At 44.2% G+C, this 72,089-nt stretch overlaps 1 protein-coding gene across 1 annotated transcript; it reads left to right on the top strand.

The window, feature by feature from the left end:
• The first annotated feature begins 34,120 nt into the window (after nucleotides 1-34,120).
• Nucleotides 34,121-50,169, top strand: LOC142208759 (glutathione S-transferase theta-1-like). Its single transcript, XM_075277455.1, has 5 exons — nucleotides 34,121-34,235; nucleotides 36,040-36,127; nucleotides 40,482-40,632; nucleotides 48,291-48,467; nucleotides 49,951-50,169. The coding sequence occupies exons 1-5, from the start codon at nucleotides 34,121-34,123 to the stop codon at nucleotides 50,167-50,169; spliced, it is 750 nt and encodes a 249-aa protein (XP_075133556.1).
• The last annotated feature ends 21,920 nt before the right edge of the window (nucleotides 50,170-72,089 follow it).

Genomic DNA, 72,089 nt, shown 5'->3' with positions numbered 1-72,089 from the left:
GATACATTAGATTATTAGATAAACATTTTAGATTGGGTTTCAGCTCTTTAGGACCTACCATTCCCAAGATATTCACAAAAGAAAACATAGCACCACAGGCTTCCACTTCAGGGTCCTTCATATCACATCACATGATCCATATTAACCAAGAGAAGATCTCAGATCCTTCATTCTTAATAGTGGTTCATTTCAGTTAGGTAATATGTGGTTACTGACACTATCAGAGGATTGCAACACTCACTATTGTTCACTATTATCAACCATTATCAGAAGATTACATAATAACCTAGATAGACAGCACTTGTTTACTGTTGCTCTCAGCATTATCAATACCAAAAAGGCATATTAGTCAAAGGGGCTTTGGACATATGACAACTGGATTGGTTGCTATGGGCGATTGCCTCATTTTTCTTCTCCATATCTGTCACGTTCGTGTCAGAGTCCAGACACAGATTCCAGGCTGCAGATTGCACCGCTAAGGAGACAGGGGAAGGAGACTATCCCTGGCACTACGGTGGCTAGCTAGGCCCTGCCTATGGGTGGTGGTCAGCTGTCTCCAAGCTAACCTTGGCCCCGACGACTCCTGGCTCTCTAGCACGAAGACCTGACAGACAGACAGGGCAAGAGCTGCAAGAAGCTAGGGACTGGGGATTCTAGGGTGGTGATCCCTGCAGAAATTAAGGTGCAGCTGCGGACAAACAAACAGGACGGGGTGTGCTGGACAACTGACACGCAGCACAACAAAGTACAAAACAAGAGGAATGAGGAGAGGGACAGTGGAGAGGTGAGGAAAGGGTAAACACGAGACTGGGGTAAAATAAACTGGAACCCACCTCAAACAACCAGACAGTGCCAAACAAACAGACGTGAAGGGCAGGGCAGAGTAGAAGCGTGGAGGGAAAAAACAACTCACACACAAACAACATTCAAACTCCTCTCTAGTCTGTAAGCACAAGCAGAACACTCCTCCTCCTCCTAAGGCCAAGAATTCTAAGTTGGAACCATGAAAACCGGCAACTGGTGGAGACAGCACTTTGCCTAATAAAGGCCCCAGCCTCCTTCCATAGGATAATGGCAATACATAACACCTGAGGTTACACTTATAACCCCAAGTGTGTTCAGAAGACCAGAACACATATACACACTGATGGCTCAATGGTAGGGAACCCACCAGCAGATCACAGAAGCCCGGATCGAATCCCCGACAGAAACATACACCAACACACGCACGCAATCAGGTCATGACAGTACCCCCACCTTCAACGGGAATCCCCCGGATTCCTGGGCCGAGCCCTATCCGGATACCTCCGGTGAAAGGCAGCCACCAGTCTGGGTGCAGACACCTCAGAAGCCCGAACCCACGAGTTGTCCTCCACACCGTACCCCTTCCAAGCCACCAAATACTGAAGAGTTCCCCTCAAAAATCTGGAATCCACAATCCGGGAGACCTCATACTCTCCATCTGAGTCCAGGGGAGGCACAATAGTAGGTGCAGTCTCCATCGAACTCACCTTTTTTAGCAGAGAGACATGGAACACAGAGTTTATTTTCCATGACGGGGGAATGTCCAACCTGACCGAAACTTCATTAATAAGTTCTGTCACAGAAAAAGGACCCACAAACTTAGGACCCAACTTCTTAGAGGGGACCTTCAATTTCAAATTTTTGGCTAGTAGCCACACCCGGTCACCCACCACAAAATCAACTTTTCTCCTTTTCTTGTCAGCCACCATTTTATTTCTCCGTGAACAGGCTACCAGATTTCTCCTCACCCTGACCCAGACATCCTCCATCTTATTTGAGAAGGACTCCTCCTCTGGTACTAAGTACTTTACTCCAGAAAAGGGGCCAAATATAGGGTGCTTACCACTGCAACAAAAGAATGGAGAGCAGCCCGCCGCAGAAGAATCGTGATTATTGAGAGCAAATTCAGCCAAAGGTAAGAAATCTACCCAATCATCTTGGTTGTCAGACACAAAACAGCGAAGGAACTGCTCAATATCATGATTTTTTCTTTCTGTTTGCCCGTTGGACTCGGGATGGTACCCAGAGGAAAAGGATAGATTTATACCCAGCCTGTGACAAAACGCTCTCCAGAACCGAGCCACAAACTGAGAACCCCTCTCGGAAACAATGTTTACTGGAATCCCATGCAAACGGACAATATTTTTAACAAATTCCTTTGCCAGAGTTTTAGCTGTGGGTAGCTTTTGAAAAGGAATGAGATGGCACATCTTACTGAATCTATCCACCACAACCCATATCACCGTGTAACCTTCCGAGCGCGGCAGATCAGTGATAAAGTCCATAGTCAAATGTGTCCAAGGACTACCGGGAACAGGTAACGGGTGTAATAGGCCTGCCGTCTGAGCATGTGAAGCCTTAGACTTAGCACAGACTGCACATTTGGCCACGTGCACAGCCACCTCTGTCCTGCACCCTGGCCACCAAAAATTCCTTGTAATTAATCTTTTAGTCTCGGCGACCCCAGGATGACCGGCTAGCCTGGAATCATGACACTCCAACAACAACTGACCCCGTAAATCTGGAGGAACAAATAATTTACCCCGTGGGGTATCCCTAGGAGCTTTGTCTTGGGCTGCTAGGATCTGAGCTTCTAATTGAGTGTCTAAGGCTGCTAGCACAACTCCCCTCTTAAGTACAAACTCAGGTTTATCAGCTTCATGGTTAGGAGTCACACTCCTTGAAAGAGCATCTGCTCTGACATTTTTAGTACCAGGGACATAGGTGACTGAAAAGTTAAACCTAGCAAAGAAAAGCGCCCACCGAGCCTGTCTAGCATTTAAGTGTTTAGCTGCATCCAAATAGACTAGATTTTTGTGATCCGTAAGGATCTTAATAGGGTGTCTCGCACCCTCCAAAAAATGTCGCCAGTGTTGCAAAGACCACTTAATTGCCAACAATTCACGGTCCCCAATGTCATAAATCAACTCCGCAGGACAAAACTTTTTAGAAAAGAAGGCGCATGGATGAAGATGCCCCTCTTTCTCTTGAGACAGTACCGCTCCAACACCCACGGACGAAGCATCAACCTCAACTATAAAAGGTTTATTTTCATCTGGTTGGATAAGCACAGGAGCTGAGTTAAACCTAGCCTTCAAGGCCTCAAAAGCCTCCACTGCCTCCACAGGCCACTGCGCGAGATTTGCCCCTTTTTTTGTCAAATTGGTTATAGGTTTAGCAAGCACAGAAAATTTTTTAATAAATTTTCTATAATAATTGGCGAAGCCCAGAAACCGCTGTAGTGCTTTCAAAGTCTCAGGCCTTGGCCAATCTAACACAGCTTTAACCTTTTCTGGGTCCATCTTGAAGCCCTCCTGAGACACGATATACCCCAAGAATGACAACTCTTGAACCGCAAACAAGCATTTTTCCGGTTTAGCATACAAAGCATTTTCTCGGAGTATTTGTAAGACCTCTCTAATCTTTGCCCAATGAGACGAAATATCCTTAGAATAAATCAAGATATCATCCAGGTAAACCAGAACTCCTCTACCAAGAACTGGACCTAACACATCATTAATGAAATTTTGAAAGAATGCTGGGGCATTCGTTAGACCGAACGGCATGACAAGATTCTCAAAATGCCCCTCAGGGGTATTAAAGGCGGTTTTCCATTCATCCCCTTCCTTGATTCTCAAAAGGTTATAGGCCCCCCTCAGGTCAATTTTTGAGAACCATTTGGCCCCCACAACTTGCTTAAACAGGTCTGGTATCAAAGGCAGGGGATAAGGGTTCCTGACCGTAATTTTATTTATCTCCCGGAAGTCTAAACATGGACGTAGACCTCCGTCCTTTTTCTTTACAAAGAAAAACCCTACCGCCACGGGAGATTTTGAGGGTCTAATGTGACCGGCTTCAAGACTCTTGGTTATATAATCTTTTAATGCCTCACGTTCAGGTATAGACAAGTTAAAGAGGCGACTTTTGGGCATAGACGCCCCAGGAATAAATTCTATGGAACAATCATACTCCTGGTGAGGCGGTAAGGTCTTAGACTCAGATTCACTAAAGACATCATGAAAATATTTCAGCAGGTAAGGTACAATTTGTTATTGTGGCAATCATGGCGCCATCACACTCTTTAACACATTCTTTGCTCCAAGACAAAATAACATTATTGGGCCAATCAATCACAGGATTATGCTTCCTCAGCCAGGGAAGCCCCAAAACAATATTGGCAGGTAAATTAGGCAAAACAAACAATTCAATCTTTTCTTTATGATCAGGCTTTAAGCATAAATCAAAATCAGCAACAGAATGGGTAATGGCATTAAGGCCCAATGGAGAATTGTCAATTGCAGACACTGGGATAGGGAAAGATAATTCTTTTAACTCCAAAGAGTTGTCTTGTGCAAACTTAGCGTCAATAAGGTTCAGTGCGGAACCACAATCAATAAGGACATTAATCTCCCCCCTGTTACTGCACAGGGAAGATTTGCCACTAAACAGAACTCCAGACGATTTTATAAATGCCAATCTAACCGGACTAGATACAGAAATATCATTGGGAGAGGGAGATTTTCTCCTTTTTACATCCCCACCAGGTCTGCGATTAGGACGTTTCTCACAATATTCAATAAAGTGGCCCAATTCTCCACAGTAGAAGCACCGACCAGTCTGACGGCGCCTCTCTCGCTCTTCATTGCGATTGACCATACCACCCAGCTGCATGGGCTCATCAGAAAATTCAGCTGGGCGGGAAAGCTCAGACGCCCTGAAACGCCAGTCAGTATCCTCAGCCTGCCTCTCCCTGAGACGTCTGTCAGCCCTTATCGCCGACAGCATGGCGTCCTCGAGAGATTTAGGCTTGGGGAAAGCGACCATAAGATCCTTAATTTTAGTATTCAACCCAGTCAGGAAAAAACTTTTTAATGCTGAAGAGTTCCAAGTGGTGTCTGCTGCCCACCTACGGAACTCCGCACAGTAGGTCTCAGCGTCTTTTTTTCCCTGACGCAAGGACCACAGCATAGATTCAGCAGTAGACTCCCGATCAGGGTCCTCATATAACAGACCAAGAGCTCTGAAAAATTCCTCCACAGACTGTAGGCAAGGAGCGGAGGCTGGCAACGAGAACGCCCACGTCTGTGGAGACCCTCTAAGCAAAGACATGATAATGCCAACCTGTTGTGATGCATCACCAGAGGACTGAGGCCTGAGCCTGAAATACAATTTGCATGCATTTTCAAAACGAAAAAAATCCTGCCGGTCCCCGGTAAAAGGTTCCGGCAGGCCCACCTTAGGGTCCGTTGTCCGAGGAACGACTACTGGCCTGGCTTCCACACGCTTGTCAAGTTCGACGACCTTCATAGTTAGTCTCTGCATCTGTGCCACCACATCTTCCAGGGAGGCCATGATACAACGGACCGATGGGTATATTGGGCCGGTTTTACTGTCACGTTCGTGTCAGAGTCCAGACACAGATTCCAGGCTGCAGATTGCACCGCTAAGGAGACAGGGGAAGGAGACTATCCCTGGCACTACGGTGGCTAACTAGGCCCTGCCTACGGGTGGTGGTCAGCTGTCTCCAAGCTAACCTTGGCCCCGACGACTCCTGGCTCTCTAGCACGAAGACCTGACAGACAGACAGGGCAAGAGCTGCAAGAAGCTAGGGACTGGGGATTCTAGGGTGGTGACCCCTGCAGAAATTAAGGTGCAGCTGCGGACAAACAAACAGGACGGGAGGTGCTGGACAACTGACATGCAGCACAACAAAGTACAAAACAAGAGGAATGAGGAGAGGGACAGTGGAGAGGTGAGGAAAGGGTAAACACGAGACTGGGGTAAAATAAACTGGAACCCACCTCAAACAACCAGACAGTGCCAAACAAACAGACGTGAAGGGCAGGGCAGAGTAGAAGTGTGGAGGGAAAAAACAACTCACACACAAACAACACTCAAACTCCTCTCTAGTCTGTAAGCACAAGCAGAACACTCCTCCTCCTCCTAAGGCCAAGAATTCTAAGTTGGAACCATGAAAACCGGCAACTGGTGGAGACAGCCCTCTGCCTAATAAAGGCCCCAGCCTCCTTCCATACATAACACCTGAGGTTACACTTATAACCCCAAGTGTGTTCAGAAGACCAGAACACATGTACACACTGATGGCTCAATGGTAGGGAACCCACCAGCAGATCACAGAAGCCCGGATCAAATCCCCGACAGAAACATACACCAACACACGCACGCAATCAGGTCATGACAATATCATTAGATGACTCAACCCCATTGCATCTTTTGGAACATAGGTGTTAGGGAAGTGCAGACAGCAATTCCCCAGTGCGTAGATTAACCCTGGGGAGAAGGGGGCACAAGAGACAGTGAGCCCTAAGCTGAAGCCCCCCACTGTCCCTTCCTCTTGCCTGTCCCTATCCTGCGCAATAGGCGGCAACTTGGACATGATTCCTACCTATATACGTAGCACACAAAATGCAGACAAGACAATAACAACAAAGGGAGGTCAGCTAGCCAGGGGTCAGTAACAGTCGAGCAATGAAGTGTCAAAATCGGAATCCAAAAGAATAGTCAATAGGGAAAGCCAGAGGTCAAGAATCAGAATATAAGTAATTACAGCGAGAAAAAAAACAAGTACACACAAGGCAATAGCAAGCACCAGTGGGAATGTGAGCCAAGACTAACTAGGGAGGAAGAACCCGCCCTGGAGTTGATAGGAAGGCAGGCTGTCAATCACAGGGTAAGGCTAAAATTAACTATTAGAGGAGCAGAGGGAAATGAAGGTGAAGGAGATGGGTGTGGTGGAATATCAATTACAAAGGTGAAAGAATATGACAGTATTCAGACAGTGCAAGAAGAGCCCAAAGAAAGAAATCACAGCCGAACACGTCTCCTGCGCCGCAACATGCGGCCGGATGGTGACGCCAAAGATGTTACAATAGGGGCAACATAATCTGACTTTAGTGGGTATTTTGACAGGTACTTTTTTGCTATTTATTGATCTATTGATCTATCTATCTATCTATCTATCTATCTATCTATCTATCTATCCATCTATCTATCATCTATCATATAAAATAGGTTTAAGAGCAGTACCATGTATGTATGCCCATAAAGGGACATGGGTGCAAGTCCAGTAGGGTCCAGCATTAAACCCCAGTGACTATAGAAAGTGGAATGAATGGACAGCACTCCAAATTGGTCTTCTATCTATCTATCTATCTATCTATCTATCTATCTATCTATCTATCTATCTATCATCTATCTATCTTTCTAAGTCACAATTTTTGTCACACATGGATCTGTTCTTTTCTAAAATTGTGGCTTTTTTTTCTTTTTTTATGATCTATTTGCCACTTTTTGAAAAGGAATCTAGGTGCAATGAGGAATCTAGGTGCAGGAATCTTGGTGGACTGATGAATTTAGGTGCGGGAATCTAGGTGCATGAATCTAGGTGGACTGAGGAATCTAGGTGCAGGAATCTAGGTACAATGGGAAATCTAGGTGTAGGAATGTATGTGGACTGAGGAATCTAGGTACAGGAATCTAGGTGAGCTGAGGAAACTAGGTGCAGGAATCTAGTTGGACTGAGGAATCTAGATGCAGGAATAATAATAATAATAATAAATTTTATTTATATAGCGCCAACATATTCCGCAGCGCTGTACAATTTGTAGGGTTCAGATACAGACAGATACAAAACAAAGAACGTCATTTCACACAATGGGACTGAGGGCCCTGCTCACAAGAGCTTACAATCTATGAGGTAGAGAGGATGACACAAGGTGCGGCATTATGGAGAGCCTTGTGGATGAGGGTGATAACTTTATATTTTATTCTATATTGAATAGGCAGCCAATGTAGCGACTGGCACAGACCAGAGGCATCACTGTAGCGTCTAGCCTGATAAATGAGCCTGGCCGCTGCATTCAGAATAGATTGTAGAGGGGAGAGTTTAGTGAGGGGGAAGACCGATTAGTAAGGAGTTACAGTAGTCAAGGCGAGAATGAATCAGAGAGACAATAAGTGTCTTTAGTGTATCTCTGGTAAGGAAAGGACGTATTCTGGAGATATTTTTGAGGTGGAGGTGACATGAACGTGCGAGTGATTCAATATGAGGGGTGAAGGAAAGGTCTGCGTCAAACATGACCCCGAGGCAGCGGGCCTGCTGCCTAGGAGTTATAGTAAGGCCTGAGACTGCAATGGATATATCAGGGACAGATCTATTAGATGGTGGAAACAGTAGTAGTTCAGTCTTAGAGAGATTTAGTTTCAGGTACAGCGAGGACATGATATTAGAGACAGCAGAAAGACAGTCACTGGTGTTCTGTATGAGTACAGGGGTGATGTCACGGGAAGATGTGTATAATTGGGTGTCGTCAGCATAAAGATGGTACCTGAAGCCAAATCTGGCGATGGTTTGTCCAATGGGGGCTGTGTAGAGAGAAAAGAGCAGGGGGCCTAGGACCGAGCCCTGAGGAACCCCAACAGCAAGGGAAAGAGGGGAGGAAACAGAGCCCGCAAATGATACACTGAAAGTGCGGTCTGAGAGATAAGAGGAGAACCAGGAGAGCGCAGTGTCATTGAGGCCGACTGAGCGGAGCATAGTGAGGAGGAGTTGATGGTCAACAGTGTCAAAAGCTGCAGAGAGGTCCAGAAGAATAAGAAGAGAGAAATCGCCATTGGATTTAGCCGTCAGGAGATCATTGGAGACTTTTGTGAGAGCCGTTTCAGTAGAGTGCAGAGCGCGGAAACCAGATTGTAAGGGGTCAAGAAGAGAGTTAGCAGAGAGATAGCGGATTAAACGAGAATAGACCAGGCGTTCCAAGAGTTTAGAGATGAAGGGGAATTTAGAGACGGGTCGATAGTTAGCAGCACAGGACGGGTCCAAGGAGGGTTTTTTCAATAGCGGAGTTATAACAGCATGCTTGAAGGAGGATGGGAAGATTCCAGAAGAGAGAGAGAGGTTAAATATTTTAGTAAGGTGAGTGGTGACAGCAGGCGACAGAGATTGGAGAAGATGTGAGGGGAAGGGGTCACTACTGCAGGTTGTAGGGCGAGATGAAGAAAGTAGCTGGGAGACTTCCTCTTCTGTAACAGGTTCAAAAGATGAGAATAGACAGTCTGAGGTGCAATTGGTGAGGGGATCATTGCTATGGTAGGTGGTGGGATCAATGCCACCTGGGGCTTGGGCAGTAATTTCCTGACGGATCTTATCAATTTTAGCATGGAAATACGTGGCCAGGTCGTCAGCACTAAGGTCTGTAAATGGCGTCTGTACCTTGGGTGTGAGTAAGGAGTGAAAGGTTTCAAAAAGCCTTTTAGGGTTGCTGGAGAGAGAAGAGATGAGGGCGGTGAAATAGTCTTGTTTGGCTAGGTGAAGGGCAGAACTATATGTTTTAAGCATGAACTTGAAGTGGAGGAAATCTGCAGGTGAGCATGATTTTCTCCAGAGACGTTCGGCACACCTAGAGCAGCGCTGAAGAAATCGTGCCTGTGGCGTGTGCCAGGGCTGCTGCCTCCTACGTGGGACTTTACGAGTGGAGGGGGGAGCAACCTCATCCAATGCATTTTTAAGGGTTTCATTATAGTGACTGGTGGCCAGATTTGGACAGGAGATTGAGGAGATGGGGGACAGAGAGGACTGTAGAGTATCTGAGAGGTGCTTGGTGTCAATAGCACGCAAATTCCTATATGTGTGATGGGTAGGGGTATCTTGTGAAGGGGAGAGGGCACTGATGGTGAGAGACAGAAGGCTATGATCAGAGAGCGGCAGAGAAGAGTTAGAAAATGTAGAAACTGTGAGGAGTCGATGGAAGACAAGATCAATCGTGTTTCCATCTACATGTGTAGCAGAAGAAGAACATTGTGAGAGACCAAGAGAAGTGGTTAATGAGAGAAACTGTGAGGCAGCTGGGGAGTGAGGGGTGTCAATAGGGATGTTAAAGTCACCCATGATGAGGGTAGGAATGTCACTGGATAAGAAGTGGGGAAGCCAAGAGGCAATGTGGTCCAAAAATTGGTAGGGTGAGCCAGGTGGACGGTAGATCACGGCTACACGTAAGGAGAGTGGGCGGAAAAGTCTGATAGCATGGACTTCAAATGAGGAGAATGTGAGTGAGGGGACCGGGGGAATGGACTGAAAAATGCACTGTGGTGACAGGAGTAAGCCTACCCCACCACCCTGCCTGTTGTCAGGCCTAGAGGTATGTGAGAATTGTAGGCCACCATGAGACAGAGCAGCAGGGGAGGCCGTATCTGACTGCTGGATCCAAGTCTCAGTAAGGGCGAGCAGGCCAAGGGATTTGCTAAGGAATAAGTCATTAATGTATTCTAGTTTGTTACACACTGAGCGGGCGTTCCAGAGAGAGCAGCTAAAAGAGACAGGGGAGGGGTGAGGGGAAGGAACACGGTAAATATTGAGGAGGTTTGTAGGCCTTCTATGTGTGCAGGAAGAAGAGTTAGTGAAGGAAGGAGGGCCGGGGTTAGGAGAGATGTCCCCAGCAGCTAGGAGGAGTAAAATGGACAGAGACAGAAGGTGGTTCAGGGATTTATGTGGGCGCTTCTGTTTGGTGTCACTGCTAAAAGAAATAAAGGGATGATTACAGAGTGTGAAAAGTGTGTGATAGCTGTACATGGGAGAAGGAAGAAAAGAGGGACTGATATGGATGGAGTGTACTGGTGGTAGAGGTGGAGGAGAGGTCTTCAGGAAGACAATGGCTAAGATAGTAAGAGACAGTGCAGCTATAGCATACCATGTGGTAAACTTGTTGTTTTAGGTTGAAATTTACCTGGTGGTCTGCCATGGTTAGCCTGTTTCGTGCCCTATTTAAGTGCCATGTATAAGTGCACTTTGGTTAATCTGCACTTCGGTTAAGATGCAATTTGGTTAAGATGCATGCTGCAAATGAAATGCCCCTGCATGAAATGCTGTCCCATAAGCTACATCTACTTATATAGGAAGGCAGAGCTTCAGAACTAACACTAATTTAAGTTGTTAACTAATTAATCTACAAACTGTGACACATGAGGAGACTAGCAGTGTGGATCTAAGTAAACACTTGGTCAGGATCAGCCATAAAATCAGTGAGCATCAAAAGAAATGACACTAGTACAGATAAGAACACATGGAATAGTTCAGGAATCTAGGTGGGCTGAGGAATCTAGGTGCAGGAATCTAGGTGGGCTGAGGAATCTAGGTGCAGGAATCTAGGTGTACTGAGGAATCTAGGTGCAGGAATTTAGGTGGACTTAGGAATCTAGGTGCAGGGATCTAGGTGGCCTGAGTAATCTAGGTGCAGGAATCTAGGTGGGCTGAGGAATCTAGGTGCAGGATTATAGGTGGACTGATGAATCTAGGTGCAGGAATCTAGGTGTACTGAGGAATCCAGGTGCAGGAATCTAGGTGGGCTGAGGAATCTAGGTGCAGGAATCTAGGTGGGCTGAGGAATCTAGGTGCAGGAATCTAGGTGGACTGAGGAATCTAGGTGCAGGATTATAGGTGGACTGATGAATCTAGGTGCAGGAATCTAGGTGTGCTGAGGAATCTAGGTGCAGGATTATAGGTGGACTGATGAATCTAGGTGCAGGAATCTAGGTGTACTGAGGAATCTAGGTGCAGGAATCTAGGTGGGCTGAGGAATCTAGGTGGAATGACGAATGTAGGTGCAGAAATCAAGGTAGACTGAGGCAGGGACATCTCAGTGCATCAGATTTGGTATAACTCAAGACAGGAAACTGATGGAGATCTATGCCAGTCCATGATTTAATTTCTAGCACACAGAACCTTACCACGGTACACCAGAGCCTTTTAACAATTTTTGGTTCCTATTGCACCAACGCACAAGTGAATAAAGTGCTGGACTTAATAGATCTGGCCCAATGTTTCCAAAGGAAATTATATCAAATAATATAAGGAAGCAAAGATCAGTAAACAACAAGTCAAGACTAGGGTTGAGCCGATCTTGAGATTTCAAGATAGTTTTTAAAATCCGATTTACGATCATTTTCCATTCGAACCCCATCCCGATCCCAATTCCGTTCCAATGCAAGTGAATGGGATTTTTTTTTAATAATCGAAGATCAGATTTTAAAAACGATCCTATTCACTAAACAGCATGGAGTCTAAAAATTGAATGCTTTAATTTTTAGACTCTACGCTGTGTAGTGATTTAAAAAATCATCTGGCTACTTAGTCCCCCCTGGTGTCACCAGGGGGCACCAGCTGCTGCTCCACGCTGCTCTCGCTCCTCTTCTCGCCTCGCTGCCCCCCAGGTTAGTGTTACAGACCTAGGAAGAAGGCGGGGTTTGTGGATTAAGAGAGTGTGGGCGGGTACTGGGAGGGGAAACGTGAGTGATGCAGTATGTGATAACTTGAGAGGCGGGGGCAGCGAGGCGAGAAGAGGAGTGAGAACAGCGGGGAACGCCAGCGATCTGTGCAGGTAAGTGTTAGCTACTAGAGATGTTAGCAGATGAACAAGTGCTATTCGAAACTTCCATTTTGAATAACACACTCCCCTTAGAATAAATGGATGCAGCCGGCATGCAGGAGGTTAAGCGGCCGGACGCCGGCACAGGCTGTGTGCCGGCTGCATCCATTCATTCCTATGGGAGCGTGCTATTCGAAACGGCAGTTTGAATAGTACTCGCTCATCTCTATAACAGTTAGCTTTTCCCACAATGCTTGGCCAGTAGCAAAACATTGTGGGAAATGACCTACGACCTCGATCCCGCCTAAAAAGATCGGGATCGGAATTCTGATCGCGATCATGAAATCTACTCGACTGCCGATTGGTATCCGAACTTCTCTGATTCCGATTGCTCAACCCTAGTCAAGACAAAATGCGTTAACATTTGTGTTAAAATTTATGACCTTTGTATGCCAGTCCTCTCCTGAAACTCTAGTTCTATCCATAAACTTCCCTCATTCCCTCCTTTAAATGTCACGCTTAAATATAAGACAAATACGTCTACTGTGTTTTGTTCGTGCAGGCAAATTTCTTTAGCAATAGCTGAGCCTTATTTACTTTGCAGTCTTCCATTTAGCTCACCTTAGGTGTTATAATCATTGCTGAGAGATGTAACTGTCAGGATTCGGTGTATTTCTAGCTTAGTGTTATATTGCAAGTTTGTTATTCCTACATCTACAGTATGTTAATACTTTTTGCTCCCTTTTCACTCTTTCAGATCATCTGGTGCTATTTACAGTATGTGACTTGTATATTATTATATAATTATGTAAATATCGCCGTTATGTGTCAGCACACAAATATGGTAATTTTATTATGTGCAATATATATTGTTTTCTATGAGAATTAGGTGGCCAAAAGAATATCATAGCCTTAAAGTTTCAGTATAGTAAAATAGGAAATCTGACTTCCAATATGTTGACTGTACATTGAATTATAATAGTATAAGCAACTATCATTACTTGAGCAGCAAAGAACAGAAAGCAAAGCTCATGATCAAACTCACAATGTTAAATAAGATAGCAAAAAACAGACTCCATGTTTATCCACTAAGAATTAAAGGGTTAAAATAAAAATTAAACTCTAAACTAACCACCCTCCCCCTAACTTTTTTTTTTTTTTTGTCTGGAAAACCCCTTTTATGAAATGTTAAGTTAAAATACATACATTTTGAGAGTTTACAAATTTTTTCATAACAAACGCTACAAATTCCCCAACCATTTTGTTTACTTTCTGTATTTTCTAAACTGTATTTCAGGAAATATCTATATTAGTCTGGGTGAGAGGGCAGGGGTGAACCTACCTTTTTGCCGCCCGAGGCGGATGACAGAAGGGGATGTGGCAGAACGAAGGGGGGCGTGGTGGAGCGAAGGGGGCGTGGCAGGCAGGGAGAGGACCTGCTCTCTGCCTGAGCGTGAGGGGAGGCCGATGGAGCAGCGCTGCGTCCACAGGGCCTCCCCAATCCACTGCTCAGTGACGGTGACGCTAAGCCAGTCCAGGACAGATTGTCCTAGACTGGCTTAGGTAAGCAAAAATGCCGCCCCCCCCCCCGGGGCCCTGGCATAGCGCCACCTGAAGAGGTCTCTTCAGGTCGCCTCATGGGAGGTGCGGAGCTGTGAGAGGGGATAGGGATTAAAGGGATTGTCACCCTAGTAAATATTAAAGAGAATCTGGTGCCAGGAAAGGCGATATAAAACTATCCTCAGTACATTGTTGGGGACATTACGATGGGTACTAGAGATGAGCGAGTAGTATTCGATCGAATACCTCACCAGCAGTGGCATAACTACTGATGAAGCAGCCGGTAACGGGCCCTACTTACTTACCATAAGTATCCCCCTCTCGGTCTGAAAAGATCCCAGAGTATAATAATTGTTAATGGGTATCCACAATGGAGCATAATACTGGGTAATGGGGCCACTATGGAGCATAATACAGGGTGATGGGGCCACTATGGGGCATAATACTGGGTGATGGGGCCACTATGGGCCATAATACTGAATGAAGGGGCCACTATGGGGTATAATGCTGTGTGCAGGGGCAACTATGGGGCATAATACTGGGTGAAGGGGCCACTATGTGGTATAATGCTGTTTGCAGGTGCAACTATGGGGCAAGATAGTGCATGCAGGAATGCAGGGGAGGGGGTTGGTCAGGGTCATCGGCGTCGGTCAGGGGGAGCCATGTCAAAGGTTCGCCACGGGGCCCCGCCATTCCTAGTTACGCCACTGTTCACCGGCATAGGAATGCGTGTAATCGGCCGAACATCAATGGGTTAAACGCTTCGAATATTTGAAGCGTTTAACCCCTTGGTGTTCGGCTGAGTACACGCATTCCTATTCCAGTGAGGTACTCGATCGAATACTACTTGCTCATCTCTAATGGGTACCATTATACCTTTAGATACAGTAGTCTAATAGCTACACCATTTTCTTTACAAATATGCACATTAGGCTCCAGTGCAATGGAGGTCATGTCAAAGACTTCAAGGGGTCTATATTTAGAGTTGAAATACAAAGGTTCTAACATGCCCCAATGCACTTGAGCCTCATTTTCATATTTCTAGAAATGTATTTTTAAGGAAATGGTAGATTTCTTAGGCTATCTAAAGGCATGATGGTATTCAGCATAATGTCAACTACAATGTACTGTGACTGGTGATTTTTGATAATAGGCAGGCTAGCCAATAACAATCATCACTCTTGAAGCAATCTCTTCTCATCTAGGTGAACATTCGGGGGAGATTCTGAATAGACATAAAAAGAACACCAGGGGGCACTGTAATAAATATAGAACAGCAATATCTAGACACTGCAGCAATTTTTTTCAAAATGATGCAAATCGAAAACTTGTTTTACATGATCTGACAAATGAAATTCACCTACACTAATATATCTTGTGTGGTAGATAAAAGGAATCTGTCACCAGTAAAATGCTTACAATCAGCAGACATTATTCTATAGCGCAATAGGAACTGAGAATATTGATCTATATCTTCATGGGAATAAGTTAAGAATAACTTGTCATCAATTCATTGAAATCTCAACCATTTCTCTGCTATAAAGTTAAGGAGGTGGCCCTATCTGTGATTGACAGCTATCTTGTCTAAAGAATCATGGAGGGGTGGCCTTCAATCACTGATAGGATTATTTCCTAGTCTATATAGAAAAAAATCTGCTGAGCTCCTTCTGCTCTATAACATGCTCCCTGCTGATGTCTCTGCATTTTCCTGGTGACAGGTTCCCTTAAAGAGGACCTTTCATCAGATTGGGCATAGGCAGTTCTATATACTGCTGGAAAGCTGACAGTGCGCTGAATTCAGTGCACTATCGGCTTTCCCGATCTGTGCCCCGGGTAAAGCGCTATCGGTCCCGGTACCGTAGCGCTTTACAGTCAGAAGGGCGTTGTAAGGGAATTGCTAAGACAGCAATTTCTAGAACTGTTAAACCCTGGGAGGGGCACAAGAGACAGTGAGCCCTAAGCTGAAGCCCCCCGCTTTCCCTTCCTATTGCCAGACCCTATCCTAGGTAATAGGCGACAACCACGAGGACAATCCCTCCCTGAGTATGTGACACACAAAACGCAGACAAGACGAACAACAACAAAGGGAGGTCAGCTAGCCAGGGTTCGGTAACAGGAGAGCGATGCAGTGCCAAATCGGAGTCAAGAGAATAGTCAATGAGGAAAGCCAAAGGTCAAGTATAATAGTATAAGCAAACAGGGACAGTAAGAGCAGGTATGCGCACGGCAATAACAAGCACTGGTGTGAATGGGAACCAAGGCTAAATAGGGAGGAAGAACTCGCCCATGGAGTTCACAGGAAGGCAGCTGTCAATCACAGGGCAAGGCCAGATTAACCACTTAATGGACAGAGGCAACATAGGCAGAAGACGGGTGTGGTTCAAATGCAATCACAGAACTAGAGCTGAGTTCACACAGTGCGACTAAAAACTTTAAGCAGATTATCAAACTGCACACGCCTCCTGCGCCGCAGCACGCGAGCAGAGGGTGCGCAGAGGCCTGAACAGGCAGAGATGTTACAGTACCCCCCCTTTTATGAGGGGCCACCGGACCCTCACCAGACAAACCAGTTCTAGAGGGATTCTGAGTTCTCCCTGCCTTGTATTTTGGTTCTGCTTGAACCACAGACGCTTGAGAACCAGGCAAACATTTTTTATTCACCTGGCGTTTCTGATACCACCAGGTTTTAATACCGGAGGGGCGTTCCCAACTTTTAGTAGCTGAGACCTTCTCCTCACTGACACAATCTACAGAATGTAAAGCAATACAGTGGGATGAGCACTGATCTCCCCACTTTACCAACTCCTTTTTACCCCAATCCAAAATAGGGTTATGGAGCTTCAGCCAGGGGAACCCCAAAATAACATCAGCAGAGAGATTCTCCATAACAAAAAGGCTTATGACCTCTGAATGTGTAGAACCCACTTGCAAAGAGATCAGGGGGGTTTTAAAACTGACTTTACCCCTGGCCAGTGGAGTAGAATCTGCTCCAGTAACAGACATAGGTGTATCAAGTGGCAAAAGCTCAATGCCCAAAGATTCAACAACTGAATATTTACCAAAATTTGCTGCAGACCCAGAGTCAACTAGGGCCTTGCCAGAAACAGATCTGTCCCCAGAGGACAAAGAAACAGATAACAACATCTTATAGTTACCCCCCCCCCCCCAATACCTGGTTGCCTGAGTGGTTCTTCTGATTACCACTCAGGCACTGAAGTTTTTTCGCTGATGACAAGGGTCTGATAGAGCAGTCTCGGATGACATGACCAGAGGAACCACAGTACAGGCACAGGTTATTCCTGAGACGATGTTGTCGTCGTGTTCTGGCGTCCACAGCTCCCAGTTGCATGGGTTCCTCACCAGAAGTGACGGGAGGAAAGGTAGGTTTTTCAGAGGAGAGAGAGAGGAAGAGACAGAAAACTTGGAGGCAACAGACCCTACTCTCTCTTTTAAGTTTTCTCGGATCTTACGGTCAATACGGACCGCTAAAGTCATGGCCTTCTCAAGAGTCGGGGGATCTGGGTGACCAACCCACAGCTCCTTAACATGATCACATAGCCCTTGTTTAAAGTGAGCTTTTAGCGCTGACTCACACCAACCTGCCGTTACACTGTATTTACGGAACTCAGAGCAATACTCCTCTGCAGAGCGTTTGCCCTGCCGCATGGTGAGCAGTTGAGATTCCGCAAGCGCAATGTGGTCTGGCTCCGCATAGATAGAGCCCAGGGACTTAAAAATTTTTTCCACATCAACCCACTCCTCAGCCTCAGCAGGGAGTTTAAGGGCCCAAGCTTGTGGGTCCCCCTGTAAAAGAGATATAACCACTCCCACCATTTGGGCCTGAGTCACATGTGGATTAATCCGAAAATACAGGCGACAAGACTCCCTGAAAGTTTCAAATTTAGCACGGTCCCCTGAGAAACGGTCCGGGAGTAGCATCTTGACCTTACAAGGTGCCAAAACAGCTGGGGATGATGCAGCAGCCTCAGTTAGGGTCTGAACCTGTTTAGCTAGCTCAGCTACCAGGCCTGTCAATCCCTCCAACTTGGCTGCAAAGCACTGAATAGGATCCATGCTGTCTTTAGGGAAGCAATGGATGTAGGTTTTTGGCTTGTTATTATGTAAGGGAATTGCTAAGACAGCAATTCCCAGAACTGTTAAGCCCTGGGAGGGGCACAAGAGACAGTGAGCCCTAAGCTGAAGCCCCCCGCTTTCCCTTCCTATTGCCAGGCCCTATCCTAGGTAATAGGCGACAACCACGAGGACAGTCCCTCCCTGAGTATGTGACACACAAAACGCAGACAAGACGAACAACAACAAAGGGAGGTCAGCTAGCCAGGGTTCGGTAACAGGAGAGCGATGCAGTGCCAAATCGGAGTCAAGAGAATAGTCAATGAGGAAAGCCAAAAGTCAAGTATAATAGTATAAGCAAAACAGGGACAGTAAGAGCAGGTATACGCACAGCAATAACAAGCACTGGTGTGAATGGGAACCAAGGCTAAATAGGGAGGAAGAACCCGCCCATGGAGTTCACAGGAAGGCAGCTGTCAATCACAGGGCAAGGTCAGATTAACCACTTAATGGACAGAGGCAACATAGGCAGAAGACGGGTGTGGTTCAAATGCAATCACAGAACTAGAGCTGAGTTCACACAGTGCGACTAAAAACTTTAAGCAGATTATCAAACTGCACACGCCTCCTGCGCCGCAGCACGCGAGCAGAGGGTGGCGCAGAGGCCTGAACAGGCAGAGATGTTACAGGCATTTCTGACAGTTAGCCAGGGACGCCCTTCTGCCCAGCAGCGCCTATCGCGCTGTATTGTGGAGCGGGGAGGAACGCCCTCTACCTCTGCTCACAGCGCTCGTCCATAGACGAGTATTATCAGGAGGGGAGGGGGCATTCCTCCCCGCTCCACTGTACAGCGCAATAGGCGCTGCTGGGCAGAAGGATGTTCCTGGCTAAGTGTCAGAAACGCCCTTCTGACTGTAAAGCGCTACGGTACCGGGACCAATAGCGCTTTACCCAGGGCACAGATCGGGAAAGCCAATCTGATGAAAGGTCCTCTTTAAAGGTTATATCTGTCATGCTCTAGAATGACCATTCCTGCAATCCCAGAGAAGAATGTCCTCCAGGTAGCAGTCAAAATAGACACAAGCAGTTCTGCAAAAAGAAGCCAATATAGGCGGAAGTCGATCGGTGCTTTTATTTTTACTCGCCAATTATCGGAATACTTTTGAACAAAAAATCATTGTTTGTTGAAACCACCCACTCATAGACTTACATGGTTGGCAGCACTACACACTAGGAGGTGTGCTGATGTCTACATAAAAGATGCAGCTTTTTACATGAGGCAATGATGAGGAATGAATGTCAATACTAATGTCATTTAGAAGGTAGAGATATTTAGTATATTACCCAGCAATCTTATTTATCTAGCAATAAATAACAGTCAAAGTGAACTATAGTATAAAGCCATGGTGGCCAACCTGTGGCATGCGTGTCAGAGGTGGCATTCACAGCCCCATTTCATGCGCAGACTCACTCGCCATTTTACTTAATGGCAGTTCGCAAGTGTACTGCGCAGTAGCGCTCCGGAGGGAAGCGCTACTACGCAGGCGCGGGATTTGAAGATAAGAAGACGGAAGAAGACACGGAACCAGAGGGCATCACTACAAGAAAACAGAAGAGGTAGGCGTGCCTGTAGCTGACGTCGCACCGTGCATTCCCGCCCATGGTGCACGTTCAGGTACGATTATGCTTTTATTTAAAAACTGGACCGGGGTTTAATATAACATTTACGGTGCCTGAATAGACTTTTTAAAGGCTATTCACGCATATGTGGGACTCTATTAGCATAATTTTGCTGATAGAGCCCCTTTAATTGTTTAAAAGTACTAAATGCAGAGACTTCTATCTTCAGCACAAAGTTGTTTATATTATTAAAAGCTCTGTAAAGCCCATTCACACAACTGTATTTTGCGGGTCTATAATTGTCTGCAATTGTGGATCCGCATAATATTAAGGCTAAATTGCCGTGTTGACACTTTGCAAAAATTAGTGGGTTTTGGGTTGCAGTTTGGACACTCGGTATCTAAGAGTATGTTCACACGGAGGAAAGGGTCTTGGAAATCTTTTCTGCTGTGTGAACTTTCCACGCGGCATCCCGTTCCTGATTAGACCCGAATGAATGGGAACAGGAACATGTCTCGAGCCGCGGACATCACAGCTGAATCAGCCGTGGAATCCGCGGCTAGATAGGGCATCTTGCTTCTTTTTTCTGCTACTAGCTAGCAGAAAAAAAAGCGAGCGACTTCCATTGAAGTCAATGGGAGCCATTTTTGCAGGTGGATTTTGAGGCAGATTCTGCGTCAAAATCCACCTGCAAAAAACTCTGTGTGAACTAGCCCTAAAAGATTCATCATCACTGGTATATAGAGAACTAGTGCTGAGCTCCAAAGCTTGCCTTCATTATATATGCACCATGCATCACTTTTAACTGCATTTAAACTAAACAATTCTAAATAATTTAACCTTAGAATATAACATTATTTTCCAAAACTAGAAGCTTTTTCCACTGCTCTGTTATGTAATTTAATATTAATTTCAAGATTATTGTCATATAAGGTTGATTGATTTTAATGCTAGCAAGATCAAAGCTTAAGAAAGGATTACAGACCGCAAGCATCATTATCTCTAAGCTAATAGCAATTAACATGAACATGCAAAATTTTTGCAACATACAGTAAGCTGTCAGTGGGAGCTAGACTTTATAGATACATTGATCTGACTAAAATAGACTGTCTGCATGAAGAGATAAACATGACTAGGGGAAAAAGGGAGAAGATAATTACCAATTATATTTACTAAATACCCATCTCTTCTTTGCTACCATCATACTCTGCAATGTCTTAAAAGAGAAACAATTATATTTCACTGGTATAATTCCCCTGACACCTTTCCAATGTAAGCCAACACATGAATCAACATGAATTTACATGAGATTTTAACTAATGACAGTCTTCTTGTGGGGGAGGGAGGGGGGTCATGCTATGCATTGAGGTTGATACAAATTATGTTTGCTGTTTTTGTTAAAGTGAATGGAGTTGTTTCTTTGGAAGCACATAAGTAGCAAAGAAGCTGCATAGGGTCCCTAAAAAGAGAGGTTGTTGATTTCAGGTTGTCTTGTCACTATTTTTGGGTGAATACAAACTGCTAGGCATGTGGTCTCTTTAAAAGTGCAATGTCAGCAAACAAGGTTGAATATATCTGTGAGAATTAAGTAAGACATGGGGGTAAAGGGCCTGCTGCTATTTAGAAGTGTGCTGCTGTCAATCACCACTTCTAAAGTGCTGTGAGAAGGTGACAGGTAGGGTGCTGGAATCTTGCTATAAATTTTTGCTATAAATTTTTAATTTATATGTGGTCCAGTGCAGATCTGGAGTAGGCCTCAGCTCCAGGTATAAGTCTTTGGCTCATTACTGGGCCAAAAGAAGGCTGCAGATTCTGCAGGAGGTGGTTGGGTCTGTCCTGTAACCCTGAGTCTGATGAAGTTGTGCTTACTTTGTTCATGTGGCTGATAGAAAGCCACATGGATAGTTAAGTTAACATTACTGTTTGGTTAGTTGCTTAGACGAGCAGGTTTTATTTTGTTTTTGCCTGAAGTTAAGGCTGTATTTTGTTTTGCTCATTTTGTGCCTGAAGTCAAGGTTTACTTATTTTCCTGTTTTGTTTTTTTTTCTAAATAAACCAGTTTTCTGCATTTTGTGTCCCTGTCTAGACTGTTTTGGTCTGCACCACTGCTTCTACCGAGCTAACTTCCTCACAGTGCCTACCATCATTCTTTGCTGGAGTATATTGCTGTATATACTATACATGACTTGTTAACTGATGGATAAAGGAAAAAGAAAAGGGACATGCTTGTTCCCCAGTACTAATCTTCTGGAAGACTTGGCACCAGAGTCAAAATACTATATTGTGGTTAGAAGGGAGGGCTTCCACCTCCACCATTACAGGCCATATTTTTTAGATGGGTGTAAGTAAGCAGTAGGTATACAATCCTTTGAAGGGTATAAAGTTAGAAGAAGCTTTGTGGCTGAGGATATAGGAAGGCAATGTGTATGAGAGCTACAAAAAGAATTCTGAGACAAAAGGCTGACACACATGGAGAGAGAAGCTCTCCAACTATCACAACGGGATGTCTAATGTATACTGAAGACAGTACAGAACAAGAGATTTATATAGCACCATTAATTCCATGGTGCTTTACATTTTACATACATACAGTACACAAAATATACTAACAGATATAATACTAACAATGACCGACTGGCACAGTGGGGTAGAGGGCCCTGCCCGCGAGGACTTACAATCTATGAGGGAAGAGGGATACAGACAGAAAGTGAGATACTTAATGAAGCTTATTTCTGTAGTATATAGAGCATTTGCTGGAACTGGTGCACTGGATGACAGCCATCATGCCATTGTCCTACAGATCAGCAGTGTTTTTAAATGGATTATTACTGGCTATGAGATTTTTTCAGGAAAAAACGTGTGACATTAGTAACCAATTGGAAAACAGTGCCCATTTGATGTAAAAGTATCTGTGAACAGTACATGTGAACTCTCATTTAGACTAAGACTACATCTAGACTATTTACACTATTACAAAAAATCATGAGAAATCTCTGTCCATATAAATGCATTGCGTAGCTTAAAAAGTTCTTTAAAATATCCTCAGTACAATAAGTTGCTACCTATTATTTTTCTCACTACATGCTGAGATTTACATTAGTTTTTTTAATAAGGTACCTACTTTATTCAGAAAGTAATATAAAAATTGCTAGGCAGGCTAGTCTCTAGTTAAAGTCTTAGCCTAAAAACAGTTATGACCCAGTCTTTGCAGTCTCAGCCTGATCGGTTCAGGCGCGGAGTGTCTGAATGGCATTCGGCGCATGAATCACCTGAGGCACTGCAGGGGAATGTTCACACTGGACATGCTGCTTCTGCGGTAGCTCTCGAGCATGGATCACGTGATGAGTTGCTTTGTGGGTCAGTGCCTTAGTGTGTCTTCGCCTCTGAAGGGGTTAAGTCCTCTGCAGTGCTGAGAACTTACAGGCTGTGGGCGGTTCTGAGTCCTGCTCTTTGCTATTTAAATCCACTGTGCATGCTGTCAGTTGCCGGTCTTAAACTTCAGTTTCCAGTGTTCTTGAAATGGTCTGTTTGCCTGGAGCTGCTATTTCATCTGCATCTGAGTCCTGGCCCATTCAGCTTCCTTTGCTGCTTATGGATACTATCCTGATATTTTGCTAAGTATTGAGCTCACTTATCCAAACACAATTGTTCTGGGTGCAGAGAACCCTAGTCCTTTTTTCTGTTTGGATGTTTGAACTTTTCATAGGGTTTTTGGTGTGTGATAGTGTTGACCGAATAGTATTCAAATCCTAGTTTCGAATACCTTGCTCCCATACCTATGCGAGCGGAGGTATTCGAATCTAGGATTCGAATACTATTCGCTCAACACTAGTGTGTTATACTACGTTCTGTTTTTCCTATCCCTTTGCTTAGTGTCAGTATTTCTGTGTTTCACATTTATTTTCTGCTCTATACTTTGTGTTCCCTCACATTCACCGTTAGTCTAGTCCAGAGGTGCTCACACTTCTTCAGCATGTGAGCTACTTCCTAAACTGATTAAGGCAAAAGATCTACTACCCACTTCTTGTAGGCGGGGCCGGGGCTGGCCTGTGGGTGGGGCTGGGGCTGGCCTGTGGGTGGGACGAGCGTGTCTGTGAGCGGGGCCAGCTTGTGGGCGGGGTCGGCGCGGAGCGTGAATGCAGGAGACAGCATTCTGTGGCCGCCCAGGGATCCCAGGTGTCTGCTTTTTCACAGCGCAGGCTGAGAGTTATCTCTGGACACTGGCAGGCTGGGGCTGCAGCAGCCCCGCCTGCCAGTGTCCGGAGATGACTCTCAGCCTGCGCTGTGAAGAAGCAGCACCCCGGCTCCCTCCATCCCTAAGAGCAGGGAGCGCCTCATCCCCCGGAGCTGCTGCCGCTGCCTGGCCTGCAAGTGTCTGGAGTGCTTGTTCGACTCTCAGCCTGCACTGTGAACAAGCAGACACTGGGGATCCCTGGCTGCATCCTGCGATCGAGCCATACGTCCTTCTTGATCGACTGGTAGATCACAATCGACGTATTAGGCACCCCTGGTCTAGTCGGACACCTGTGGGGGGCTTTTTCTGTATCTTGCCTCTCCTTCATAAATGTGAAACAAGTCAGGGTTCACTTGTAGGTGAGCTACATGCTGGTAACTATACCTGTTTTACTGCTAATGAAACATCTGGAGTCAAACTAGGCATATTTGGCTCTGACTTCTGCATGAAAAACTCTACCACACCCTCCTCCTCTCTCCAAAACCGACTAGCTATAGATATGATCACAGCAGAAAGAGGTGGAGTCTGCTCCATGATTGGTGAAGAATGTTGTACTCACATTCCCGATAACACTGTGTAGAAATTTCAGGGAAAGAAAAATATAATTTAGGGGGGAATGTGAAGGTAGACCATGTCCATTCTTATTTTTATACATGCTTTATACTGCTTAAGAAATTATATTTTTCTTTGTGCAACCTTTATACAATAAGATGGCGCCTGTATCCAGTACCGCACCCAGAGGCTGACGCACATGATCGCCATGTGGTTTACAAGAAAGACAGTATCATTTCTCGGGAAATCGAAAGCTAAGAGATGTTGAAATTTAAGAGCCAATGACTGATCGCCAGTGTATTCGGATACAAGACGTATATGCTTACAGCCTGCCGTTATCTTATCTTTCTTGCATTCCTGTATAAAAACTGTAACTTCCTCAATAAACCTCAGTACTGTGTGAGCAGGCATCATGCCCTATGCATGGACTGAGATGAAAACAGACTCAGTGTGTCAGAATCTATCTTTGTCAGCGCGCACATGCATGATTGATTTGGAGCAGGTGACTGACCACTGGAAGTGACCCGTATTCTGGCGGAGGTCACTACCGCAACATTTCTTCGGCTTTGTTCACGCCCACTCAGGTTAGCTAGTCGGGCTGCTTCTAGTGTGCAAGGCAGGGTGTAGGAGTATATCACACTAGTTATTCCAAACTGCTCATACTCTTTTACAGTCAGAGGCCAGTCCATGGTCAGAGATCCCCAGACCATAACAAAAAAGCAAAATTCAACTGCCATATTCTTATCTCCTCTGCCATTGGGAAAAGTTAGGAGGCCCCCAGACAAATAGATAGATAATCTAATATCTTCCAGTATAGTATCAATTTAGCTGATTTACATACTGTAAATTTATGTATCACAAATCCTAATTGCAAGGTAAAAGAAAGCTGGACGTGGGTATATAGTTTTTTCTTACTAAATGATTGGTCTTCCAGACTTGGCAGTTTCAAGACTCTCTAAGCAGCTGTTGTGATGCCACATGCGCTCTTGCTAACTGCTTTAGAATTGGTAACATAAATGAATCTAATACCTTCTGTAACTTTCCCAGAGCAATTAAGCAAGAAATGTGTCTGACTCTTCTCTCTAATGTGTAATGATGAAAAGGAACTTGTCACTTGATGCTAGCAGATATAAGGCCAAGGGAATTGACTAAAGAGACATGGGACTAATATGTCCAATAATACCTTATTTCACCTTTAATTCTGACTTGCACATCTCCACTTTTGTAGTAAAACCATCAGCTTTTGATTTATATAAGGACAAGTCTTTCTATTTAAACGTTTTTGGTCCTCAGAGATGAATATTAGATTTAATGGAAGCAAGAAACTTCAGCTACAGTAATTTACCTCCAGTTTTAGGAAACACCACATGGAGGCAGTATGTACTATAAAAGACCAGTTGACCGAATTGCATATGACAATAGAGAGTACACAGTATATACTGTAAATCATTTAGTTACATTTGCAAATATATGTGCAAATGTATGTTATTTCCCACTACTGGAATTATGTAATGACTAGAGATGAGCTAATACCGTTCGATCGAGTAGGTATTCGATTCCAATCGAACACCACGCAGTAAACGCAGTAAAAATTCGTATCCCCTCCCACCTTCCCTGGCCTGTTTTTTGCACTAATAACTGTGTAGGGGAGGTGGGACAGGAACTACGACAACGGAGGCAGTTAAAAAAAAATTAAAACCTAGGTGGGTGAGACAGAAATTCAGTCAGGCTATGTCCGCTCAATCCAGTTGTTCACAGTGTATAACCCCAAAACCTAGGTGGGAGAGACAGAAATTCAGTCAGGCTATGTCCGCTCAATCCAGTTTTTCATGGTGTGTAACCCTAAAATCTAGGTGGGAGACACATAAATTCAGTCAGGCTATGTACGCTGAATTCAATTTTTAAGGGTCTAACCCACAAAGCTAAGTGGGAGACACAGCCGTTCATTCAGTCGGGCCATGTATGGTCAAACCTGTTTTTAATACTGTACCCCCTAAAGCTAAGTGTGATACACAGCAATTCAATCAGGCTATATCAGATCAGTCCAATTTTTAAGGGTCTAACCCACAATGCTAAGTGTGAGACAGCCGTTCATTCAGTCAGGCCATGTATAATCAAACCTGTTTTTAATACTGTCCCCCCCCCCCCTCCCAAAGCTAAGTGGGATAAACAGCAATTAAGTCAGGCTATATACGCGACATCCAGCTTTCTACATGCTGTACCCCCCAATGCTAAGTGGGAGACACAGCCGTTTATTCAGTCAGGCCATGTATGGTCAAACCTGTTTTTAATGCTGTACCCCCCCAAAGCTAAGTGGGATACACCGCATTTCAATCAGGCTATATCAGGTCAATCCAATTTTTAAGGGTCTAACCCACAAAGCTAAGTGGGAGACAGCCATTCATTCAGTCAGACCATGTATGGTCAAACCTGTTTTTAATGCTGTACCCCCCAAAGTTAAGTGTGATACACAGCAATTCAGTCACGCTATATAATCTTAAATCAATTTTTTGGGGTTTACCCCCCAAAAGCTAAGTGTGATACACAGCAAATCAGTCACGCTATATAACCTCAATCCAATTTTTGGTGAATCCAGTATTGTTTGTTCCCCATGATGTGAAGTATGCCTTTGTCTTTTGAGAAGCAACCCAACATGAAGTCAGCCATGCGTGCCAGTGTGTTACTTGGCATGACTTTGTTGCCCCCAACTGTAAGGGTCACTCTCCATTTTCCAATCCCCTTCACACCATCCGTGCTGAAGCAATGGGATGCACTGAACTTCACCCTCAAGCCTTGTGTGGGACAGTGACATGAAATGCCACTTCATCCCCCTCGTCTTCCTCCACCAGCCAATGGTGCGAAGATGAGAGAAGTGTGCTCTGAATGTTTTCAGCCTAGCAGAGGCTACTTTTTACTTACGAAAATGGCCGCACTTTGACCAGTATATCAGGCACAATGGTGTAAGTTTCAAAGAACCTTTGCACCAACAAGTTGAAAATGTGGGCCATGTGTGGACCGTGTTTGAGTCTGGCAAGCTCCAGATCTGCTACCAGGTTCCGGCCATTATCACATATGCAAACATGCCTGGGCCCAGGTGCAGCGGGCAAAACCATATTGCCATATCATCCAGGATGGCATCCCTCACCTCGGAGGCAATGTGCTGTCTGTCCCCCAAGCTGATGAGCTTCAGTATGGCCTGCTGACATCTCCCCATGCCAGTGTTACAGCGTTTCCAGCTCTTAGCTGGGGTGGAGGTTGCAGCACAGGAGTAGGCTTTCAGAGAACTCCTGCCATGAATTTTGGACTGGGAGAGGAGATAGGCCACCCCAGTTTGCACCCTGGGCGCAGACTCCACTACATTCACCCAGCCTGTCATTACAGAGAAGCAGCATCCCTGACTGCAGGCGCTTGTCCATGCGGCGGTGGTCAAGTGGACTTTGCAGCAAAGCGTGGAACTCTGGGCCTGACTGATGTTATGGGACATGTGCAGGTGCAAGGGGGGGACAGCACACCAAGAGAAGTAGTAACGGCTAGGCCCAGCATAGGGAGGTGCCCCCGCTGCCATCTGGTGACGGAAGGCCTGAGTATCCAGAAGCATAAATGCCAACATCTCCAGGGTCAGCAGTTTTTAGATGAGGCCTTTGAAGGCTTGGGCATATGGGTGGCTTGCACTGTACTACTGCCTGCAATGAAACGCCTGGGAGATGGGGAGTGGCTGGGAAGAGGCGCATGATGGTGCAGGCCAAAAGGGCGGATGAGGGTGAACTCCCCAAAGTGTCAGAGACAGATGTGTAGGTGTCCAGACTGCAGCACCAGCACTGTAAATAGTGGAAGAGGCAGTGTTGGCAACGCCGGGCGACGATTGATCTGTGTTTGCTCTCTCCCACTGAGCCCAGGGCTTGCCTTCCAAATGACAGCGCATGCAAAAGGTGGTAAGGTTGCTGTTTTCAGAGCCCCTACTCAGTTTAGACTTGCAAAATGTGCAAACCGCACTAAATTTGTCATGTAACTGGTGACACTAGGCACCTCAGTGGTGGTAGTTTGGCCAGGGGTTGATGCTAGCCTCCTGTGTGACAATGAGATCATCTGCCACTTTGTCATCCTCCTCTTCCCCCATCAATATACACTGTGAAGTGGACAGGAGTGTGCACTGACTATCCTGCTGGTAGGTTCTGCTCCTATGCCTGACTCCTCAGCGTACAATGCGTTATCCATGATGGCGATGAGGGATTCTTGCATCACACACAGGAGCGGAATTGTAACACTCATGAGTGTGTTGTCACAGCTGACCCTCTTGGACTCCTCAAAGACACGGAGAGATCTCGCATAAATCTGGCAACATGGGTGAGTTTTGCATGAGTGTCCTTGCTGCCTCTGGACATGCCTCTGCCTCTAGCCACCTTTTTTGCTGCTGCACTTGCATCCACACCTACACTGCTTTTGCCCCTAGACAACCCCTGTCCATGCCTCTGCCTGTAGTCACCTTTTTTTTCTGCTTAGCTTGCCTCCACATCTACACTGCTTTCCCCGCTATACATCACCCCTGTCCATGCCTCTGCTTCTAGCCATGTTTTTTCCTGTTTAGCCTGCCTCCATATTTACATATCATCTGTGCAAATTTTTATTTTTTATTTTTCCCCCCTGTCCTGTACCAGAACAAAGGATGAGATTTTTAACTTATACTGGGGGTCGAGGATTGCAAAAATCCATTATTGTTTGCTCTCCATGATGTGAACTATGCCTTTGTCTCTTGAAAAGCAACCTAACATGAAGTCAGCCATGTTTGCCAGTGTGTTACTTGACATGACTTATAATGAGCTTCCAACCAGCACAGTTGGGGGAATCAGGGTGGATTGAGCCTCTAACCAGACAAGTTTGGGGGAATTAGAATGTATTGAGCCTAGTAGAAGCAGAATTGTGCAACACTGATGGTGGAGGAGTACGAGTAGGAGGAAGAATTGTAGAGGTTGAGCACACACATCAAACTTCATGTCAGGGTGCTTGACACTGCTGGACATGAAAATCATGGCTCTATTCAGTGGCTGTTCATTTTGATCAGCGTCAGCCGGTCAGCACTGTCAGCTGACAGCCGGCTGTGCTTATCCGTGATGATGCCACCGGCTGCACTGAAGACATTTTCCAATAGCACGCTGGCGTCAAGGCAGGAAAGGACCTCCAGAGCACAAGTTCCAGCCACAAATCCAACTTGGAGACCCACTAAATGTAGGGCACAGAGGGATCGGAGAGGACAGGGCTGGGGTCGGCCAGGTACTCCCGCAACATGCACCTATACTTGTCCCTCCTGGTGACACTAGGCCCCTGAGTGGCAGTAATTTGTCCAGGGGGGGCCATTAACGTATACCAGACCTTGGAGAGTGTGCCCCTGGTGGGTGTGGACTGGATGGCAGTTGTTAGCCTGTTGGAGGAATTAGTCTGGCAACATGGGCGAGTTTTGAATGAGTGGCTAGTACACGGAAAATCTTTGGCCTTGCTGCCTCTGGACAAGCCTCTACCTCTAGCTACCTTTTTTCCTGCTCAGCTTGCCTCCACATCTACACTGTATTCCCCACTATACATCACCCCTGTCCATTTAGGGTCGGTGGCCTCATCGTCCACCAACTCCTCTTCCAATTGCTCACTCTCCTCTTACTGCAAACCGCACATGACAACAGCATGCCCTGATGGCAACTGTGTCTTATCATCATCATTACTGAGGACGAAAAATGCTGGTTACGGGTACAAAACCACAAAATTGCCAGGTGATGGTGGATGCTCCAGTGTTTGGGCATCAGTACACACAAAGTTGTCTGGTAGCTCCTGGGATTCGGGAAGTGGTTCAACAGAGGGAGAGACAGTAAAAGGACCCGAAAAGAAATCCTGGGAGGGGGAAAGGGTGGGATGACTCTGTTGGGAAGATTGGGCATGTTGGGAGGAAGGAGAGGCAGACTCTTGGGTATGAACACGACTGCAGGTAGTCGCTGACCGGCTGCTGAAAAAGCAGCTGGAAGCATTATCCATTAGCCATTGTAACACCAGGTGCAGTGGGGCAAAAAACATTGCCATCTCATCCAGGATGGCATCCCTGACCTCGGAGGCGCTGTGCTGTCTGTCCCCCAAGCTGATGAGCTTCAGCACGGACTGCTGACATCTCCCCATACCAGTGCGGCAGCGCTTCCAGCTCATAGCTGGGGTCGATTTAACGGAGGAGGAGCAGGAGGAGGGTGGGGTTTCAGCACTCCTGCCAGGAATATTGGGCGGGAAGACAAGGCAGGCCGCCACAGTTTGCGACCCGGTCCCAGCCTCAACTATATTCAGGCAGTATGCTGCGATTGAGATGCAGTGTCCCTGGCCGCATGCACTTGTCCACGCGTCGGTGGTCAAGTGGAACTTTGTGCAACTCTGCGCAGAACTTAGGACCCACCTGATGTTACAGGACACGTGCTGGTGCAAGGCTCAACTCACCCAAAGGTCCAAAAACACTGCTGGTGAATTTTGTTCCATTCCAAAGGACTCTGTGTTTAGATTTGGCTCAGTCGCAGCTCCAGAACATGCCTTTGAAGGCAAGGTTTCCTTTAGTGGCTCCATCTCAGCAGGATGATGATGGTGAAGCTTGGTTAAATCTGGTGTCGGAAGGGAAAGTGGTTTCTGATCTACATGTGAAGTACTGGAGCATGTTGTTTGGACTATTAACACCTTATCAAAAGACTGTAGCGGTAATGTAGAGTCCCATATCAGAGGACCATTACCGTTAGTAGTGGTTTCAGCCAATTCTCCGCCTTTGCGGTCCTCTAAATAAAAGTTACCCCCAGGACTTGATGCCAAAATGTTATCAATTTGACAATCAAAATAAAGGTCAATGTCTGGGTCCTCAGTCCAATCCACTGCATCAATCCAACACAATGAGAGTGATGGTTCTGGAACCACCGTTTTAGGGGCTAAGAATTTTAAAGAGGCTAGCACTCTGCTGATGCAAGGCTCAACTCACCCAAAGGGCCTAAAACTCTGCAGGTAGAAGGCTGAAGTCACCTGAAGGGCCTCAATCTCTGCTGGCAGCTCAGCTTAAGGGCCTGTAACTTAATATGGAAGGGCTCATGTTAAGGGCCAGAAAAGTGAATTTTGGAAGGTCTTACCATATCACACACACACACACACATCCACAATGACAGTTCAGGGTAGGTACTGTTGGATTTTCCATTGCCTATTCCATCTGTGGTTGTCATGGGCAACATGATTTAAAGGGGTTCTTGTTAATGTTTCTTTAGCTTAAATTTGGGTTTCTGCCCATACAATTGGGGAAGAAAGAAGGTTTCCAGGTATTTTCCCACTGTGATAGAGGTTTTTTTGAGTGTGGAAAGTGTGTAGTTGATAGGCTGTGATGGTGGGGTAAAACTGTGACTTGGGCTTGTTAGATGCCCCCAGGCATGCTGTCCCAGTTGCATTACAGAGGTGTTGTCATCATTTGCTGAGGTGTCATAGTGGACTTGGTGACCCTCCTGAGTCGAATAGTGGGATCCCCTGAAAAGAAGCATTTGGTTGGATATTCGTTCGAATAGTAGAATATTGAGCGGCTATTCGAAACGAATATCGAATATTTTACTGTTCGCTCATCTCTAATTACCACAGGGTTCAGTGCTTACATTAAAAAGACAAAAAAAAAGTGACAAAAAAAAGAAAACAGTTTGTAAAATAAAAGGGAGAAAACGGAAGAAAAACTTGCCAGTTATAGTCTTATTATTTTCTTTGGGCTTGGAGCATCTCAGATGGGATTGCCAACACTCAGCTTTTTGCTAGCTCCAAAAGTGAGACACAGTTCTTTTAGAAACCACAGTTTAGTAATGGTGAGCTCCTGGAACACTCAGACATGCCCCCTGCCAGGGCTTTCCCTCATCTCCGCTTATGAGGTGGGGGATGAACTATCTCATCTGCACCTGTAAAAGCTGAGTTGCCACAGATCTCTGAGTTTAGAAAGAAATTTCATGTTAAAAATCTCACTCTTTGCCTGAGTGACTCCTGCTAGTGGTAGCCATAAAACTGGACTTCCCTATGTTACTTGAGAGAGTTTTCTGTACCCAAACTTTGGTAAAGACTTCAGGGGATCCTGTAATCACATAAAGCTAATGGGCTACAAGTAAGGTTCTTTCATCACACTCTGCTATCTCCATGTTCTCTTGCACGCATAACCCTCATACCCCCATGTTCTCCCCTAAAAACAAACCTTCTACATAGAGATGAGCGAGTACTGTTCGGATCAGCCGATCCGAACAGAACACACGCATTGAAATGAATGGAAGCACCTGGTACTTCCGCTTAGACGCTGGCCGGCCGCTTAACCCCCCGCGTGCTGGCTACGTCCATTCATTTCAATGCGTGCGTGCTGTTCGGATCGGCTGATCCGAACAGTACTCGCTCATCTGTATTTCTACATCGATATTGTATTACACAAAGCTCTGCCAGCTCAATGTTCTCCCCACATTGCTCTTCTACCACAATATTCTTACACACACACAGCCCTGATACCTCTTATGTTGTCCCTACACAGAGCTCTAGTATCTCCATGTTCCCCACACTCACAGCTCTGCTACCTGCATGCTTTCCTCCTGCACAGGCACACGCACACACACTTACATGCACACAGCCCTGATGCCCCTATATTTTCCTTCCTGCACACACAGCTCTTCTACCTATGTTTCTCCCTAAACCCACAACTCTGCTACTTTAATAGTTCATTCCCACAATACAGCCGACACATTTCATACATTCAGCTCTGTTGACTTCACCTACCAACTCTCACAGCTCTGCTACTTACACATTTCCCAACACTCAGCTCTGCTAAATCCAAATTTCCAACACACGTTTGTTCTACTACTTCCATCCATTCTCGCCACACACTCAAATTTCATGCTTTCAACTCCTCCTACGCACACTCAATTCTGATGACCACATTTCTCCCCAAACACTCAGCTCTGCTACATCCACATTTATACTTCCATACAGCCCTGCAGTTAGTTAGTTTTGGCACTAATCTCTGCCCCGTGTCAGAAGGGCGTTTCTCTGACAGTCTAGCTGGGGGAGGGGGGGTAGCGTACCTCAGCGTACCTCAGCTCACCTCAGCTCAGCGTCATCGCTGGGCGGTAAGAAATGCCCCTTCTGACAGTACAAGGCTATGGACGAGTACAGTCGGGGGAGTGTTTCTCACAGCCCAAATAGACTGTCAGGGACTCCCTTCTGACAGTGGGAAGAGATCAGTGCCGAAATATCTCCAGCCCTGGGGCACATAACTGGAGTTCAGTGCACTGTTGGCTTTCTAGCAGTATATAAAACCGCATCTGCAGGAGGAAATGAAAGGTTGTCTTTAAAATAAGATTCTTAAAAAAAAAAAGTCACTATGTCAGACTACAATGTAATTGCAAATCAGTCACAGAAAAATGTGTTATTTTGGCCAAGGAATTCTGTCTATCTATCTATCTATCTATCTATCTATCTATCTATCTATCTATCTATATATATCATAATCAGAGTACAGTAAGTTTTAAGAAGACCAGTTGAGGGTGTCATAAGAATTCAGGACATTATGAAGATGGGAGTGTTAATGTGTGAACCTGTTTCTTTTTCTGGGTGGTGCTTGAGAAAACTCTTTTATTAGCTGTGCACGGGGAATGTTAGAAGATTCAATGTCACTATGTCTGACCTGGAGCTGTACCTGGACTTGGTGTCCCAGCCTTGCAGATCTGTCTATCTCTTTGCCAAAGCCAACAACATCCCTTTTGAGCACCATGAGATGAAGCTATTTAAAGGTTAGCTGGGAATATGCTGCCCACTCATTCAGGAATATAACAAGAGGAATAAATGTGCCTTATAGACATTAGGCTGAGGTCGACTGCAGCACAGAATAAAAAAAATATATTGCTCTATATATAGTTACACTAGAGGGTGTATTTTACTTCTATTAGATACTGCAAAATCAATTGATCGCTCATTCTCTAATATTGTAAAACAAAGTATAGGGAAGAATAATTGAGGCAATAGAATTGGAGCTTGTAATAGTATACTATTCTAGGACGCAGCATAGTAACTGGATATCTGTCAGCATCTAATATATTGGATGGGATTTTTTAAATATCATGTATCTCTGTATTTAGTGCATATATATATATATATATATATATATATATATATATATATATATATATATTCTCAAATATTTCCTAATGATGATAATAATCACAAATATGTTTTAGAGAGTTAATGTAAACTGAGTAGATTTACTTGCGGGATTATTAAAATCTTCAGGTAACACAACAAAAAGGCGCCCTAAAAGAAATGTATCTCTGCTATATCTTCATGTTAGAATGTGAAAATATTCTTGTTGAAAGTGTTTCAATCTCATCAGATTGTTACAGTTGTTCTTATAACATGGTAGTTTCCCTCCTGCATTGAAAGTATATATTTAAGTGGGATTTTGCTTAAAGAAATATTGCATAACATGAAAATCTGGCGTGATTTGTTATACTATCTGTTGCTCTCGAGGCCAAAGTAGTGTGCATTGTTAAACAATACAATTGACAATATACACATTTTGTATATACAAAATAACAGTTCAGCAATGTGTTAAAAACCTTCCGTTGTGAAGAGCGACTTTGTGCGGGTTAATGTTTAGCTGGAGCTGTTTGCCTTGGACTGTTCACTATATCTTTGTTGCAACAGGTTAAATACAAACCCAGAGGCAACAGACAACAGAATGCTGTGCAAGCAGCTAGGAGTAAAGCTATTCCCATGTGTCTAAAGTATTCTAGTAATGAGTTTATGCTTTACATTTCTTAGACACTCCTTTATTGGTTTTCTCAAGCAATATTTATCCAGCAGCATGAATAAAAGACAATCCACGTTTATGTATCCTTAGGATAGGCAATCAATATCAAATCGATGGGGGTCTGACTAAGTGTACCGGGCAATCCGGATCACAGCAACTTAAATAAATAGGATGAAGCTGCAATAGGAGGGAAAACTATGCATACTACTAAATGTATAGAACTATGAATAATAAAGAACGAATTGGACAAGGTGCTTGCTGGAGAAACAGAGCTCAATCAGCTGATGAATGGAACTCCCATTTATGTCATATTTAAGGCCTGTATATGTTTAAAAATATGCTATATGCTGTTACACTATAAATGTCTGATAGGTCTCAGCTTTGGAACCTGCATCTACAGTATGTCTATAATGGATTATCTATGGGATCTGCACCTGTATATACAGAGGTTTCCTTTTTTACCTTTCCTCTTGGCTTAACATGTCCACATGTGCGTTACATGAGATGAGCAGCTTCTCAAGTTATGATACCATAAAGTGATATACTGCTTACTCTATGTATATCTATATACAGCCACACAATCGCAGCCCATCAATGGTTTAGTTATCATGTTGTGATATTCTCTATTGCATTGTATTAATGAGAAATTTGAGTCCTTAACAAAATTATTGCTCAGATATGGGTGGACACAGCTAAAAAAAAAAAAAAGCCATGACCATAAAGAGGTTGGGAACATGGGTAACTTACAGTAGATTTACTGTCTTTAATTTTTACATAAATCTTTGTAGGTGATCATCTCACTGAAGAATTTAAAAAAGTAAATCCCTTACACAAGGTTCCAGTCCTAAAAGATGGAGACTTTACACTTGTCGAAAGGTAGGTGTAAACATTTTTGTGGTTTTTTTGTTTGTTTGTTTGTTTGTTTCTATAAATTAAGTGCCTTAAAGCTCATCTCTAATTACAGAACAACTTTTCATAAAATAATGTGAAATCTAGATGTGAAATATATATCCATATCCATACACTGTCTACCAATAAGTATTTGGACGCCCATGCAAACGTAAATGAAGATATCTGCGGTTGTGATGTACGTCACACCTTCCCCCATTAAATATCGGGTAGGAAACAGCATTGGCATTAGTCGCATACGAGATGCCATGAAGTGCAGAGTTGTCTGATTTCGAGAAAGGGGTAATTGTGGGGTACCACAGAAATGGTTGATCCCTAAGGAACATAGCAAGCGAACTGAATTACCCAAAATAGACAGTGGCCTATGTGATTACAAAGTGGAAGGTGAATGGTTATTGTCAGAATGTTCCCTGAGTCAGCAGACCCCCGAAACTGCAGCCGTCCAAAATCGGCGAAAGAACTTACCTGTCTTCTCCAAGCCAATTGGAATAAAATACCACTAGCCATCATACAAGGACTTGTGGAAAGCATGCCCCGGAGGATTGAAGCTGTAAATGCCACTCATGGAGGCTCTCTCTCTCTTCTCTCTCTCTCTCCCTCCCTCTCTCTCTCTCTCTCTCTCTCTCTCTCTCTCTCTCTCTCTCTCTCTATATATATATATATATATATATATAGTAGCATCTTAAAGAAATGTATTCCTTTCTCCACTTATTAGGCAGCTGTCATCTTCCTTCTATTCCTTCTAATGGACCCACTGTGCCACCTAACTAGTTTTTTAGACTTTCAGCTATTCCCAAGGGTGTTAAAGCTTGATTCACATCTGTGTTGGAGTCTCCATTGAAGAGTCTATCTCAAAGTCCAATTGGAGGAGACAAAAGTTCTGCACGAAGGATAAAACAATTTCAAAACATTGGACACCCAACAGAAACATGACAGACCCCATTGTAATCAATGGAGTCTCTGTATGCAAATGCAGTATTAGCAATCTGCCTTTCCTTTGTTCAGGTCCCCCAATGGACCCGAATAACTGAGTGCTAGCATTAGTATTAACTTAGCAAAAGTAGTTTCCCTGAATTTCATCTTCTAACCCTTCATACAGGGATTTGGAATTTAGGAGTCTACGAGGTCTCTTACTCTCTGAGTGGACTCAGAATAGTTAACAGCCAAACAAAGCCCAAAGAGATGCTGATGTCAAGCACTAGGTGATCAGGTAGAAGGTGGTTAAGTATGGACTGAAAATCTGAGGCAGGCAAAGGGCATGCAAAGTTGTAACAAGCCAAAAAGGTTAGAATAGGCAGCTCATGTTCACAGGTCAGGGACAGGCAGAGGTTGTACAAAAAAGGTGTACAGGGTCAACAGAGAAATAAGAGGGACTTCAGAATCAGGATACTTTCTTGGGAACTGGCTAATATTAAGGTGCTGTGCTAAGGGCTGAGCAGAATAAAATAGGCAAAGGCTGCTTGTGATTGGCTGAGGAGAGCTCAAAGGTGTATTTGTTAATCCTATAACCTGCATGAAGGAGGGGCACATCCACCATGTGGAGAGATTTACACACAGAAGCCTATGGAGAGGGGAATGTGGAGGTGGAAGCTGTTAATTGATTTCTTGCATTGTTCTGTGCCATTTCTCAATAAAGATGTTTAAAAAAAGCTCTACCACTGTTTCACCTGCATAATGTCTTTCTTAACAGACCTCGCTTACTAGCTACCTTGGTGTTCTTGCTCCTGTCTCTTGTCTCTTTAGCAGTCTTGCATCTGCTAAACTTTCTCCCATCTATCCTTGCTTCCCTGTGTGTCTGCATCGCTATAAGTCTGTGTGTTTAGTCCCTTCTTTTCTGAGCAATGTATGAATGCATACAATGCATGAATTCTGTTTTATCCTGCTGTATGTACAGTGCCTTGCAAAAGTATCCAGCCCCCTAGAACTTTTCAGATTTTTACCATATTTCAGGCTTAAAAAATAAAGCTATAAAATGTAAAAATTTTTGTGGAAGAATCAACAAGTGGGACAACTGTGAAGTGGAACAAAATTTATTGGATTTTTTTAACAAAGAAAAAAATTGAAAAATTGAGCGTGCAAAATTATTCGGCCCCCTTACGTTAATACTTTGTGGTGCCACCTTTTTCTGCGATTACATCTGTAAGTTGCTTGGGGTATGACTATCAGTTTTGCACACCAAGAGACTGAAATTCTGGCCCATTCTTCCTTGTAAAACAGCTGGAGCTCAGTGAGGTTGGAAGGAGAGCATTTGTGAACAGGCAGTTTTCAGCTCTTTCCACAGATTCTCGATTGGATTCAGATTGCCTTCTTTCTTCCATAAAGACCAGATTTGTGCAGTGTACGACTGATTGTTGTCCTATGGACAGACTCTCCCACTTCAGCTGTAGATCTCCGCAGTTCATCCAGAGTGCTCATGGGCCTCTTGGCTGCATCTCTGATCAGTCTTCTCCTTGTTTGAGACGAAAGTTTAGAGGGACGGTGGGTCTTGGTAGATTTGCAGTGGTCTGATACTCCTTCCATTTCAATATGATTGCTTGCACAGTGCTCCTTGGAATGTTTAAAGCTTGGAAAATCTTTTTGGATCCAAATCCGGCTTTAAACTTCTCCACAGCAGTATCTGGGACCTGCCTGGTGTGTTCCTTGGTCTTCATGATACTCTCTACTAGAGATGAACGAACACTAAAATGTTCAGGATTCAAAATCCGATTCGAACAGCCGCACACTGTTCGACTGTTCGAACGGGTTTCGAACCCCATTATAGTCTATGGGGGTAAATGCAAAGTCGGCTCTGTCCAGGCCTGATGCCTGGCAGAGTGAATTCAGAGCCAGAAGAGGATGCGGGACGCTGCGCAGGGAGAAAACTTCTAAAGGTAAGGGAAGAACCAAGCGTTGATTGGCAGTGTATAGCATTCTGCCAATCAACGCTGGTTCTGCATCGAATCTTAACTTTGAACAGCTAGTAGTACTCGATCGAGTACGAGTATTTCGAATACCGTAGTATTCAATCGAATACCTACTCAATCGAGTACTACTCGCTCATCTCTACTCTCTACGCTTTAAACAGAACCCTGAGACTATCACAGAGCAGGTGCATTTATACGGAGACTTGGTTACACACGGGCGGATTCTATTTATCATCATCAGTCATTTCAGACAACATTGCATCATTCAGAGATCCTCACTGAACTTCTGGAGTGAGTTTGCTGCACTGAAAGTAAACCAAACTGAAACTGAAAGGGACCGAATAATATTGCACGCCCCACTTTTCAGTTTTTTCTTTCTTTAAAATATCCAATAAATTTCGTTCCACTTCACAATTGTGTCCCACTTGTTGATTCTTCCCCTAAAAAAAAAATCAAATTTTATACCTTTATGTTTGAAGCCTGAAATGTGGCAAAAGGTTAAAAAGTTGAAGGCGGCCGAAAACTTTCGCAAAGCACTGTATGTCTTTTTGGTAGTCCTGAGTTTTGTTTGCATGCATCCTACTCAATTGTTTTATTATTGATTCTTTGTTTAATCTGTTTTTATGATGACCCTGTTATTTCTGTTCGTTCTTCTAGTCTGCCTCTGTCCCTGTATACCTGTAGCCTGCAGGTTTTCAGCAATGTTCCTATATACCGGTAGCCTCCTGTATTCTGCAATACATCCTGTATACCTGTGGTTTTCTTCAATATCTTTGCATATCCGTAGCTTTTGGGCTTTCTGCAATGTGTCTATTTTTATCTCTGTTCCACTTCCGCTACCTGTGGCCATGTGCCTTCTACTTGTGTTTTTCCTATCTCAATCCCTGTCTGGTTTTGTCCTGTACTCCCTGTCCATCCTGGTTTTAGTCTAGGTACACACGCTGTATTTTTATTCCATTCCAGTGGTGCTCCACACCATAATTCTGTCTATCCCGATCAGTTACTACTAAACCAGGTTCATGCCAGGAGGTAGTGGCCTGATGAAGACCCAATGATCATGAGGAGTTGAAGGATGAATACCAGGTAGTCTGCTAGGATAACTCCCTTAGAGATGTCCTCAGGCCAAACTAGTTTGGTAGCACAGCAGGGCCACAACGCACTGCACATTACACAGCTGCAGTTATTTGTGTGTGTCCTTCTCCTCATCCCCTTCTCTATAATCTTCTATGTAAAAAAGATCTCAGACTAATATACGGAGAAGAATACATATTTTTTTAACACATATTACAAAGTTTCTTATATTCACTTGTACTATTCATTTATGAAACACTACTTTACAACTGGAGGTACATTTTGACTTTAAATGCATTTATTAAGTGTTTTTTTTTTTTAGTAACCATTATGTTCTTTATTCCCAGTACGGCTATGCTGCGTTACCTGGTACAAAAATATAACACTCCTGACCACTGGTACCCATCTGACCTTCAGAAACGTGCACGTGTGGATGAATATCTTGCATGGCAGCACACCAACACACGTCCCCATGGCTGTAGAGTCTTCTGGGTGAAGGTAAGTTTTCTCAGTGAAGGTTTTATATATAAAACCCTTCTAGTACTATTTATTATTATTCCAAGTCCAACCTGTAGTCCTACCCTGTTGATCCAGAGGGGAAAAAATTTTTGGCTTAAGCCCCATCACAGTGTTTCACAGTCCCTGCACACATTGCAGAAAAATACTTGCAACAGAACTGCTGCGGTTTTCAAAGCCATCACGTTTTTGGAAACAGCAGCATGTCAATTATGTCTATGGAAACACTAGCGGTTTCTGCATAGCTATAATTGAAGCAGAAAGTCCGCAGAGGAAAACTATGTGGACTTTTTGTGAAAAGCGGTGCGGGAAAATCCGTGAGCATTTCCACCCCAGTTTTTCCTGTAGCATGTTTTAGCTGCAACTCGCTACATGGGGCCTTAGCCTGAGGAGGATACCAATAGCACCATTTAGAGGAGCATTCGATAAAGAGACAAAATATGACTGGAATCAGAGAAAGCACCTATTGCAACCATTTAGGGTATCTGCAAATGGGAGAATTTGGCAGTGATTGTGAAGCCTGAATGTGCCTTCGTTTCTTTGCAATGTGACTTATAAATCAAAGCAGGATGTCTGAAAAATAAGTGGCAGGACACACTTTGCTGATTTGCCTCATTCAACGCGGACTGATAGTTAAAACCATGTCAGAAAGCTGTAGCTCTGCTTTACCTTACTACAGTAGGGAGCGGAAGGACTGGAAAGTGAAGAGGAATCTGAGATGGATGTCCTCTTCTATTCCTCTTCATTTTCTGCCATTTGAACAGGTCCTTCAAAGAAACCTTCCACATGGTAAATGCAGTCCAATTTGCAAGCAGCATTTTATAAAGCAGGAGATGTGGAATGATATACAGATTTGTAGGAAAAAATACTGTTTCTCCAAAAATAAGCCCTACCCTGACAATAAGCCCTAGCTAGATTTTACAGGATTTTGGAGTATGTTTGAAAGCCCTAGTCCAAAACTAAGCCCTAGTTACAGTTACATTTAACCTCTTACCAACATCTGCCATGAGATTACAGCGGACGGTGGGTCTTTAAAGATAGACCTAGTGCTAATAGACCTAGACGTAGCGGACTCTGATCATGGGCATCTCTGAGTTTGACCCTCCCCCCCAAACGTATTGCAACTGCCCTGGTACAGGCACTGCTGCATGTGACCTCCCCAAAGCATTACAACTGCCCCCGTGGCTAGTCCCCACCAGCCCGTTTTTCATTGCAGGCTGGATCCCGTGTGGTGATATCATGGGAGACACCCTGTCCCTTTGATAGTCAGGAGCCTTATGAAGTTTCCTAGACCTACCATAAGAATATTACTATTGAGACTGGTGAGAAACACAGGTATAGTATTCCTAAGATTTTAGATTTGTTTGCTCTTCCTATGCTTAGAAACCATCATGGAGGTGATCATACATGGTGATTGACAGTTATCTCTGGATGCACACATGAATGACTGTCAAAGACGACCCCATGACTAAAGAAAAGATGGAAAAATAACTGACAAGCTATGATGAATCTTTTCCTACAAAACTATATACATCGGCTTAGCTCCTCATGCTCTATAATATAACAAATAAAGGTATTCTCACTAATGGGAAGTATCATAAAAAAGGACAAAATAGTGAAAGTGACTTTAATATATCACTCATACTAAAAAAAAAAAAAAAAAAAGTGTAAATTAAACACTGTCATATATCTACTATAAAATGATACTTCACAAATATGATTCACCCCCAAATACAGATATATTTAACAAGCTGTGCCATGATCTCATAACAGCGAAAAATAGTTGAAATCCATTGAAAAAAAATTGAACGAACATTCTTTATCATAGCGTAGTTAACATATTAGTAATATTAAACTTTGCTTCATCTGTAACACAGGCTCAAAGATACGTAGCCACAGCATTTTACCTTAGAATCAAAACTTATGACTGATAGAATGTAAGGAGGCAACAACTAAAAGACAACCATCTTGGCACTTAAAATAAATGAACTCAATCTCTAAGGGGTTAATGAAAAGTTAAAACTTCCCAGACTTTGTGCAGATATGGGATAGAAATGCAGATTTTGTTATGACCCACTCTTGTCCTTCTGCCATACAAAACTGATTAACTGTGAGCATATATCTGCCTAGAGCTAACTTTTACTACCAGCTATAAATCATTGCAAAAGGTTCTGCATATTTTAATATTGCCTGTGTTGTTGGTTCTGTGTAAATGTCTGAGCACCTGGAGTTTTATGATTAGACTGCGCATTGTGTCTTGCACTTATGTCATGACTTTTAACATGACAATCATCAAGGACCATAGCGGCAAATGAAATGTACCAACCAAAACTACCAACTGAAAGTAGCTGAAGGCAAACACTGGGGCCTCCTGACCCTTAGGACCCAATATACCACTTTCAGCAGTATACCCCTCACACAAACCCACAATTTACTCATTTCTCATAGCATAGTTTACATATTTTTGTGACTACAAAGGAAAAATACTGAATGTTTGGACAGGACCCCATACATCACGTTTTGTTTTTTGGTTTTTTTTTTTGGGGGGGGGGTTGCTAAAAGAGTATTCTTTTAACCTTGGGAAAGTATGCAGTTTCATATAGCATACCATTCAGTTTATATATTTGTAACATAGTAACATAACATTTGTTCTACTTGTTTTTTACAATCAAATTCAAAGGGTGTCCCATATCTCATAATATATTCTGTGGAAGGAAAAAACAATGTGTAAATGTGTGCCTACCATACAGTATATCTGTAATACTCCAAATTTTTCTTCAAACGCTTTCCTGAAATTCACTGTATATGTACAGCATAGTCGGAAAATACTTCCCACAACCACCTGTACATGTGCTGCCATAGCTGCTTGGTGTCTGCTGTTTTATACGATTGCAGGAATTAACTCCTCTGGCGCCTCACTCAAAGCTGACCGAGGTGCCATCTTACTGATGGCGCATGGGTGCTGCCATTTTCCCGGTGATTGAGCCATAGCAAGCTCCGGGACCGGCCATATGTTGCATATGTTGCTATGGTTCTTGAGCCTGTCATTCTATTTCTTCGCAATAGAACTGCCAGTATTTTTCAATGCATTGCATTAGTGATCAGACCCCCTGGGACCCCTGGGTTTTGTAAATGGAAAAGACCATGTTATGAGAGAAGTTCTTACAGATGTGTCCAGCCTCATTGGTACAGTTATTTGTATCACCACTTAACCTATTTTTACTAAACACAGCAAGTTACCAGGAAGTGATATGTTCCCTATCCTATTTGTATCCATGTTTGTCCACATGGGTGGCCTGTGGGGGAGTAGAGATGTGAATTACAGTACAGTCTTTCAAGATTTTTGCTAGCATGTCAAGATATTAGAAATTGAACACTTTTTCGAATCCTGAACTAAATTGGAGATCAATTAAATGGATGCATCCATAGAAATGCAATTCCAACATCTGTAACTATAACATTTTAAGGCCAGATTCACATTAGGACCTTGAAAAATTGCCTGGGCATGAATAGTCATAGACATTCATGTGCTTTAAAACAGCAGTGTGAATAAGGCCATTTTTTGCAGTTTTCCTTATTCCTTCCCATAGATATGTTGAATGGAAACATGCTGAATGGAGTATACAAAGTTATAGTTCTCAGAGTATGGCAAAGAAAAAACTATTTTTCTTAAGTGTTTTTGTGCATAATGTAAATCATATATAAAACAGGAAAAAAAAAAAAAAAACTCCTTGGGGTTACTAGAATTGAACTGACTTACAGAATAAAGTAACCATGTGATTTATACCATAGCGGGAACATTTTAAAAGGGAACATGAAAAAAGAGAAATTATCGTTTTTTCCCATTTTCTACTTCAGCAAAAAGTTAATAAAACTTTTTAAATACATGTACCCCAAAAATTAATTTAGTGCATATCTAGTCCAATATAACATTACACAAATAAATAAAACAAGCCCTTGTTTGGACACATTGACAGAAAAAGAAAAAAGTTATGGAAGGAGAGAATAGAGCATGCGGCATCATGAAGGTCAGAACTGGCTACAGTGTTGAAGGGATAATATTTTAAGGAATTAAGTCAGCAATTTCAACTAGAGTTAAACACAAGTAAATTTTATAACTACTTGAATTTCATAAACTTTGACAATGTTCAAACCTGTCAAAAAATAACATATTAATATTTCTAATATGACCTACAAAATTAATTTGCATATCTGGTATTTATGATTCAGCACATTCCATGCTTAGCTTGGCGGTCTGCAAATACAGATATACATCTTCTATTTCTGGAGGGTAAGACACTTCATTTGCATTTCCATGTAATCAGGTTAAAATTTAATCCTTAATGCAATGTAATAACTAGCTGTGAGTATAACACAGTGTGACTGTGTCAGTATAATGTGGCTTGGTTGTTACCTGCACAGGCATCAGAAAGATGAATGTCATTTAAAGGAGCTCGGGAACATTTTTGACTTCTGCTTTTATTAAAAATAACAAGAAGTTAGCTTACTTTGTTCTTGACATTATGTTTCAGTGTATCATTGGGAACGCTAGCTGCATGACACTTACTGTAAAGCTCCCAGATATCTTGAGATGTGAGGTGCCAAAGTGACACCACCTATAGTATTTCTCTATTTCTCACCTAGTAACACTGAACACCTTCCAAATAAAAACTGCTATAAACAAGGCAAAAAAAGATTGTTATGCAAAACTGCGAAACTTAACAATACAGTATGTGTCACTTTTATAACGTGTTGTAGATATTTTTTGTATCTCACTCCACAATGAAGAGAGCTAGAATGGGGGCAGCTTTCACTTCTCCAAATTGTACCATAACTTTGGAGCAAAGAACTGGTCTATTTGCAACATGTTATTTGTAAAGTTAAACTTTCCTACTTGTCTTTCCAATCTACACTACACAGAATTTTCTTTTATGTTTGGACAAAACTCATACAATATATTTACTTGGGGAGGTCACAGCTATTACCTAACTATAAAGGGATGTAACCTAGTGGCGTAACTAAAGTCTTGAGGGCCCCAGTGCAATCTTTTGGCCGGTGTCCCTTTCCTCATCCCTAGAAGGAATTCTTGATAAAGATGGTTACGAGTGCTAAGGAGTTTAATCAACCTTAGTGTGATTAGGGTAATCTGTGGGTCTCCTTGGCTTATGGGCCAGATGGAATCTGCAATCTCACTACTGATGCCAGTGCTTATGGGCCTCCTAAGGCTTCTGGGCCCGGTACAACTGCACTCTCTGCAACCCCTCAAGTTATGCCCCTGGATGTAACCATAGATATTACAGCGATTTCAACTAATGAGATCCCTCCAGTTCTTCAAATGGGAGACCTCAGCTTATATTTCTCCACCAGCAGGACTACAGTACAGGGGAGTTTGCATGGAACTGTTCCATAAAAATCCCTGAAAGTTATGGAAACAGTGGAGATGCATCTACATCACAAAAAATACATTGGAAGGAATTCATCAAATGTGTAATACCACAAAAGTAGTGTAAAACAGTCACAAATCATTGATTTGAGACTATTTAACACCTCTTGGGGCTAGAGTCACATGTGGCTTTTTTGCTCTAACCACAGCAGTTTTTCAAAAGTGGGTAGGGCCTTGGGGTTAAGTTTGGAGTTTTGCCAGGCTTGAAGTGGTTTGCGGTTTACAAGACAGTTATTTGCAGGATGGGTTTTAACTAGAGATGAGCGAACAGTAAAATATTTGATATTCGTTTCGAATAGCCGCTCAATATTTGACTATTCGAACGAATATTGAACCCCATTATAGTCTATGGGGAAAAATGCTTCGTTTCAGGGGATCCCACTCTTCGACTCAGCAGAGTCACAAAGTCCACTATGACACCCCAGGAAATGATGCCAACACACTGGAATGCAACTGGGACAGCAGGAGAAGCATGCCTGGGGGCTTCTAACATGCCCAAGTCCCTGTATTACGTCAAGATCCCTGTCAGCTTGCGATATGCGGCAGCTGACTTTTTACCATAGGAATGCATTGACCAGTGTTGATTGGCCGAATGCCATACAGAGTACAGCATTCAGCCAATCAACGCTGGTTCTGCCAGAGGCTCGTCTGTGAGGAGGCGGAGTCTAATATCGGACCAGAATGGAGACTGCTGTGGACCGATCTTAGACTCCGCCTCCTCCGGCAGAACCAGTGTTGATTGGTCAAATGCTGTACTCTGTATGGCATTCGGCCAATCAATGCTGGTCAATGCATTCCTATGCCGAGATGTAGCAGTTCTGGCTGTGTGCTCAACTCGGCTACTCCGAAGATGCAGACGAGCTGAACGCACGGCCAGCACTGCTATATCGCAGATGAAGCAGAGTTGGCCGTGCGCTCAGCTCGACTACTCCGAAGATGCAGCTGAGCTGAGCGCACGACCAGCACTGCTACATCGGAGATGAAGCAGTGCTGGCCGTGCACTCAGCTCAACAACTCCAGCTACTCCGGAGATGCAGACGAGCTGAGCGCACGGCCAGCACTGCTACATCGGAGATGAAGCAGAGCTGAATGTGCAGCAGGGTTCAATGCACACTCGGCACTGCTAAATCTGAGATGAAGCAGAGCTGAGTGTGCAGCAGAGTTCAACGCACACTCAGCACTGCTACATCTGAGATGCAGCAGTGCTGAGTGTGCAATGAACCCTGCTGCACACTCAGCTCTGTGCATCTCAGATGTAGCAGTGCTGAGTGTGCATTGAACCCTGCTGCACACTCAGCACTGCTACATCTGAGATGCATCAGGGTTCAGCGCACACTCAGCTCTGCTGCAACTCTGGTGTGTGTGCTGAGCTCTGCTGCTTCTCCGTGTAGCACTGCTACATCTGAGATCGGACCACAATGGAAACTGCTGTGGACCGATCTTAGACTCTGCCTCATCCAGGAGAACCAGCGTTGATTGGCCGAATGCTGTACTCTGTATGGCATTCGGCCAATCAATGCTGGTCAATGCATTCCTATGGGAAAAAGTCAGCTCATGCATATCGCAAGCTGACAGGTATCCAAACAAGATAGAGCCCCAAAGAGCTGTGTGAGTAACATTCCCACCTAAATAAAGGTAATCCCTAGCTAACCCTGCCAGTATATCTATCCCTGTCTCACAGTCACATAGTTCACAGTCTCAAGTTAACCGAATGTCAAATCCACCATTCGTCTAAATTGGAGGTCACCTGATTCAGCCAGCCAATTATTTTTCGGATTTTTTTTCTCCGTTGTCGTCGTTCCCGTCCCACCTCCCCTGCGCAGTTATTGGTGCAAAAAAAGCGCCATGGAAGGTGGGAGGGGATATGAATTTTTAGTGCCTTTGCTTCGTGGTATTGCCTCGAACGGCCTGATATTCGATCAGTGTTCGCTCATCTCTAGTTTTAACTAGATCAGTGTCTGCAGATATCGCTCTAGTTGAAAGTAAAATATGTATTTATGGAGGTCCCAAGGGTGGGCCCCCAAAGAATCAGTGAGTCCGAGGAAGCCTCCCCCTCTGCCCCCCACTAGCTACGCCTCTGCCTAAAACTTATTTTAAGCCCCAGATGGATTTAAAAATGCTTAACATTTTATGAAATATTTTGAGGGTAATGTCTTTTTAATGTGGAACCTTTGTTGGTCTAATATATTTTAAACAGTGCATGACTCCAGTTATTACTGGCATAGAAGCAGCGCCAGAAAAACTGGACCAAGTCCTTGCTGAGTTCGGAGACATCATGACACAGCTGGAGGAGAAATTTTTGAAGGAAAGGCCATTTCTGGCTGGAGATGAAATAACACTGGCAGACCTTGTGGCTATTGTGGAAATCATGCAGGTAAGAATCAGTCATACCAGATAAATACCAGAATGTATGTCTTCAATAAAAGTAAAAACTTCATTGGTGGATAAAAAGCTTTAGTGAGTTACACAATATTCTTGAGACATGCAAGGCTTGGAAAATAGATACTGATTTATTTTGCCATTTTGCAGCTTGTCCTTTTTTGATATAGTATCAAGTAGCATTTAATTGATTATAGTTTTAATAGGTACAATTTTCAGATAAAGATAATTTATTTAACAAAAAAAAATTGAGGTGATGACAAGAAGTATAGGGAATAGAGATGAGCGAACACTGTTCGGATCAGCCGATCCAAACAGCACGCTCCCATAGAAATGAATGGAAGCACCTGTGACGCTGACTTTGCCGGCGGCCGGCCGGCGTCACAGGTGCTTCCATTCATTTGTATGGGAGCATGCTGTTCGGATCAGCTGATCTGAACAGTGCTCGCTCATCTCTAATAAGGAACTGGTGAGGCACTCTTGGGTGCATGGTAATGGCCTAATATTGAACATGGGTAAATAAAGGAGATGATCATCAGTTTTGGTAAGGCTCGTCCAAGATGTAAAAGTCATTACGTATTGAGGGTAAAGATATAGAAAGGGTTATCCCCTATATTTGTCTATACCTGGACATTAAATCTAGATTCAAGGACGAATTCTAAAAACGTATACTAGAAGACAACCAGTAGTCTATTCTACGGGGTCACTGCATGGGAAGGCTACATAAGTAATACAGATGTTAAAAACATTGATAAATTGATTAAAAGTCAAGTTCCATGGTGGGCCATTGGATAGACAGTCTGACTGCGTCAGAGGACTTTAAGGAAATTCAAAGCCATTCTAGACAATCTCTGACACCCTCTAAACCAATTCTCATCAGCCCACAGAGTTTCTTCAACAAAAGCTTCATATGGTTACGCTGAAGAAGGAAAAGGATCACTGAGCTGTAGATGACTCAATTTCCTGATGGGATCAATAAAGTATTCTATTCTATTCAGATCAGTGCAGAGCAGTGGAGAGAATAGTTCAGTTAGCAGACCACAGGCCAAATGGGGACCCCAACTGTCAGCTATCCAGACCCCAGTCTTCTATAATGACAGCAGCCAGGAGAAACCACTCAACTTCTGACCACTGCCTTTAGCATTATTATATTACTATAACAGCAGCAGGGATCGGTAATCATAATTGTAAATGTCTCTCATGAGCAGTGTCAGGGTATTTATTTAGCATTGTACTTTGTGGAGAACAATGAAAAGCTTTAGATTTTGTGGAGGACAGTCAGGAAAATTATAATGTGTGGGGGCATTAATGGGGAGTTATACTGTTGTGAGTACTAATGCTCCCTTATAGCCCTCAGAGAGTATAATAGAGTAGGATTCAATCTTATGACCATATTGCTATCCAATCAGTTGCAGTTTAATATTGAAATAATGTATACATCTTTATTAATGTTGAGTACACTGTCCTTCATTCTGAAGGTAGTTGCAAGTGGAGTACCGATATTTGAAGAAAGACCAAAGCTTGATGCATGGAAACAAAGAGTTGAAGAAGCTCTGGGTCCAGAGCTCTTCATCGAAGCTCACGAGGACATCCTCAATATCAAGGAGCAACAGCTTAACTTATTGACCCCTGAAGTAAAGGAGCAATTTAGAGGAAGACTTCTCCTGTTTACAAACTGTGGGATGTGGTTGTGTTGATGTATACTTCATTGTGTAATGAATGGGCAGAAATAAGGAGAATTATATTAACAAAACATTCCTAAATGTGTTGTATTTGATGAGGTATTTTGGACGATGGACTTATAGACAATTTTTAAGACAAAATGTTTGGCTCAATGTTTTGCATTCAATCAAGGTCCTGGTTATATATTATATTATATGTTCATTCATACAGTTTGTTAGATATAATCTGGTAGATATAATCCAATGAATTTCAAGTCATGATTGAAAAATAAAAAGTTTTGAACATGGGTTTAGAGTTAATTTTATTAACATACAGTTATACAGTTGGATATGATCAATTGTTTGTGGTCAACCTTTTAAGGCCAGAGAGAGACCATGGTGCTCTTTATTGGATTTGAGTGATAAAAGAAACATTCCCACTTTCGAGATCATTATATTATTTCACATATTTCATAGTATCTGAGATAGTTCAATGCCCAACTGAAGGTTCCTGGTTGTTCTTGTATTTGGAACTGTTTGGGCCAACTAACTATAGTATTTCACACAAGAGATGGCAGTCTAAAATCTAATGTGTATGTTCAGCTTAAGTCACAGCAACAGTTATAACTATGGGTAAGTAGATTTTGGCAAGAAGTATGAAACAGGCTGTTTACTAGTAACAAGCAACAAATTTAGTGTTTGCAGAGTAAATAAGCAATATTTTGTTGTTGTTGTTTTTTAAAGCTTTTTATTAAGTCGAGAAACAGAGAACAGGACAAACAAGGTTCTGGAGGATGGAAATGATGGACCAGATTTTACTCTACCACTTTTGCACAGAAAAAACTCAATTTCAGTGGTACTGCTCCAAAAACTCCAAAATGCAGGCGGCACTGCTTTTTGGCATTTTAATTAAATTAATATCATTTTTATTTTCTCTAATTTTATCCCTGTGGCCATCGATATATCCAGACTTCTTCTTGTACAATGTAGTAAATGCAACTTATTCTGAGGGATGTACCCTCAAAATAGAGGAACCGGTTGTGTGCTCCTTTCGGTGGAATGAAATGCTGGTACGCTGATGTAACAACAACGTGATTTATTTAAGATAACGTGTTTTGGGTCCATTGGTACTCCACAGGCACCACACCTTCATCAGATCTAGTTTAAAAATACAAATGTTGCACACATAGCGAATACAAATTAAAATTAGTTTACACAGGTAAACTCACAGAAAACCTAATTTTCGCATATTCAAGTCCATATGAAATATATATATATATATATATATATATATATATATATATATATACAGTGGCGTAACTAGGAATGGCGGGGCTCCGTGGCGAACTTTTGACATGGGGCCCCCCCCGACACCGAAGATCTCGACCGAGTCCCTCCTACGCATTCCTGCGCGCTCTATTATGTTCCATAGTGGCCCCTGCACACAGTATTATACCCAATAGTGGCCCCTGCACACAGTATTATACCAAATAGTGGCCACTGCACACAGTATTATGTCCCTTAGTGGTCCCTACAGGACTAAATACTGTCACGTCACCCGCTGACCGCTATACCAGGACAAATTGTGGATAAAAAATCTGGTCATGTGCATTACAATTTAGTAACTCCATGTGCCTCATATTAATAGCAGTTAACCCCATCATCTCCCTCACATTAACCCCTGTGTGCCTCACCATAAGAGTTACTGATATGTGAGAGACATGGAGGTAATAATAAAGTATCTTCATTATTATTACCCCCATATGTCTCACATATCAGTAACTCTTATGGTGAGGCACACAGGGGTTAATGTGAGGGAGATGATGGGGTTAACTGCTATTAATATGAGGCACATGGAGTTACTAAAACACAAGTAATCACCCCATATGCCTGACATTAATAAGTAACCCCAGTACGTACCTGTGTAGCTTTAGTTTCATTTTCCTTCTTCCTTTCTTCCTCTTCAGTGCAGGACGGCAGGAGCTCGGCAGGGATAAGCCCCGCCTCCTCCTCTCATTGGTGGGCAGAGGACAGCAGAGAAAGGGAGGGGGGGGAGAGGGGGAGCATCCTGAAGCGCTGACAGGAGCCAGAGCTGCAGCTCCTGTGTGTCAGCCGTTGCTGCAGCTTTGGGGCCCCCTGTTGGTGGAAAGTATTCCACCAACAGGGGGCCCTGATCATTATACTCGGGGGTCCGAAAAGACCTCCGAGAATAATGATAGCAGCGGTAGCAGCTGTCACCGGGACCCTAATGTCCCGGGCCCTGTGGCAGCTGCTACCGCTGCTATGGTGGTAGTTACGCCACTGTATATATATACACACACACACACACACTCTACATACTTCACATGAAGCGGCCATATATACAAAAAGAGTTCATAAGAATGTCAATTGTCCACATCTATGAGTCTATGCACACTCTAATGAGTGTTATATCAAAGCGATCTACATGTGACTGTTGGTAAACCGCCAGTAACTATGTGCTAGCTTGAAAATGGCAATATAGTTACTGGCGGTTTACCCACCACCTGCACTGGGTCCAGGGGGCTCCCTAGGACAGAGCTGGCCCTTATAATCAGCCTGTCAAGTCCTATTCCTATCCCTGGTTGATAGCTACTCCTCCAGCATGCCACTCCAAAGAAGTCCAAGTTCAGCTACAAAAATAATCTAAAAGATACCAACCCATTGATTCAGTGTATGTAACAACAACAATCTTTTCAATTCAATTTCCTGGAGAAAATATTGTTCAGTACTGTTTTTCTATAGTGATCCAATATCTCCACAAAAAAACTAGATAAACTAAATTTGTATATGGAGATAAGCTATCATGTACATGTAGATTAGAATAAAATCAAGGTTACTAACCTGTCTACTCTTTATTGTCTAAACATAGCTAGTAGTATGCTGTTTAATGTTTGGTTGGTCTTTAGTAGAGATGAGCGAATGCCGTTCGATCGAATAGGTATTCGATTGAATATCATGGCGTTCGATGTATTCGTTCACAATCGAATACAAGGCCGCATACGCAGTAAAAATTCGTATCCCCTCCCACCTTCCCTGACGCGTTTTTTGCACCAATAACTGTACAGGGCAGGTGGGACAGGAACTACGACAACGGAGGCAGTGAAAAAAATTAAAAAAATCCATTGGCTGCCGAAAACATGTGACCTCCCAATTCATAAGAATAGTGTCGGCCATCTTCGTCTCATTCTCGTTTTGGAGTCATAGAGAGAGTGTGGTGTCAGGCTGTCAGTGTGATACAGTGTTTTGGTTAGGCAGGAATTGCCAATAATAACAGCTCTTTTCAGAGCTCAATAATAGCTAGCTAGCAAATCATGCAGCGTAACAGCAGGGGATGTGGGCGAGGACGTGGATGTGCATACCAAGCTGGGTGTGTAGTCCACAGTCCAGGTAGTGGAGAGGGGCTGCCAGCATTGCCTCTCGTCAGTAGCAGCAGGGTACGTGCGCGAGGACGTGCACGTGCATACCCAGCTGTATATCCACCCCACAGTCCAGCTACTGGAGAGGGGCTGCCAGCAGTGTCCTTTGTCAGTAGCAGCAGGGGACGTGGGCGAGGACGTGGACATGCATACGCAGCTGGGTGTGTAGTCCACAGTCCAGGTACTGGAGAGGGGCTGCCAGCATTGCCTCTCGTCAGTAGCAGTAGGGGACGTGGGCGAGGACGTGGATGTGCATACCCAGCTGGGTGTGTAGTCCACAGTCCAGGTACTGGAGAGGGGCTGCCAGCATTGCCTCTCATTAGTAGCAGCAGAGGACGTGGACATGCATACCCAGCTGGGTGTCTAGTCCACAGTCCAGCTACTGTAGAGGGGATGCCACCAATGTCCTTCGTCATTATGAGCAGGGGACGTGGGTTAGGATATGGATACCCAGCTGTATATCCACTCCACAGTCCGGGTACTGGAGAGGGGCTGCCAGCAGCAGCAGGGGACATGGGCGAGGACGTGGATAACCACCTGGGTATCCACTCCATAGCCCAGGTACTGGAGAGATTCAGTCGACGCCCTCCCCTTTCAAACCGGGAGAGTTTTTGGTCATGGTATAGATCACCTTATGGAGGGGTTGGCCGAAGACAAAGGCAAGTCTCTGCCTCAGGCCTCTAGAGGTAGAAGACCTCCCCCTGCCAGGGGTCGAGGCACCTCTTATTCAAGAGCTCAGCCTCAAAGATGAGCCAGATTCCACTCTAGAGGCTCGGGATGGGGGCTTGCTATGGAGGAGTCAATGAAGAAGCCAGCCTTTTGAAGGTGCGCCGCTATCTGTGGCCAAATGACCAGTGGGAGGTTGACTTTCCCACTTTGTCACCAAGTGTAAACACCTTATAGAAGATCCCTGGGTTTTGCGGGTAGTAGGTCATGGCTATGCCATAGAATTCGATCAGCCTCCCCACGTTCGATTTGTGTCAACTCGCGTTTTACCTCCTGTTCAACAGAACATCTTGGAGACAGCCGTCCTGGAATACATCTTAAAAGGGGCCCTGGAAAGGGTTCCCTCTTTAGAAGTAGGTCAAGGGGTCTACTCCCCAGTCTTCCTGGTCCTCAAACCTTCAGGAGACTGGAGGATGATAATAGATTTAAGATTCCTCAACCGATTCATAAAAAGAAGACCTTTTTGGATGAAATCGGTAGACTCCGTAACAACCTTCCTTCAACAGGATGAGGTAATGATAACCCTGGATCTGAAGGACGCCTATTTACACATCCCTATCTATACGTCCCGATCTATATTCCACACAGAAGATATCTAAGGATCCAGATGTCTGGCCACAGAGAGCACTTCCAGTTCACCGCACTCCCTCTTGGCATCACTTCAGCAGATAAAGCGGGTGAAGGACTCCAAGGACATGCCCATGGTCTTAGTCGCCAATAAATGTGACTTACCTTCTAGAACAGTAGACACCAAACAAGCTCAGGACCTCACCAGGAGTTACGGCATCTCCTTTATTGAGACCTCTGTGAAATCCAGACAGGGGGTTGATGACGCTACACATTAGTATGAGAAATCCAAAAGCACAAAGAAAAGATGAGCAAGGAAGGCAAAAAGAATAAGAAAAAATCCAAGTCCAAGTGTCTGATCCTGTGATCGGCCCCCGGTGACCCTGCCCACCCCTGCCTTGTACATTATACACTAAATTATTCATCTGCTTCCAGCGCAGCACCCTCTGTCTGTCATGCCAGTATTGTGTGGGGTGGACGCACCAGACCCTCTGTGTGCATGCAGCGTATGGCGATCTGCTCATCCTCCAGCTTTACCCCTCCAGGAATGGACTCGACACAGACCTTGCATCATGTGACCTGGCCGGACCTCTCCCACTGCACCAGGCTCATGGGACCTTCATCGTTTTGTGCACGCCACCACTACTGCTGCCTACGAAATGCTAACCCCCACCTACCCACAATGTGACACACTGGTGCTAACGTTCCTGATCTAGGCTGTGTGTTGTATGCATGACCCCCACCCCCTCCCCAGTTTAGTACTGCTCCTCCTAGTAGATAGTTCAGTTTGCTCTGGTTTGAACTTCTCTCTTCAGCCCCCTATGTCTTCTCCAAGGTGGTCGCCCCCTCACCGCCGCTGCCCTCAAATTAAAAGGCCTGTTCATAGTTCCCTATTTGGACAACTGGCTCATAAAAGCGCAGTCTATTTCAGCTCTTCAATGTCATCTTCAGATTGCCATATCCTTCCTTCAAGAGTTAGGATGGCTAATCAATTGGGAGAAACCAGAAATAGTGCCATCCACCCAAAGAAAATTCCTGGGAATCATTCTGGATTCTCAGAACATGCAGATCTCTCTCACCGGTCCAAGAAAGTTGAAGATAGAGACTGCTGCCTGTTTACTCCTCAAAACCCAGCATGTTACCATCCGGATCGCCATGAGGGTCATCAGCCTGATGTGATCCTCGGCCAGGGCGGTCCCATGGGCTTAATGTCATTTGCGTCCCCTCCAGATGGAAGTGTTGAGCGCCTGGAACAGGTCTGCACGGGGGACTACACAAGAGAATCTGTCTTTCCCTCAAATGGTGGATACACCTAAAAGACAGAAGGTCCATGGTTCCACCAGAGTGGACCCTGCTGAATACGGATGCATCCCAGTGGGGATGGGGAGCCCATCTGGATGACAAAACTATTCAGGAACGTTGGAGAAGACCGGAGGAGGGAACCTCCAATCTGAAGGAGCTCCAGGCGGTGTACCTTGCCTTGTGTCACTTCTAGATAGACTTCAAGATAAGACAGGACCAAGTCTCAGGAATTGCCATAATCCCGTTCTGGCCAAAAAGGACTTGGTTTGCCCAGCTCATGAGGATGTCAAGGCGTTTACTGGAGGCTTTCCCCCCATCTAGACCTGGTTACCCAAGGATAGCTGAGCTGCCAGGATCTGAGGAGATTCAACCTGACAGACTGGAGGTTGACCAGTCCCTATTAAGAAACAAAGAACACAACAGAGACAAATATGAAGACATACGTGTGGGAAGACTGTATTAAACCCAAAAGAAAAATCCGAACGGTATAGGTATGTGTGGCAGATAGCTATGTATGTTCATTTTTCGGTGATGGCGATGTTCTTTGCTCGGTTATGTGTATGGGATTATTACTGTGGTGAGATTTTCACCATAACAGACCATTGATTTATTTCCATGGGAACCTTATCCTTAATATATTGCCTGAAATTCTTTATTAGCCTTCCACCGTCCTATGTACTGTGCTGGTATTCTGGTACTTGTAGTTCTACCTACCCCCATTGTAATAATTGTTGTTATATTATTGTTTTGGTTTATGTTTTACATTTTTAGTGAATATTAATAAAGATTTATTAAGTTTTATTAATTTAGTGTGCGATTGATTTTTCTTTTGGGTTTAATACAGTCCCTATTAAGGAATAGTGGACTTTTAAGAGCCGTCTCGAAGACTCTTACATATGCCCATGCAGAATCAACTAACAGAAATTACCATAGAATCGGTAATATATTTCATTCCTGGTGCCGAGAACGTGATGTGGACTCCACTGATCCCTCAGTGACCCTGGATTTTCTTCAGGACGGGATAGACAAAGGGCTCTCTGTTGCCACCCTGAAGGTACATGTAGCCACTTTGTCCACCCATCTGGGGACGCGTTTATCTCAATGCTCTTTAATAAGTACCTTTCTAAAAGGCGCCGGGAGGTTTAGACCAGCAGTCACTGCTCCTGTCCACAAATGGGACCTCAGTAAGTTCATGTCAGCACTATGTGAAGAGCCATTTGAGCCTCTAGAAAACACAGAACTGAAGTTCCTCACATTTAAAAATATGTTGGCGCTATAGAAATAAAATTTATTATTATTATTATTTTTTCTTCTCCTGGCTATAACATCTGCCAAGAGGGTAGGTGAGTTACAGACATTCTCCTCTGAAGAACCTTACACCATTTTCTTCGAAGATAGAGTCCAGCTCAGGTACCTTCCTGGATTTAGCCCCAAAGTGCCTTCCATTTCCAACATGGAACAGCTGGTAACTCTGCCTGTCTTTTATCCATCTCCTTCTTCGCCCGAAGAAAGCAAATTCCATACCTTGGATCTGTCTAGATGTTTGAGGATCTATCTAGAGTGCACTCGCCCCTTCAGAAGGTCAGAAAACCTCTTCATCAACTTTATAGGAAGGCAAAGAGACCTTAAAGCCTCTAAACCCACCATATTCAGATGGGTAAAAGAGGCTATCAGGATCTCATTTTCATCCCAAGGTCTGTCTCCACCTGCCTTCCTGAAAGCGCATTCTACGAGATCCGTAGTGCCCTCATAGGCTGAGAAGCAAGCTCTACCTCTAGAACAGATTTGTGCTGCAGCCGCCTGGTCCTCAGACTCTACTTTTGTTAAGCATTACAGAATATGTATGCATACTACAGAAGCCACTGAGAGCGGTGTTAAGCTCAGTTGAGCGACAAAACCCACCCTAGGGGATTACTTGATATCTCCCCGTATTGTGCTGCTCGTGGGACGACAGGGAATGGATGATTATGTAGATAATCTGTTTTCCCTTAGTCCCAAAAGCGGCACAAGGCTTCCCTCCCTATGTTTTGCAATAATTGTTAAAAAAAAAAATTGTCTGCATATTATACTCTTGTACTTACATGCGGGAGGAGGGTCTCTGTGCCCTCTTATAGGGTCAAGCCATATGTATTTGATTTGGCTAATTAAAAATTCCACCTGTCCTACCAACACACAGGGGCAGAAAATACCCCTGTTAAGGGAAAACAGATTATCTACATACTCATCCATTTACCTCTACACACTCAGCTCTACTACCTTCACAATTCCCTACACACATTCATTGGTTTTGATAAATTCACATTCCCCCACATAATAAACTCTGCTACATTCACATTTCCCCCCACATACTAAGTGCTACTACATTCACAATTCCCCACACACTGAGCACTGGTAGCTCCATGTTCTTCCTCTACAGTCAGCTTCCAGCTTCCATACATGCATCTATTGTACAAAATCTGTCCTTGCACGTGACTGGTCATAATGACTGACATTATCAAATGTCCTTTTGCAGAACTGAAAAACTACTTGGAATTAATATTAACAGTTTGCGGTCCTGCAGTGTAGAAGAAACTTCTCAAGCTGGCTTGTGACATTTCCCCCATCGGTGTTTACGACCCGCAGTTTGGTAAACAGGGATCTAGAAAGTTAAGGAGTTGTCTGGGATTTTAAGAAATTTGAGCAGGTACATAAAATGGTTTAGCATAACAAAATGAACAAAGCAAACAGTTCATTATTAGAGATGAGCGAACAGTGTTCTAACGAACTCATGTTCGATCGGATATTAGGCTGTTCGGCATGTTCGAATCGAATCGAACACCGCGTGGTAAAGTGCGCCATTACTCGATTCCCCTCCCACCTTCCCTGGCGCCTTTTTTGCTCCAATAACAGCGCAGGGTAGGTGGGACAGGAACTACGACACCGGTGACGTTGAAAAAAGTAGGAAAAACCCATTGGCTGCCGAAAACATGTGATCTCTGATTTAAAAGAAAAGCGCCGCCCAGGTTCGCGTCATTCTGAGCTTGCAATTCAACGGGGACGGAGGTTTCCGTCCATTTAGCTAGGGCTTAGATTCTGGGTAGGCAGGGACAGGCTAGGATAGGAAGGGGTGGCTGGGGTGGAGGTTGTAGCGTCGTAGGGTTTCAGTCTACTCCGGCCATGAATTTTGGCCTGGGAGAGGAGATAAGCCACCCCAGTTTGCACCCGGGGACCAGACTCCACCACATTCACCCTGCCTGTAATTAAAGATAAGCACTGCAGCATCCCTGACCACAGGCGCTTGTCCATGTGTCGGTGGTCAAGTGGACCTTGCAGCAAAGTGCAGAGCTCTGGGCCCGACTGATGATATGGGACACATGCAGGCGCAAGGCAGGGACAGCACACCAAGAGAAGTAGTAACGGCTAGGCCCAGCATAGGGAGGTGCCCCAGCTGCCATCTGCTGACGGAAGGCCTGGGTATCCAGAAGCATAAACAAACACCGACATCTCCAGGGCCAGCAGTTTATCGATGAGGCTGTTAAAGGCTTGGGCATGGGGGTGGGTTGTGTTGTACTTCTGCCTGCAATGAAAAGCTTGGGAGATGTGGAGTGGCTGGGAAGAGGCGCATGATGGTGCAGGCCAAAAGGGCGCATGAGGGTGAACTCCCCAATGTGTCAGAGATAGGTGTGTAGGTGTCCTTGCATCATATACTTGCACCATACTTGGCTTTGGAAGTTAATTTTGTGCCAAAAAGTGGTTAAGACAGCGATACCTCAGCTACTCCCGTTACACTGTCTATTGACAACTCCAGCACTGAAATTACCACCTTTGGAAGTGGACCACCACTTCTAAGATCCCAAAGGAAGTAGGCAAGAGATGTGCAGTGCAGAAAAAAAGATGAGAAAATAAGTGTAGGCTGTAGAGCACAGAGGGATCGGAGAGGACAGAGCTGGTGTCGGCCAGGTATTCCCACAACATGCGCCTATACTTGTCCCTCCTGGTGACACTAGGCCCCTGAGTGGCAGTAATTTGTCCAGGGGGGGCCCATTAACGTGTTCCAGACCTAGGAATAAGTCTTCCAACAGGGTAGAGTTTTGCATGCCTTTGCTTCTACCCACTGTTTTTGCTGCTTAGCTTCCCTCCACATCTACACTACTTTCGCCCCTAAACATCACCCCAGTTTATGCATCTGCCTGTTTTTTTGTTGAATTAGCTTCCCTCCACATCTACACTGCTTTAGCCCCTAAACATCACCCCAGTTTATGCCTTTGCTTCTACCCAGGTTTTTTGTTGATTTAGCTTCCCTCTACATCTACACTGCTTTAGCCCCTAGACATCACCCCTGTCCATGTGGGGTCGGTGGCCTCGTCATCCACCAACTCCTCTTACTAATTGCGCACTGCCCCCTTACTGCAAACCGCACAACTGCACATGACCACAGCTTGCCCTGATGGCAACTGTGTCTCATGATCCCCACTGAGGTCCAGACAAGTCGGTGGCAGGTCCAAAACCCCCAAATTGGAAGGAAATAGCGGATGCTGCAGTATTTCTAACACCTGTTCCTGGTGCTCGGGCCTGGTCTGTGTTGTACCCTGCACCCTGCTTAACGCAGCTGCCATATCCGGAGTTGTGATGAGCACATGCTAATGTTTCATGTCCAGTGCAATGGATGGGATGGGATTTCACATAAGTCTGCCACCCATGGCCACTCATGGTTGAGCAACTGAGGGAGTTGACTTTGACGAACCCGAGGGTTTTGGAGTTGAAACTACATCAAAGGTCTGTGCTGCTCACACACTCTGCTCAACACATGATATGTTTAGTGCCAGCAGTGTGGAGACGTCGCACAACAGCCGTTGTTCCAGCAGGTACAGGCGTTGTAGGAGTGCATAGAGGCTAGCAGCGGCAACTATAGACTTTAAAAACTATCCGCACAAGCGCCACACTTTCACCAGTAGCTCAGGAACATTGGGGTACCTTTTTAAAAAGATTAGCAGCAATGAGTTAAAAACGTGGCCCAGGCATGGAATATGTTGCAGGCTGCCAAGCTACAGAGCCGATCCCAGGTTACGGCCATTATCACACATGACAACATGCCTGGGCCCAGGTGCAGTGGCAAAAACCACATTGCCGTCTCATCGAGGATGGCATGACTCACTTTGTAGGCAGTGTGCTGTCTGGCCCCCAAGCTGATGAGCTTCAGCACGGCCCCCCACACCCCACACGGCCCCTGACGTCTCCCCACACCAGTGTTGCAGCGTTTCCAGCTCGTAGCTGGGGTCAATCTAACAGCGGAGGAGGAGGAGGGTGGTGTTTCAGCCCTCCTCCCAGGAATGTTGTGTGGGGAGACAAGTCAGGAAAATTCTTGAAACAGGGGAGAGTTTTGCACCTTTGCCCTTGCTGCCTATGGACATCCCTTTGCCTCTAGCCACCATTTTCCCTGCTTTGCTTGCCTCCACATCCACACTGCTTTTGCCCCTAGACATCACCCCAGTCCATGCCTCTGCTTTTACCCCCAGTTTTTTATGCTTAGCTTCCCTCCACATCAACAATGCTTGCGCCCCTAAACATCACCCCAGTTTCTGCCTGTGCTTTTCCCCAGCTTTTTTTGTTGATTTAGCTTCCCTCCACATGCACACTGCTTTTGCCCCTAGACATCACCCCAGTCCATGCCTCTGCTTTTACCCCCAGTTTTTTATGCTTAGCTTGCCTCCACATCCACACTGCTTTTGCCCCTACACATTACCCCTATCCATGCCTGTGCCTCTAGCCATAACTCTGCCACCCATGGAAACTCATGGTGCAGAAAGTGAGGGAGCTGACTTTGAGGAACCCTTGGGTTTTGTAGCTGGTACTCCATCAAAGGTCTCTGCTGCTCACACACCCTGCTCAGCATACGGTATCTAGGGTTTGAGCGTGTGGTGACCTCGCCCAACAGTAAGTGCTTCAGGCAGATGTAGGCCTTGCTGGAGTGTATTGCGGCTAGCTCCAGGTACTGTAGACTTGGGAAAGTGGGTGTCCAAGTGCCCCACTTTCACCCTTATCTCTGCTAATTTGGGGTATGTTTTTAAAAATCGTTGCACCACTAGATTGAACACGTGGGCCAGGCATGGAACGTGTTGGAGGCTGGCAAGCTCCAGAGCCCTCCAACAAGACAAAAAAGCCTGGCCCCAGGGGCAGCGGGGATAAACAAATTGCCATCTCATCCAGGATGGCATCCCTGACCTCAGAGCAGTGTGCTATCCATCCCCCAAGCTGATGAGCTTCAGCCCGGCCTGCTGACGTCTCCCCACACCAGTGTTGCAGCGTTTCCAGCTCGTAGCTGGGGTCAATCTAACAGCGGAGGAGGAGGGTGGTGTTTCAGCCCTCCTCCCAGGAATGTTGTGTGGGGAGACAAGTCAGTCTACCACATTTTGCGACCCGGTCCATGCCTCAAGTACATTCAACCACTGTGCCAAGATTAAAAGTTAGCGTCCCTGTCCGCATGCACTTGTCCATTCGTAGCTGGTCACGTGGAACTTTTGGGCAAAGCGCTGAACTTAGGGACCGCCTCATGTTTGGGGAAAAGTGCTGGTGTGGACGGCACAGTGAGGTGGCGCAGTAGCCAGCAGGCCCAAAAAGGGCAGAGTGTCCACAAGCCGGGACCCCAACATCTCCTGGGCCAGAATTTTTGAGATGAGGCCGTTGAAGCCTTGGGCATGTGGGTGGGTTGTGCTGTACTTTAGCCTGGAATGAAATGCCTGGGAGATGGGGAGTCGCATTGCAAAGTGTGTAAACCACACTCAGTTTGTTCTCGACCTATACATTTAGAAATTATCTCCCCCAGCGAGGAACGTGGCCTCGATGGCGGAATTTTTCTAAGGAAGCTAGAAAAGAGGGCATCTTGGGCCTTGCTGGCTCAGGTCTAGCTTCTGTCATGCAGCTGTCTTCTGCCTCTGGACATTCCTTTGCCTCTAGCCACCCTTTTCCCTGCTTTGCTTGCCTCCACATCCACACTGCTTTTGCCCCTAGACATCACCCCAGTCCATGCCTTAGCTTGTACCCCCAGTTTTTGCTGCTTAGCTTGCCTCCACATCCACACTGCTTTTGCCCCTAGACATCACCCCAGTCCATGCCTTAGCTTGTACCCCCAGTTTTTGCTGCTTAGCTTGCCTCCACATCCACACTGCTTTTGCCTCTAGATATCACACCAGTCCGTGCCTCTGCTTGTACCCCCAGTTTTTTATGCTTAGCTTGCCTCCACATCCACACTGCTTTTGCCCCTCTGGGGAGCAGGGACAGTTGGGGTTATTGTTCTGGGAAGATTGGGAATTTTGGGTGGAAGGAGGACAAGACTGTTGGGTAAGAGGAGGTAGAGGCTGACTGGCTGGTGGACAATGTGCTTTAAGCGTTATCCGACAGCCATTGCAAGACCTGTTCCTGGTTCTCGGGCCTACTAAGGTTTGTACCATTCAGCCTAGTTAATGTGGAACTTTTGTGCAAAGCGCAGAACTTAGGGCCCTCCTGATGTTAAGGGACACACGCTGGTACAAGGCTCAACTCACCCTAAGGGCCAAAAACACTGCTGGTGCAAGGCTCTACTCATGCCAAGGGCCTCAATCTCTGCTGGTAGCTCAGCTTAAGGTCCTGTAACTTTGTTTGGAAGGGCTCATGTTAAGGGCTAGAAAAGTGAATTTTGGAAGGTCTTACCACATCACACACACACACACACACTCAAAATGACAGTTAAGGGTGAGGGCTTTTGGAATTCCCATTGCCTATTCCATTTGTGGTTGTCATGGGGAACGTGATTTAAAGGGGTGGTTGTTACTGTTTGTTGAGCTTAAATTGGGGTTTGTGTCCATCCATTTGGGGAGTAAAGAAGGTTTCCAAGTATTTTCCCACTTTGATAGAGGTTTTTTTGAATGTGGAAAGTGTGTAGTTGTTAGGCTGTGATGTTGGGGTAATAGAGGGTCTTTGGTGTGTTAGATGCCCCCAGACATGCTTCCCCTGCTGTCCCAGTGTCATTCCAGAGGTGTTGGCATCATTTCCTGGGGTGTCATAGTGGACTTGGTGACCCTCCAGACACGGATTTGGGTTTCCCCCTTAACGAGTATATGTTCCCTATAGACTATAATGGGGTTCGAAACACAAGAACAGTGAGCGGCTGTTCGAATCGAATTTCGAACCTCGAACATTTTAGTGTTCGCTCATCTCTATTCATTATGGCACATACATTATTACTGCAACCAGTCACTAGTCTCAGCTATTATGGTTGCATGTTCAATACATGACCACTAAGGCCATCATGGGTATGCAAGACTTTAGTGATGCAGGATTGGTGGGAATCACCTAAGTGGTAGGGGATTTAACCAGATAAGTATTTAGGGCACATTACATCTCAGACAACCCCATATACAAGAAAGGCATACAGAGATCTTGAATAATATGAGTAATTGATACAAGTAAAAAACTGCATAGTGCCCTGAGATCGCAATAATCTGTAACAACAAAATAAGAATAAATAAATTGACAGTTAACTGTCATGATTTTTAATGACACACTTAAAATATGCATTACAATTGAATTTTATTAATGGTATTAATATGTTATGAATTGTTATAATATATATATATATATATATATATATATATATATATATATATATAAAAAATTTTTTACTATGTTTACTTCTTTATATTTAACAGAAAATATTGTACCTGTTACAACTGTTATTAAATGTTTGTACATTTATGGTTTTGCAATTTCATTTATACTATACTACATTTTATATTGATATACATGTCATTGTGGCAGATTTACAATATAAAGCAATAAAATAATTCTGATCACATATCTAAGCAGGGTGTCACATTTAATCTGTGACAGATTACTCTTTCTGTATTTTCTAGGTTCATTACACAATACACAATATTTTTCATAATTTTGTAACTTTATCGATGGCCAGCAGTAGCTATTTCGCCAGAGTCTCCGACCCTGTCTACCATATGTCGCACCTATTGCCTTCTTCCTGGTTATCAGCTGCAATCATTTGCATCCTGCAGTTTAACTGTTTTGACCTGTTTTAGCAACTGCCCTTCAGGATTCATTATTATTTATTTGTGCCATCCCCTTTCTATGGATGATTGTTTTGCTAGTTAGTAATACCAGATGGTGCACCATCTTGAAGAATCCACCCAGATAGCTAATTAGACAGACTCTAGCTTTGAGGCAACAGATTGCAAAGTCTCAGAGATCCTCCACTCAATGCAAAGTCATAAATCATCATCCAGAATGGCACTAACAAATCGGCCTATGCCCAGGACTGACTCAAAAATTTGGCTCTTTACTTACGTTTGCTAATGTGCCAATGGTCTTTTCAAGGCCAAGCTATTTTTTTCCCAGGATGTTTATGATTCTTATATATGCTTCTGTCATCGCTGTTGCTCAACTTGCGCTTAGTGTTTAGAAACACAGTAAAATTGTAACGTGAACCAGCATCAATATATTTGGATGTTATAAGTATGATAATCCACTTTCCTATTGATATCTGTTTAAGAGAATGTTACCTGATCTATTTGAACATCAATAAAGTCTTCATGAGAGAACTAATTGTGGATAATTTCTATTTATTATGTGTCAATAATAGATGCAGACTGGCTTCCTTAGTATAAAGGATACATAATGATAACTTTTCCCATTGTCAGAATAAATATTAGTGATTGTTGGATTCTTGGTTAAACATGTTTAACTGTATATTACAAGTGCTGTGCGGTCATTGATTTATTCCTTCAGGTGACAGTCTTGGTATTGATAGAGTCAATCTACTCCCTGCTGTTTTATGTTGCTTTCCATTTACTGTTTGACGTTTACAATGAACAAAAATCAACATTACCATTACACGCAAGGTGAACTAAAACTTTCCCTAATCGCATTGTCTTTTTACATTTTACACAGCCCCATACTCCAAACCCTTACTCAGTGAGAGACACAGAGAGATCTCAATACAGAAGCAAGGGAAGGAATAAAGGGATGCAGGATTTCACAGAAAGAAACCAAAATGTGTTATTAATGTATAGTAAAAAATGTATTAATGATTCAAATACTGCCAGAAAATCCAAAGTTGTCCAAACGTTAAACATTAAGCCTTATACAGGGATATGGTCTTTGCTTTTACAATACCCAGACTTTGTTAGAGGAGAAGGCTCAGATCTGAACAAAGAGGTGAAGCATCACCTTGAAAGTGGTCAGAGCTGGGTATCCAGAGAGAAACATATAGCAAGAAAAATAATTCAGAATGGAGTCAAGACCAGGGTGAAGACCAGTGATGTCCAGGCAATAATGGACAACCCTTTTAAAGTTTAAATAAGCTGGGGGGTAGTGAAATTTTTTTTAAAAAAATGTATACTCACCTGTCCCCATTGCTCCGGTGTCCTCCCGCACCTCCCGTGACCTCTGAGGCCAATCAGCTGCTTTAGCACAATGCCAGAAGAGACTCCAGAGAGTAAAGAAACCATAACCCGTGGGACAACAACAGAGCAACTGGAACAGATAAGTATGTTTTTTTTTTTTTACATTTTTTCACTGCCCCCAACATATTTAAACTTTAAAAGTTTAGCCTGGACAACCCTTTTAATATGATGTTAGAAGCTTTATGTTACAATAAGATAAACTGGACTCATATTGGTCAATAGATCATTATGAGTTATGTAAAGTATGCATTGTAGTGTAACCAACTAGAATGGGACTCTGGAAGTGTGTTAACCAATTGAGTAGAACTTTGAGAAGTTTCACCTCTTACACCCTGTTGTAAGGGCCTGACCCACCCTCAAGTGGGAATTTTTTCAGAATACCACACTTACTAGTGGGCTCCATTATTCCTCCATTGCAACATCGTTGACTGGCTATACAAGATCTGAAAGGCAAAAAGGCCAGCGGCCCTGACGGCATCCTACCAGAGATGATCAAATACAGCCCTCCAGCAATACATGTGGCAATGGCAAAACTATTCACCCTTGTCCTCAACACCGGACACTTCCCCCAAGACTGGAACAAAGGCCTCATAACCCCCATCTATAAGAATGGAGACCAATACAACCCCAACAACTACAGAGGGATCTGCATCAGCAGCGCGCAGGGGAAACTGTTCAACAGCATCATCAATAACAGAATCCTCACCTTCCTCACACAACACGGGGTCCTCAGCAAGAGCCAAGCAGGGTTCATGCCAAACCACCGCACCACAGACCATATCTACACCCTGCACAGCCTCATCAAGACGCACATCCACAACACCAGAAGAGGCAAGATATTTGCCTGCTTCGTGGACTTTAAGAAGGTGTTTGATTCAGTATGGCACCCAGGCCTGCTCCTGAAACTCCTAGAGCGTGGAATAGGAGGAAGAACGTATAACGTCATCAAGAGCTCCTACACCGGAAACCAGTGCAGTGTGAAGGTGAATGGGAAAAGGACAGCATACTTCCAACAGGGCCGAGGGGTCAGAAAGGGCTGTAGCCTGAGCCCAAAACTCTTCAACATCTACATCAATGAACTGGCTACAGCCCTAGAGGCCTCACCAACCCCAGGCCTCACCCTGAACGACCATAAGGTGAAGTTCCTGCTATACGCCGATGACCTCCTACTCCTGTCCCCCACCGAAAAAGACCTCCAAGAAAGCCTGTCAGTGCTGGAAAAATTCAGCACCACATGTACCCATCAACCACAAGTAGACCAAAGTCATGGTATTTCAGAAGAAGGGCCACAACAAAGCCCCTACCCCACAATTCACACTGAACGGCTCCACACTGGAGAAAACCAACAGCTATACCTACCTGGGGCTGGAGCTCAGCCAATCAGGAAGCTTCAAAGCAGCAATAGAAACCCTGAAAGGAAAAGCCTGCAGAACCTTCTTCGCCATCAGAAGACAACTGTACCACCTCAGTGGGATCCCAGCCCAACAGAGACCTTCCACCTGGAGTTCTGCAAGTACCTTCTCCATGTCCATTGCAGCACCTCCAACATGGTCTGCAGGGCAAAGCTAGGTAGACTCCCCCTGTAGCTCACCATGCAGAAGAAGGCGCTATCATTGTGGACTCACATACAGGGCAGCAGTCCTGGCTCTTACCATCACCAAGCCTGGCTGAGCCACAGAGCCCCAAGAAAAACTGATACCCCCAACCAAGCATCAGCCATCTGCCAAGCCAAAACCCCCAACATGCCCTGAACAAGGCTCAAATAAAAGGAGTCATTGAGAGAGACAAAGGGCAGTACATAGATGGAATGGAGAAGTGCAATAAATAACTCCAAGAAACTCATTGTGTACCAGTCACTGCAAAGGGACTACACCATGGCCACCTACCTGGAGAGAATACCTCACCCCAAACACAGACAGACCCTGAGCCAGTACAGACTGAGTGCCCACAGCCTGGAGATGGAGACAGGGTGACACAGGCAGACGTACAAGCCACGGGAGAACAGACTGTGCCAGCACTGTGACCAGGGGGCTCTAGAAGACGAGACCCACTTCCTGCTACACTGCACCAAATACTCAGCTGTGAGGGCCATCTACTACCAAAGACTCTCTGCCCACATCCCAGACTTCATATCTGCAGACGAGAAGAGGAAACTCTACATCCTACTGGGAGAAGAAGAGGCCACTGTGGAGATCGCTGCCCAATACGTGTCCAGCTGTCACCAAACAAGAGGAAGATGAGACTCCACGGACTTTTATACCCCAAATCACCTCCCCCCCACCCCCCCATACAGCTGTCACCAACTAAGAGGAAGATGAGACTCCACGGACTGTTAAACCCCAAATCAGCCACCACCACCCCACCCACCCCCATACTCTCCCCCTCGACTCCAACTCCCCCCACACACACACACTTTACTGGCTTTGGCAATGCCAAATATCTATTCGGACGTGCCAATAAAGCCTATTTGATTTGATTTGAGCCTGATTACCCCTAGTGGTTGGCATTAGGCTTGCCATGACACTGATTTGCAGTTGTGCCCTTGTTTTTAGTGTTTTACCAGGCTTCTGTTTTTAGTCTGTTCTCCTTTTTTGTCCTGTTTATAAGCATTTTATCTTGTTTCTGTGGACTTTGGCACCACAGTCCTTTCCTGTCTATCAGGAAAGCAAAGCGAAGACCAGATCCCCGTATGGGGTGAAAAGGTGAACACCAGAGAGTCTGTGGCAATGTTTAGGCAGTCCCTCAAGATGAGATGGGTTGAACATGATGGTGCTTTATAACAACTGAGCAAGGTAAGTATGTTACATACAGTATGTACTGTATAATCGGTGAACAGAGATTTAAGTAGGGGTAATGTTGGGTAACAGCTATTGCGTGTATATGGTCAGGCTACAAATTCAATTCACAATTGAGCAAAGATTTTTGGGGAAGCCAGAGGTGATAAAATATAAAATGTTACGTGGACATGTCCAGTTTTCGTCTGTCTAATCCAAATTTCTTCATATGGACAATCAAAAATGCATACATTTTCTTTCCAAATATTAAAAATCTAACATTTGAAGAAGATGACCTTTAGAAGTACGCATATTTGTGCCTGAATTTTCACCGAACTCTGACATTTATAACAAATATACGTGGACATTTTGCCTGGAACACATTACGTGTTCTTTTTTTCCCCCATCAATATCTATTTTGAACACAATCACAAGAAATATAATTATTATTGATTAAAGAAGAATAGTCATTTTAAAATACACAAAACATTAAACAATAGTTTCAGTTCAGCAATCTGATTACAGGGCCATATTGATTGAAATGCTTATTGGTAATGAGGCTCCTGGAGAAGTGAGACCTCTGAAAAAGGGCCTGTCATTGCTACATAATACTGTTGTAGATCTATTTACTAAGCCAATTGATGCAAAGAAATAAACACATGCTCTCAATATATGTTTAGGCTTCTAGATTCCAAAGTAATAAAATAGCCATTGAACCTGATTTTTGACATTGGCCAACATCATTAAAGTATCAGTGATATATTATAGTTGATACTGTACATAATTCATAGTTAACATATTGCTGGAATTGAAATATTGGGATAATAGTATAGGATATGCCATCTGGTCGAGTTCAGTATCTGGAACCACCAAAGATCAGTGTATATGGTATATGTTGAAGTCGAATTGCTGAATAACAAGCACAGCACTGTGTTATATAGGGACTGCTCTTGATATTGTAACTCACCCCCATTTAACCAGATGAGAGTGAGATACAAAGAAACCAGGCTGTGAGTAAACTTGATATCACTAACCTATGAAGCACTCAAGTGAGCGCTGTTACCACTTGGAGCAGATGATCTGAGGGAGTCCATGGGTATTGGACCTAAACCAGTCAGATACTGATGACCTATCCTAAGGACAGGGCGTTCATTTGTAACTCCAGGAAATGGACCTAAACTCCCCAATGCACATTAGGACAAAAAGGGACTAAATGGTGAAGGGCGGTTTGTTTTTTTATTTTCACATGTATCACATATCTGAATTTTTTACTTAAACCTATTTAATTTGTTATGGTCTTCTTTCTATTTACCATTTAGACTTCTTTGTATATTACTCTTACTGTTGACAGTGCCTGACATCATCTCAAGCGATTGCATTGTTAATACTTATCCCCATGAGGCTAAATACACATCTGCACGATGCATCATCCTCCTCTCCAGTGTTCATTGCTGGGTTACTATTTTGACTAAGTGACTTTGCCTTTTTTCTGATCTGCTACGCTCTTTTACCTCTTATATCTGACATGTGCTACTATTGAGGCTATGGCCCCACATAGCAGACCACAGAGAAAAAGCGCTGTGGGAAAAACCATGGTGGAAACGCATTGCGGTTTTTCCCGCAGCACTTTTCACAGAAAGTCTGCAGAATTTTCCTCTGCAGACATTCCGCTTCAAGTATATTTATAGGGAAACTGCCAGCGTTTCCGTAGGTAAAACTGACATGTAAAAGAACTGATCCAAAAAAAATTAGCCAAAATCACTCAATACACTGGAGAGCAGACAATATATCAAAAATATATCAAACTTTATTGATTAAAAATATCACATATCAAAAATAAATAGAATGAGACAAAACTGACATTATGCAAGGTTAGGGGGATATCGTCACTCCTTGGGGAGAGACCAACATTTAGGTTTGTGGAGACTTATTAATCCTTTAGCACTCCACTGTGCAAGGGACCATGGGAAGAATATGCAAATCTGTCTTCCATGATGTAATTAGGAAGTCAGCTGCTGCCTCAGTGTTGCAAACCAATAGAGGGCGCTCACTGGAATATGCAAGCCTGTCTTCCCTGATGTAATTAGGAAGACAGAATCTCAGTGATATAGCCCAATAAAGGCTGCTCCCTTTAGCATCATGCTCGACCTTCCAAGAGGCCTTTGTTTTGCAATGATGCTGGGAATATTACTAGAGATGAGCGAACAGTAAAATGTTCGAGGTTCAATATTTGTTTTGAGTAGCCCCTCAATATTCGACTACTCAAATCGAATATCGAACCATATTATAGTCTATGGGGGAAAATGCTCGTTTCAGGGGTAGGCAACGTTCGATCAAATTATACTTACCAAGTCCACGAGTGAGGGTCGGGCTGGATCCTCCGAGCAGTCTTCTTGCAGCGTCCCCACGGCGTCTTCCGGCTCTTCATTCACTCTGCCAGGCATCGGGCCTGGGCAGAGCCAACTGCGCATGCCCGCACTACAAGTGGACATGGGCAGTCGGCTCTGCCCAGGCCCGATGCCTGGCAGAGTGAATGAAGAGCTGGAAGACGCCGCGGGGAAGCTGCACGGAGAAGACTTCTAAAGGTAGGAGAAGAACCAGCATTGATTGGCCGACTGTATAGCATTCGGCCAATCAATGCTGGTTCTGCATCGAACTTTTACATTCGAATAGCGAGTGGTACTCAATCGAGTACGAGTATTTTGAACACCGTAGTATTCGAT

This window comes from Leptodactylus fuscus, chromosome 1 (genome assembly GCF_031893055.1).
Source record: "Leptodactylus fuscus isolate aLepFus1 chromosome 1, aLepFus1.hap2, whole genome shotgun sequence".
Classification (NCBI taxonomy): domain Eukaryota; kingdom Metazoa; phylum Chordata; class Amphibia; order Anura; family Leptodactylidae; genus Leptodactylus; species Leptodactylus fuscus.
The sequence above is the reverse complement of the archived record's forward strand: the minus strand, read 5'-3'. Positions and strand labels throughout refer to the sequence as shown.

Coding starts and splice junctions, on each gene's coding strand:
- LOC142208759 (XM_075277455.1), top strand. CDS start 34,121: ATGTCTGACCTGGAGCTGTACCTGGACTTGGTGTCCCAGCCTTGCAGA. Junction 34,236..36,039: donor TGAGATGAAGCTATTTAAAG/GTTAGCTGGGAA, acceptor AAATCTTTGTAG/GTGATCATCTCACTGAAGAA. Junction 40,633..48,290: donor GTAGAGTCTTCTGGGTGAAG/GTAAGTTTTCTC, acceptor TATTTTAAACAG/TGCATGACTCCAGTTATTAC.